General features: G+C 54.0%; 3 protein-coding genes and 3 non-coding genes across 11 annotated transcripts in view; 2 read left to right on the forward strand and 4 right to left on the reverse strand.

Annotated features, from left to right (window-relative positions):
* The first annotated feature begins 23,122 nt into the window (after positions 1 to 23,122).
* Positions 23,123 to 23,196, forward strand: TRNAI-AAU (transfer RNA isoleucine (anticodon AAU)). The gene has a single exon. It is a non-coding gene; the product is annotated as a tRNA-Ile (tRNA).
* Positions 23,197 to 25,913: 2,717 nt separating this feature from the next.
* LOC142821471 (general transcription factor II-I repeat domain-containing protein 2A-like) lies at positions 25,914 to 27,179 on the reverse strand. The gene has a single exon (XM_075912469.1). It carries the CDS (start codon positions 27,177 to 27,179, stop codon positions 25,914 to 25,916), a length of 1,266 nt encoding a protein of 421 aa, XP_075768584.1.
* A 2,544-nt stretch (positions 27,180 to 29,723) lies between these two features.
* TRNAI-UAU (transfer RNA isoleucine (anticodon UAU)) lies at positions 29,724 to 29,817 on the reverse strand. Its single transcript has 2 exons — positions 29,780 to 29,817; positions 29,724 to 29,759 (listed from the first exon to the last, which is right to left on the reverse strand). It is a non-coding gene; the product is annotated as a tRNA-Ile (tRNA).
* A 3,614-nt stretch (positions 29,818 to 33,431) lies between these two features.
* Positions 33,432 to 33,504, reverse strand: TRNAK-UUU (transfer RNA lysine (anticodon UUU)). The gene has a single exon. It is a non-coding gene; the product is annotated as a tRNA-Lys (tRNA).
* A 5,881-nt stretch (positions 33,505 to 39,385) lies between these two features.
* Positions 39,386 to 51,171, forward strand: LOC142821633 (zinc finger protein RFP-like). The gene is made up of 5 exons (XM_075913207.1): positions 39,386 to 39,886; positions 41,180 to 41,275; positions 44,887 to 44,909; positions 45,002 to 45,105; positions 50,260 to 51,171. The coding sequence occupies exons 1-5, from the start codon at positions 39,470 to 39,472 to the stop codon at positions 50,814 to 50,816; spliced, it is 1,197 nt and encodes a 398-aa protein (XP_075769322.1). The 5' UTR covers positions 39,386 to 39,469; the 3' UTR covers positions 50,817 to 51,171.
* Positions 51,172 to 61,113: 9,942 nt separating this feature from the next.
* LOC102460972 (zinc finger protein RFP-like) overlaps positions 61,114 to 68,960 on the reverse strand; it is a 14,016-nt gene continuing 6,169 nt past the window's right edge. For 3 of the 6 annotated variants that reach the window (XM_075913043.1, XM_075913041.1, XM_075913042.1), the window contains exons 8-10: positions 67,598 to 67,798; positions 63,068 to 63,223; positions 61,114 to 62,826 (exon numbers count right to left, since the gene is read on the reverse strand). In XM_075913043.1, the coding sequence (XP_075769158.1) occupies positions 61,667 to 62,826; positions 63,068 to 63,223; positions 67,598 to 67,798 (1,517 nt within the window). In that variant the 3' untranslated portion in view covers positions 61,114 to 61,666. Of the gene's footprint in view, positions 62,827 to 63,067; positions 63,224 to 67,575; positions 67,799 to 68,960 lie in introns of those variants that run through there. The other 3 variants (XM_075913044.1, XM_075913046.1, XM_075913045.1) reach the window with 3 other exon arrangements.

The following is a 68,960-nucleotide window of genomic DNA, read 5'->3' on the forward strand; positions in this document are numbered from 1 at the left end:
CCAGGCGCTAGCCCAGCTCTGCCCTCCCTCCTACCCCAGCAATGGCCACGCTGCAGAGCAAAGAGAGGAGATGTGGGATGGGGTACCCCCAGGGCTCTGTGGTGCAATGGAAAGTCAGTTGCATGTCTAAGCTTTGGTGCTCTCTGTGAGCCAGCCCAGTTGTCCAAAGCTTGTAGGTTCAAGTCTTTGAGCTGCTCTCTGATTTCCAGGGCAGTCTTTACAGAACAGGCCACCCCTTGAAAGTGGCCAAAGGGGCCCAGGATAAGGGAAAAGACACAGGGCTGCTCCCAGGAGCTGCAAGTCTCTGAGTATCAGAGGTGTAGCTGTGTTAGTCTGAATCTGCAAAAGCAGCGAGGAGTCCTGTGGCACCTTATAGACTAACTGAAGTGTTGGAGCATAAGCTTTCGTGGGCAAAGACCTGCTTCATCAGATGCATGTGATGAAGTGGGTCTTTGCCCATGAAAGCTTACGCTCCTACATTTCAGTTAGTCTGTAAGGTGCCATAGGATTCCAAGTCTCTGAGCAGCACCAAGGTGGTCTGCGCCAGACACAAGGCAGGGTTCTCTGGTTCTAGGACCATTTGTTGGTTTTTAATCTGTCACAGCTACAGACTAACAGGGCCCCCCTCTGAAGGGAGCGACTATGTGGCCTCCAGACCTTTTGCAAACAAACCCAAACACCCCCAGGCTACATCTACCCTGCAGGAGTCTTGCACAAGAACTGCTTTGTGCAACAGTTCTTGTGCACAGGTCTTGCACAACATGTGCTTTTGCACAAGAAAAGTGCTTTTCTGCAAGAGTGCCCATGGCAGTGTAGACACTCTCCTGCCAAGAAAGCTCTGATGGCCATTTTAGCCATAGGGATTTCTTGGGCAAGAAACCCCTGTTGCCTGTCCACACTGCCTCCTTGTGGACAAGTTCCTGCGCAAGAGGGCTAATTTTGTAATTTGGTGCTGCCTACACAGCACTTTTTTCAAAAAATAAATCACAATTCCAAAACGCCCCTCACTCCTCCTGCCATGAGGTTTTCAGGGATGTCGGAATAGCAAGCACATTACGGCTTGAAACAAGGGACTGGCTCTTAAGACGCGTCTGTGTGATATGAGCACCACGTTCTGAACCTCTGAGATAGCCGGCCCATGGGCGTCAGTCTCACAAGTGGCTTTTTTAGAACAGAGCCTCGGGCAGCCACAGGGACGTTGTGGGCTCTGGAACAAGGTAGGTGAGGCATTTGTAAGCAAGGGGATTAGCTCAAGTGGTAGAGCACTTGCTTAGGATGCAAGAGGCAGTGGGATCACTGCTCACATTCTCCAACTGCAGCTCAGTTCTCATCCCTTACCTTTACTGTCAGGGGTTCAGTGGTCCCCTCCCTCTTTCTACCTGGTGTCCCAAAAGAGACAGACCTGGCTCCCCTTTCTTTTCCTCCAGCAATTGCCATGCTGCAAAGCAGAGAGTGGAGATACCAAGCTCAGCAGCCCATCAGGCACAATTGAAAGCCAGTTGGGTTTCTAAGCTGCCGGGATTAGTGTGAGCCCAGCTTGACATTCAGAGGTTGTGGGTTTAAGTTTCACCAAAGTCACTTTAGCGGCTTTCTCATTTCCAGGCTGCAGCTCTTACAGACCAGGCGATCCTTAGGCTGACACTGGGGTGGGCTTGAGTCCAGACACTTCCCAGCAGCTGCCAGTGACGGTGTCCGGAGGGGCTGTGTGTTGTTCTGAAAGGCTGCAGGTGCCGTTAGACCCTTTTGTCCCTCCCTGTCTCCTACTAGTGCTGAGCAACACTCAGGCTATGTCTACACTGCACTGCTCTTCGGGAAAAAGTTACGCAAATTTTGAAACTCAATAGGTGTGTCTAGACTGGCCACGTTTTCCGGAAAAGCATTTGCTTTTCCGGAAAAACTTGCCAGCTGTCTACATTGGCTGCTTGAATTTCTGCAAAAGCACTGACGATCTCATGTAAGATTGTCAGTGTTTTTGTGGAAATACTATGTTGCTCCCGTTCGGGCAAAAGTCTTTTTCCAAAAAACTTTTGCGCAAAAGGGCCAGTGTAGACAGCAGAGATTTGTTTTCCACAAAAAAGCCCTGATCGCGAAAACGGCGATCGGGGGTTTTTTGCAGAAAAGCGCGTCCAGATTGGCCATGGACGCTTTTCTGCAAAACGTGCTTTTGAGGAGAAGCGTCCTGCCAATCTAGACGCGCTTTTCTGAAAATGCTTTTAACGGAAAACTTTTCCGTTAAAAGCATTTCTGGAAAATCATGCCAGTCTAGACTTAGCCAGCTTGTGTAGCATTTTCAGAAGAGGCTTTTCCGACATTTGTGTTGTGTACACTGGGCAACTCACACAAGGGAGGCAGCAGACAGAGCAAGCCCAATGCACCAGCCTCCCAGCACAGGGGAGACCAAGCCCCAAGACACCAGCAGGTGCCTGGCCTGATTCATTTCCCTTCCCCAGGCTGGCACCCAGGAGCAGTCTCAGGTGATGCCACCCTTCTCTCTTACATGGGAATTGGACTCATCCCAGGCACACACACATCCGCAGCAGCTGTGCTTAACAGGGCACCCAGTAGAGCAGCAGTAAAAGCAGATAATGAGTTTCTGCCTGGCTTTGAACCAGGGATCTTTTGCATGTTAGGCAAATGTACACCACAGAAACACACTTTGGTGTTGGTGGAACTTGTTGGACTGTTCTGTTCCTAGCTCTTTCTAACACCCTGCTCTGTGGGGGAGGGGGATGCACCTTGTGAACACTCCACCTCTTGTGCTCATGGAAGCCACTAACCCGAGCTGCCAGCTCCTCATTTCCTCACCAGCCCCTTGAGATTTGTAGCTCAAAGCTGGAGCTGCTGTGGAAGGAGGTGAAGCTACAGAAGCTGATGGGGGACAATCAGCGGGGGGAGGGTTATTTTTTCTCCTCCCTGGGCTGATGTGGACAGAACTGAGGAGAAGAAAATCCTCTTCCCTTCTCCTCAGAAGATGGAAATTGCAGTTGGTTCTCTCTTTGGCTCTACTAAAGCTGGACCCCAGGATTAGACTTTTTCTTTCTAAAACCCTTGTGAAAGCTGAGAGGGAATTGCTTGTAGGTTGAGAATGTGAGTTAAAGGGCATCACCCACTAGAGAGCTTGAATTCATGACCTTGAGATTAAGAGTTTCATCATAGGGTAACAGGAGCCAAGTGTTCACTGCCCTCCTTAAGGCTCTTTCTTGCCCCTAATGTGGGGTTCTGGTCTGTGGAGAGGTTTGAACTTGAACCCCACTCCCAACACACCCACTTCTTTCCCCACAAGGAACGGCCCCATTTCCATCTCTCCAGGGACAGGAGAAGGGCTCTGGCCTGTTCTCTGCAAAATGCTCAGCCTGTTTCATTTTCTCCAGGAACAAGTGGGATCCAGGCGCCCTGTTCCCCAGTGACAAGTGTGTGTCCTCTCCCCCCTTTCCACAGACACAGCAGACCAGGGGGCTATGAGCCTCCAGAGGCCCCTTCCTACTTGGCCTCCCACAAAGCTGGGGTGAAAAGCTGCTAGACCCCAGCCCTCCTGGGCCAGGCCATGGCAGAGGTAGCAGGATTCACTCCCATCTTCTCCTGCCTGTGCCCCGGTGCTGGCCCCTTTCCTGCTGCCCCAACTCTTATTCCCACAATGCACTTTGTGCAGGGGCCCTTAGACTTTGTGCCAAGGTGCGTGACCCTTCCCCCAATCTCCCCTCTGACCCGCTCTCAGTTTCTGGCTGCCTCCAGCACAGGCTGAGCTCAGAGGCCAGGTGGGTGACCTGCCCTGCAGCTGTGAAGGCATCAGGCCCTTCCCACCCGCCTGCTCAGTCTGGAGATGGAGCTCCAGGGGGGCCTCAAACACCCAACAAGAGGAACAAAAATCTCTCTATTAAACCTCAGGGCATGGAAGCTGAAGCACCTGAACCTTGTAACAACCAGCTGAGCCCCAGCAGGTCCCACTGAGATTTGAACACAGATTGCAGGATTCAGGGGCCTGAGTGCTGCCCCTTACACCATGGAGTGTGAGGATAAGAGCCACTACTAGAAGTGGGCCTCATCCTCCTTGATTGGATCCACCTCGTCATCTCCAGCCTGATCCTGGCCTGCATATTTATTCCTGCCTCTGGAAATTTCCACTACATGCATCTGACGAAGTGTGTCTTTGCCCACGAAAGCTTATGCTCCAACACTTCAGTTAGTCTACAAGGTGCCACAGGACTCCTTGCCGCTTTTGTAGGTAAGGAAAAATACCTGTTGCTCTATCCCTGATGGTCTAGTGGCTAGGGTTTAGCATTTTCACTACTGCCGCCTGGGTTCAATTCCTAGTCAGGGAAGCCAGTGTCAGTTTTAACATGACCACTGCCTACTCATTCAGCTTACGTCATTGTTACAGCAGCTGTGACCCAAGAGGTTCAGTCAGGGCCTCTTTCCCACCTCTCCCTCACTGCCAAGACAGCACCTGCCATTTTCACAAACCCCTCAGAAGGGGCAGAGCTGGATGACTCAAACTGCCTCTCCCCTCTCCCATGTGGGCAGTGCTACAGGAAGCTCTGTGGCGCACACAGCACTAGCCGAGTGCAGTGTCAGGTCGGCACATGATCCATTGGTTCAGTTTGGTTGTTGAAGGAGACAACCCAGAAGGGGTTAAAGCCCCCCCCCCCAAGTAACCTGGGCAAAGCACTGGTCTCCTAATCCTGGGGTTGTGGGTTCAACTCCCATGTGGGGTGACAATTTGCTCTAACTGACATAAAACTTTGTACTCTGAGAGGATGCTCCACAGTGGCTGTGTCTCTCTCTCTCTACAGAAACTGTTCAGACCCCTCCCTAGTAAACACTGATGTTAGGGGTAGATCTGATTGCTAAAAGCCCAGGTATCCAAAGTCAGACTGAAGGGGCACATTTTGCTCTAGAAGGGCCAGGAGTGAGAGCCAGAGGGAGGTGGCTGTAGCAGAGCAGAGTCTGTCTGGAGACAAAGCGGAGCCTGAGGATGAGAAGGCCCATGAGAGGCAGAGACTCCAGAGCAGTGGGGGGGGGGGCTAGTTATTTGGTCTGGAAAATTGACAGAAAATCTCCAGGCCCTGAGCATGGTGTGGGCAAGGCCAATGGGGCAGTTTGCCTGGTGGGGTTTGGGGCGTGGAGAAGCTGTGAAGCTCTGTGAGTGGATAAGGTCCCTGGCTGAGCTGTGCCCCCTGCCGTGTGTGTGTGACTCATACTGTCCCTCATGCCCCATATGTGTGTCTGTTGAACTTCCAGTGTCTTTCCTCAGGCACATTCATCCAGCAAAGACCCCCCCAGGGATCTTGTATCTTCCTTTGTGCCACTCAGCCGCAGACACAGCAGAAGGATTTTCCTGCAGCCGCCGGCCCCAGCCCCTCTCTCCAGGGAACTGCAGCCCCTCGGACCAGGCAGCTGCTCCCGGCATTTAGGAGGCACCAGGCCGAGAAGAAACCATCTGACACGGTGCTGCCAGGGAGGGGCCTCACTGCTGTCACTTTTCCCGTTCCAGGAGCAGAGTGAGTTTTATCCTGGGCACCAATATTGAGGGCGTGTGCCCCTGTTTGTGTGTGAGTCCCCATGGCACCCATTGGCTTCTGCTGGGGGGTCGAGGGTCCCCATGCCCCATAGCTCCTCCTGGGGAGGGGTGGAGGGACCCCTGGTCCAGTATTTCCTGTTGGGGAGAAGTAGAGGTACCCCATTCCCTATAGCTCCTGCTGGGGGGGACTCTGACCCCTTATGCTCCAGACATGAGGGATGCCAGCGCACTGGCCCAGCCCAGGCTGGCAGTGATGGTTTTTACGCATGCAGGGAAATGCCCCGGCTTCTCCCCCTCACAGAGCTACTGCCTCTCTGGGAGGTGGATGAACTTCAGGTGCGGGACAGCTCCCTGCCAGCAGGGACAGCAGCCAAGGCACCAAATATTGCTGGGTCTGCAGCCAGTGTTGGGAACTGGGCAGGGAACAGGAGGCTTTTGTGTCACACACGTCTCAGGTAGGACGGACCCCCACTGAGCCCAGACTGTGACTGGTCCTAACCAGGAATGTGCCCGGGGCTGGTTTGTGACACTCTAAGGCCGTGTCTACACTGGGCATAAGAGCGACGCTGCCGCGGTCGATGTTCCGGGCTCTAGGGAAGACCGGCTGATTGGAACTGAGCTGTGCAGAGTCTTGTAAAGGGAACTGCGGAAACCGCAACTTCTCTGGATATTTGCTGAGTTTTATATGAGGGTTTATCAGAAGGGGCGTTGTGGGCTCTGGAACATGGTGGGTGGGGCAAGAAGACTACTTACAAGCCGGGGAATGAGCTCAAGTGGGAGAGCACTTGCTTTGCATGCGAGAGACAGTGGGATTGATACCTATGTTCTCCCCTGATAGATGTTTGTTGCTTCCTCTTTTCCACAGGCAGAGCCAGCCAGGGGCTAAGTGCTTCTAGGGGCTCCTTCTCTCTTCTCTAAGGCAACGGGCTGGTTTCCACAGTGCAGGGTATGTCCCATTTGCCTCACAGGGAGCAGTTCCCTGACTAAAAGTCAGGCAGGCAAAGTCCGGCCTGTAACACCCAGCGGAGGGGATTTGCCAGCCTGGGGAGGGCAGGAACAGACCAGCACTTGGGAGCTTGGCTGCCAGCTGCTTAGCACATCTGGACACAGAAGAATCCCAAGACTTGGTTCTGCCAGGCTCCAGTTTCCCCTCTTCTGTTTCTTTTCAGCTCCCTGCAAACTGCCTCCCAGCTGTGGGTGAGGCTGCGTGTGTGTGAAACCAGCTGCGTTTTGGATGATTTTGTTAATTGTTTAAAAAGCCTCATGCACCTCTTCTGCCTGGGGAGGTGTCTGTAACCATCCTTCCCCTGTGTCTATACCAGAGTCTAAGACACAGATTAGAGTTTACTTCTCCATGGTGCCGCGTCCCTCCTTTATCTCTGCTGTTACAGCCCCTGCTCTCTCCCATTTCTGGCCCATCTCCCTGGTGTCCATGTTGTTCACTTACCTGTGGGCTTTGGGCACCTGCCCCCATCAAACCTAGTTTAAAGCCTCCTCACTAGGTTAGCCAGTCTGCCCCCAAATACGCTTCCCTTCCTCAACAGGTGAACCCCATCCCTGCTGAGCAGCCCTTCCTGCAACAGCATCCCATGGGCAAGGAAGCCAAAGCCCCCTGCCCACTGAGCTGTAGCTTTCTGTGCCCGGGGGGCCAGACACCGCCAGGGCTGGAAGGCAGGAGAGAAGTGGGGAATGTTGTCTGGATACATAAAGAACCGTGGTAAAGAGGCTTTGGAGGAGGGCTAAAGCGCCTGCCTTGTAAAAAAGACATTCTGGCTGTGTCTAGACTGGCCACTTATTCCAGAAAATCAGCCGCTTTTCCGGAATAACTTGCCAGCTGTCTACACTGGCCCCTTGAATTTCCGGAAAAGCACTGACGATCTACTGTAAGAAATCAGCCGCTTTTCCGGAAATACTATGCTGCTCCCGTTCGGGCAAAAGTCCTTTTTCCGGAAAACTGTTCTGGAAAAGGGCCAGTGTAAACAGCACAGTAGCATTTTCCACAAAAATGCCCTGATCGCGAAAATGACGATCGGGGCTTTTTTGCGGAAAAGTGGGTCTACATTGGCATGGACACTTTTCCAGAAAAAGTGCTTTTCCGGAAAAGCATCCTGCCAATGTAGACACGCTTTTTCCGGAAATACTTATAACGGAAAACTGTTCCATTTTAAGCATTTCCGGAAAATCATGCCAGTGTAGACGTAGCCTCTGGGTTCAATTCCCAGTGGTGCTTTTGTGCAGCTTGTGCTTGCATTTTCCTGTGTCCTCCTGGGACACAGAAGAGGCCTCCCCTGGCCACCCATAGAACTGCTGGTTCAGGAAAAGGCTGATTGGGGAAGAGTGTTGGGAAGAAGGAAACAACAAGCCTTGAGTAGGTACAGAGGTTGCTGTGACTGGCACTAGCAAGGCAGGGCTCTCACTGCAATTGCTGGGATAGGGGAGCCAGCACCACACTCCCTTGTGATTCCCTGGGGCTGTCAGCACCTAGCGAGCCTGAGGGTGCAATCTCTGCACCTCCTGCAGCCATGGAGAGGCAGGGTATGTGGGCATCAGGTGCTTCTTACCTGTGGTTTCCTTGCTCCCAACAGGGCTTTTACATTTTTATTCAGGATCTGTGCACACTCTTATCAGTCCCACTCCCTACTGGATGATTCTCTCCCCAGACCCCCAGGCCAGGCCATGCCACCGCCTCTCTCCTGGCACCACCAGCCCTGCTTTCACAAGCCAGTAACCCCTCTGCCCTGCAATATCTCCCCTAGTTTAGACCTACTGAATAGCTATTGGCCTTCCAATGGGGTTATAGAAAAACCACATTGTCACATAGGACCTTTCCAGGGCAGCAACATCAGGATCCACAAGCACAGACAAAGGAAGGTAAATGCAACTGTGAAGGGACTCAACCCCTCAATTTTCTGATCCAAAGTTAGACTCCTTATCCATTAGACCACACAGTCTTGACTTACAGAGAATTGGAGTTCTTGCAATGTGTGGGAAGTGAAAAGTCTCCCTAGTCCAGTGGTCCCCAACGTTTTGGGGCTGCCGGGAGCCTGGGGGCCGGACCGCTCATGTACCACGTGTCCAGGGTCAGGGCCACTCATGGGCCATGTGCCTGGGGGCGGGGCCAAGCATGCGCCATGCGCTCAGGGCCAGCACTGGATTGTGGGCCTGGGGCTGGCACTGGATTGTGCTGCGACCCCGGGGCAGGGGCCACCCATGGTCCTGGGGCTGGCACCTGCTGCACACCCAGGGGCGGGGCCAGCCCCGATTGCTCCATGGGTGCACATAAATGGCCCAGCGGGCGCCATGGCACCCATGGGCACCGCATTGGGGACCACTGCCCTAGTCCATCAGGTTTTATTATTTTCCTTGTTTGGGGGTTTAGAAATCACGTCTGAGCTGGTGAATTATTCTTATTGTGTGTAACTAAGCATTGCAGCCCAGGGATTTTTCCTGAGTCTATGTTACTTCATGGCTCTCTACCACCTAGGCTATCTCCATACTGCATCTCTCCTCCGCAAAATCTCATGCAAATGTAGCACAGATTAGCATATTGCCATGCTCATTTGCATAATTAATTGGGGTCCATTTTTGCACAAGAGGCTTTTGCACAAAAAGGAGCTGTGTAGACTGGGGATCTCCCTGCCTCCTGCTTCCCCTGGCTCTAGGCCTCTTTCCTGCCAGCCCCATGGGGCCAGGGGAAATGCAGGGGGCCAGTTCAGAGTCTGGTTGGGGGCGGCGACCTGTCCATGCCATGATGGGGGAGGGGAGAGTGTCACACGGCTTCTTCTAGAGCTGGTACTTAAGTAAAAACAAAAAATAAACAAGCAGCTGGGATGGGGCAGCTGGAGGGAGCCGGGAGAGCAGAGGCAGCCTGAGAGCTGAGAGCCCCAAGTGCCCACCAAAAACATCAGCTGTTTGTCCCATGGTGCTTGCACTCAGGGCTCTGAACTTTGCAACCTGAGTTCACGTGTGTGACGGCGCGTTGGGGTCCCCCGCCTCCTGCACCCCCGTAATGGCACGAACAGACTCCACCAGCCGGTAGAATAGAGGTGGTTTATTGCTTCTTCAGGATACAGCAAAGCACAGATGTCATCAGGCTACAGGGCAGGCCTAGGATGCCTCAGCCCCCCTTGATATAGGGACGGGGGTCTTGGCTTCTAAACCCCCCAGCCTGTAGCTGAGGCTGCTTCCTCCATGCTCCCAGACAGAAACTAACTCACTCTCCTCCAGCCCTGTCCCCCAGCCAGGGCAGCATTCACCTTCCTTTATTCCTTTCTATGGGGGTTAGCTGGTCAAACCGGTTGAGAGATCCCTTTGCATAATGACTCATCCTGTTTTGCTGGGCCGTGGTACCAACGGCAGCCAGTGGGGGTTACCCCAGAGCCAGCAGCGTAGAAACCAGCCAGGTACCCCCACTATGTCACAACGTGTCCGTGGGATTTTCCTAGGCTGGTTGTTGCAAAACCCTCCTGCTTTAGATTTCTTGTTCTCAGGTGGTGAGAAGAGATTTTTGTGCCTTCTGCTGGGTGTCTAATGCCCACTGGCACTCGGTCTCTCATCTGGCTGGCTCAGACAAGCTGGAGCCATGAAACCCACAAGCCTGGCTAGAGATGCAGGGGGCTGAGTTTGTGTTTCTCGCTGCTTCCCCTGATGCCCTCAGGTCCGGTCCCAGCAGCTGCCAGGCTCTGCCTATTGCCCCCAGGCCTCTGCTAACCCATCCATTGGGTGTGGAGCTATTGCCTTGGACATAGGAACAGTCTGGGAGAGTGAGCAGCACAAGTGAGAGGCTGGACCAAGATGCACTCAACCGGTTTGGTTCTTTTGGGTCTGCCCCTTCTGTACCCCTAGAGACCTTGAAACAAAAAAAGACCCATGAGAAGAACCCAGCTATTTTACTTTTGCTGTGATGTGAATGGATCTAGCTCAGGGGTCCTTCTGCATAGGAAGCACCCCTGCGCTCCTGGGTTCTTCTGCCCCTCGCCTGCAATGCCATCCACCTGGGGGAGCACTTGCCCTGACATTTGTAGATGGGCCAGTACAAATGAGTGTTACTCAGGCAGCCTTTGGCAGCTCAGCTGGTAGAGTTGCAGACTGTAGTGCCTGCTTCACAAGTGATCCTTAGATTGCCCTGAAACTGACAAAAAGATTGTGGGTACCAGCTGCCAATCCCATTTTTTGAGCTGCACAGGCCTTGAGACCCCTCCAAGGCCATTTTAGCCATCAGGTTTTCTTGAGCAAGAAATTCCTGCCAAGCATTCATACTGCTCTCTTGTGCAAGAGCTCCTGCACAAGAGGGCTTACACCTGTTAAAAATGAGCGTAGCTCTTACGCAAGAAGTCCTCCCTTACCACGCCGTACTGTAAATCTTCTTGAGCAAGAGCAGGCGGGCAGTGTGGATACTTTCCGGAAGAACGGCGGTTCTTGCGCAATAATCCGCCAGCGTAGATGTAGCCCAGGTGTCCCTGCAGATGGGTCAGGAGGGTCTTTTCTGTGCCAGGGGTTGGGTAGCTTGTTGCCCTAACAACAGGTGTTGGCAAAAGCCAGGTATCACTGTGAGCAGGATTCAAACCTATGCAGGGAAACCCTTTTGTATTTCTAATCCAACACCTTAACCACTCAGCCATCACAGCTGCAAGCTCAGTAATGCCCCACAGCTAGGGAAACTGGTAAATAATCCCAGTGCCCAGGCCTGATGGCACCTGCCCCACAGAATTCACAGAGCAAACCTGCCTCCCAGAGCACAGGGGGAGTTTGGAGGCTCGTTGCTGGGCTGTGGGATGAAGCATCAAACCAGCCCCCTCCTGCGGGGTCAGGCCCAGCAATCTGGGCCTTCTGCATCTGGGCAACAGCAAACAAAAGGACTGGGGACCACATAGTCTCTCCCTTCGGGGGGGGGGGGGGGGCTGTTAGTCTGTAGCTGTGACAGGTGAAAAACCAATGAATGGCCCTAGAATGAGAGAATCCTGCCTTGTGTCTGTGTTTGCTGTCCCAGAGGGCAGCCCCATGGCTAAGCTGCCCAGACACTTGCCAGGTATGGGGGAGGTGAGGGAGGCAGCCCCCAGTGGTGCCTGGCCAATGTGTCTGCTCTTCCCACCATCCCCCCTTAGGTAGCTGGAGTCGGCTTCCTGCAGTTGAGCCTGGCCATGTCCTCACAGCAGGACTAAAGGCAGCAAGAGCAGACTTCTGGCCACTAGTCAGGTGCTCTCTGGTCTTACTTGGACTCGCTAAATCAAACTCCAGAAGGTTGACCGCAGCCCTTCCTCCCCAGCTGAGTGTGGTTCTTGTTCTTCTGCACAGCCCAGCCCACGGAGAGCAATGACCTGCCAATGGGTATTCAGATCACACCCTTGTTGAATGGATGGAAACAAAAACCAGACACATAGCTGATTTGAGGATCTTCTAGCTGAGGGATCAGTTTGCCTGGTTTATGTGTATTGGTGCCAGAAAACTTTAACCGTTTGTATTCATTTAAAGAGTCCACATACAATGGAAATCCAGGATGCAATAGAACTGGAGAGGTAAATGTTTCTATTAAGGGAAGACTTTTCAAGGGGGCACTTGGGTTTGAATCAAGGACCACTCGACCTGCAATCAGACACTCTACCACTGAGCTACACCCCCATGCAAAGCAAATTCCTATAGCCAGTGTCGGGCACTGGACAGGGAACAAGAGGCTTTTGTGTGACACATCTCAGGTGGGATGGACCCTCACTGACCCCAGATTGTGATGGACCCTAACAAGGAATTTGTCCTGAATGCAGCAGAGCTGGGGCAGGACACAGGTTCTGTATACACAGAAAAGTTATTTTGGAATAATGGCTGTTTAGAATAACAATGCCAAAGACTGTGCAGCAATTCCGTTAATGTGAAATAATCTGAAGTAACAGACGGCTTATTCCAACTTCTGTAAACCTCACTCTACAAAGAATACCGCCTTTTCCCAATTAGCTATTTCAGAATAATGCGCATGGAGATGCGCCACTTCCGCTATTTCAAAATGGCCCCTCCGTAGGCCCATTCTGTTATTTCTCCCAGGGTTCTAAATCGAGGTAGATCATCTACATTAGGGGAGCCTGCCTCGGACTATTCTGAGGTTTCCCTGCAGTGTAGACGTGCTATTTCGAAATAAGCTATTTTGGAATCACTATTCAAGAAAAGCTTATTCCATAATCAATGTGCCGTGTAGATGTAGCCAGAGAGTCCTGAGAGATGAAGCTGTTGGTGGGAAGCTAGGAGAGCAGAAGCCAGCGTGAGACCTGAGTGTCCCAGGTCCCCACCAGAAACTCTATATGTAGGTCTCATGGTGTAAGGGGCAGCACTCAGAGCTCTTAATCCTGCAATCTGAGTTCAAGTCTCAGTGGGACCTGCTGGGGCTGGCTGGTTGCTTTGAGCCCCCTGTGCTCTGTGGGTTTTACATTCTTTGTGCTGAGGTTCCCCAGGGCAGTTTTACTCCTGTTCTGGATGTGTGAGGCCCAATGGAGCTTGGTCCCCAGACTGATCAGACTTGTGGTCAGGTGCCTGATGCTCTCCCAGCTGTAGGGCAGGTCACCTGCTCAGCCCACACAGGAGGCAGCCAGACGGTGTGAGCTGAACAGAGGGTTTGGGTGGGGAGGGGGGTTGTATATTTGGGGAAGGGTCCTGAGTCCTGGCTCCCAGCCACGCACCTTGGCACAAAGACCAACGCCTCCTGCACAAGTGCATTGAGGGAATAAGAGTTGGGGCAGCAGCAAAGGGGCGGGCCCCTCAGCACCAGCGAGCAGGCAGGAGAAGATGGGAGTGAATCCTCCTACCTCTCATGCACAAAGGGAGCACTAGCCCCTCTCCCAACACTCCACCAGGCCCTGCAGCTCCTTGCCCCACTCGGTGGGTTATTTCAGAGACCAGGGAGGAAGAGGGAGGGGTCTCTGGACGCACGGAGCCCCCTGGCTCTGCCTGTGAGAAGAAGGAACGAGAACACCACAGACACTGAGGAATGTGGCTATTGATCCCACTGCCTCTCACATGCTAAGTGAGGGCTCTGCCACTGGAGCTAATTCCCCCAGCTGCGAGCAGTTTTCCTGCTCCACCCACCACGGGTGGGCTACACGAGCCCAAATACTGGAAGAATCTCTTCCTCAAAAAGGATCAGCAGATCTGCATTTCTTCTGTGGGAGGAGATGCTGGGGTAAGCACAGTCTAGATGCAGTCTAGACTAAGGGGTGATGGGACAGAGTTTTATGTAATGATGACAGGGGTACAGAAAGCAATAAGAATTTTTTTTCTGCAATTCAAGATCCTGGGTGACAGAATGAAACTGGTAAGTAACCAAATTAAAAATAAACCAAAAGGAAGCATTTTTGCACCCAGTGGAACTCCTTGCCAGAGGATGTTGTGAAGATGAAATCTACAAGAAGGTCCAAAACAGAACTGGATAATGTAGTGCAGGAAAGGCCAATCAATGGCATTTAACCAGGATGGACACCGAAGCCTGGGGAAAGGGGAAATCTCCAGAGAGACACTCCCAGATGGGACTCCCAATCCCTTCTGCCCTCAAGGGGAAACCTCACAAAGGAGATTCCAGGCAGCCAAGCCATAGGGGGTCTCTGAGATGCCCTGCAGCCTGTCCCACCTGGCTGTTACCATGGTCTCTCTGTGAGGTCACTGCCTCCCAACCAATGAGCTGAGGTTCTGTAAAAGGTCCTTGTGATGTCACTGCTGCCTTGCAGGCTCATGTCCTGCCCCTGGCCAGCCCCTTGGCATGTGTAAGCTGCTCCCCTTCTTCCCCCATCACTCAGGGCTGGTTCTGGGGCTCACACAGGGAACATCAGAGGCTACTCAGGGGGACACATTGCTAGGCCAGGGGCCCTCCTGTGGGGCTGCTGTACAGACACGGCCATAGAGTCTCAGGAGGCTGCAGCAGTGGGAGACACTTCGCCAGCTATAGATACCCATGGAAAGCTGATTTTCAGAAGGGTGTGATCAGCCCTTCCTGTGTATTTGGCTTTTTCAAAAGGGCTTAATCAGGAGCTAAAAGTTTAAGAAGGGACATTCAGAAGGGTGACTTTCTGTCTCTGGGAGTCTTTTCTGTGTATCCCAGTGGCCTAATAGACAAAGCCCTGGCCTCCTAAGGGATTGTGGGTTCAAGTCCCAGTTGGGGTGACAGTATACTCTTAGTGACAAAGAATTTACTTTGCTCTACTCTGAGACAATTGGCAAAGATTCTCTATAAAAACTGACAAGCCAATGCTGGTGATAGGTGCAGATCTGAGTGCTAAAAGCCCACGAATCAGAATGAAACAGCAAACTTTGCCCTAGAAGACCCAGTAGTGACAGCCAGAGGGAGGTGACTGTAGCAGAGCAGGGTCTGTCTGGAGACAAAGCAGAGCCTGAGGATGAGAAGGCCCATGAGAGACAGAGACTCCAGAGCAGTGGGGGGTTAGTTACTTGGTTTGGGGGGTGGAGAAGCTGTGAAGCTTTGTGAGTGGATAAGGTCCCTGGCTGAGCTGTGCCACCTGCTGTGTGTGAGACTCAAACTGTCCCTTCTGCCCCTTTTGTGTGTCTGTTGCACTTCCAGCGTCTTTCCTCAGGCACGTTCATCCGGCAAAGACCCCCCCAGGGATCTTGTATCTTCCTTTGTGCCGCTCAGCCACAGATAAGGCAGAAGGGTTTTCCTGCAGCCACCGGCACCAGCCCCTCTCGCTAGGGAACTGCAGCCCCTCGGGCCAGGCAGCTGCTCCCAGCATTCAGGAGGCACCAGGCCGAAAAGAAACTGTCTGCCAGGGTGCTGCCAGGGAGGGGCCTCACTGCTAGTCACTGTTCCCGTTCCAGGAGTGGAGCGAGTTTTGTCCTGGGTGCTGATATTGAGGGCGTGTGCACCTATGTGTGTGTGAGCCCCCATGGCGCCTGCCAACTCCAGTTGGGGGGAGAAGAGTCTCCTGGCCCCATAGCTCCAGGTGGGGAGAAGTGGAGGGACCCCTGATCCAATATTTCCTGTTGAGGAGGAGTGGAGGGACCCGAGGCCCTATAGCTCCTGCCAGGAGGGACCGTGACCCCTTATCTCCTGATACAGTTTCAGTTTTTCCCAGGCGGATGCTCCAGACATGAGGGATGCCAGTGCACTGGCCCAGCCCAGGCCGGCAGTGATGGTTTTTACACATGCAGGGAAATTCCCCGGCTTCTCCCCCTCACAGAGCTGCCACCTCTCTGGGAGGCGGATGAACTGCAGGTGTGGGACAGCTCCCTGCCAGCAGGGACAGCAGCCAAGGCACCAAATATCACTGGGTCTGCAGCCAATGTTGGGAACTGGGCAGGGAACAGGAGGCTTTTGTGTCACACACATCTCAGGTAGGACGGACACTCACTGAGCCCAGACTGTGACTGGTCTTAGCCAGGAATGTGCCCGGGGCTGGTTTGTGACACTCTAAGGCCATGTCTACACTGGGCGTAAGAGCGACGCTGCCGCAGTTGATGTTCCGGGCTCTAGGGAAGACCGGCTGATTGGAACTGAGCTGTGCAGAGTCTTGTAAAGGGAACCGCAACTTCTCTGGATATTTGCCGAGTTTTATATGAGGTTTTATCAGAAGGGACATTGTGGGCTCTGGAATAAGGTAGGTAGGGAGGAAAATTGTTCACAGGTGGGGGAATTAGCTTAAGTGGTGGAGCACTCGCTTAACATGCAAGAGGCAGTGGGATCAATACCCATGTTCTCCACTGGTAGAGATTTGCTTGTTCCTTTATTTTGCAGGCAGAGACAACAAGGGAGCTAAGCACTTCTAGGGGCCTCTCAGCAAAAGGCAGGGGGCTAGTTTCTGCAGTGCAGTGGGTGTCATGTTTGCTGGGTATAGAAAAGGTCCCTGGCTAAAAGCCAGACAGGAAAAATCCAGCCTGTAACACCCAGAGGAAGGGATTCACTTGCCTGGGCAGAGCAGGAACAGACCATCACTTGGCTGCCAGCTGTTTGCACATCTGGACACGGAAGCATTCTGAGCCTTGGTTCTACCAGGCAGTTTCTTTTCAGCTCCCTGCAAACTGCTTCCCAGCTGTGGGTGAGGCTGAGTGTGAGTGAAACCAGCTGCACTTTGGATGATTTTAATTGTTTAAAAAGCCTCGTTCACCTCTTCTGCCTAGAGAGGTGTCTATAATAGTTGCCTAGAGTGACATCACACTGGGGTTTTACCCCTTTAACCTCACCCAGAGACTCCTGACTAGTCTCCTGTGTCCATCTCCCCCTCAGGCCAAGTGTTCGCATGTTTCATATCTAAGGAAACTCCTCCTCCCTTTTTCCTGCCAATCCTTCCTGAACAAGCTGTACCCTTCTGTGCCAATATACCAATAAAGTGTATTATCCCTGTGATACCAACTTCTTCCTGCTTATTACCCATAGTCCTGTGTGTCTATACCAGCATCTAAGGGTGTGTCTAGACTACTGAGTTTTGTTGACAAAAGTGGACTTTTGTCAACAAAACTATACCTGCGTCTACACTACCGCTGTGTTCTGTCGACATAACGTTGACAGAACTCAGCAGTTTTGTCGACGCTGGTAAACCTCATTTTACGAGGCATAACACCTTCTGTCGACAGAGTCCTGTCGACAGAAGGTGTTATTGCCTGTAGGGTTGCATCTAGACTACACTGCCATGTCGACAAAGCAGCTTGCTTTGTCGACAGAACTGAATGTATCTAGATGGTCTTTGTTGACAGAACCCTGTAGTCTAGACATACCCTAAGACACAGATTAGATTTTGCTTCCCAGTGCTCCCGTGTCACTCCTTTATCTCTGCTGTTACAGCCCCTGCTCTCTCCCACTTCTGGCCCATCTCCCCAGTGTCCATGTTGTTCACTTACCTGTAGGCTTTGGGCACCTGCTCCCATCAAACCTAGTTTAAAGCCTCCTCACTAGGTTAGCCAGTCTGCATCCAAATACTCTTCCCTTCCTCAACAGGTGAACCCCGTCCCTGCTTAGCAGCCCTTCCTGCAACAGCATCCCCTGGGCAAGGAAGCCAAAGCCCTCTGCCCACTGAGCTGTAGCTTTCTGTGCCCGGGGGGCCAGACACCGCCTGCGCTCAATGGCTGGAGGGAAGTGGGGAATGGCTGCACTTTGGGAGTCAAAAGTGTTGCCTGGAAACATAAAGAGCCATTTTAAAGAGACTTTGGAGGGGGGCAGCATGGCTTATTTTGCTAAAGCCCCTGCCTCATAAACAGGAGATGGTGGGTTCAAATCCTAGTGGTGCCTTGTTGTAACCTTTGCTCACATTTACTTATGCCCTTCTGGGACACAGAAGAGGCCTCCCCTGGCCACCCATGGAACTGGTGGTTCAGGAAAAGGCTGATTTGAGAGGGGTATTGGGAAGAAGGAAACCACAAGCCTGGAGCTGGTCCCAGCAATTGCAGTCAGAGCCCTTCCTTGCCACTGCCAGTCACAGCAGCCTCTGCACCCGCTCCAGGCTTCTGGTTTCCTTCTTCCCAAAGCTCCTCCCCAATCAGCCTTTTCCTGAACCAGCAGTTCCATCGGTGGCCAGGGGAGGCCTCTTCTGTGTCCCAGAAAGACCTGGGAAAATGTGAGCAAAGGCTGCAACAAGGCACCACTGGGAGTTGAAGCCAGGATCCCCTGTTTATTAGGCAGGGGCTTTAGCCAGCTAAGCCATGGCACTCTCCTCACCTTATGTTGGGACTGTGGAGTTGCCTTTGAGGTTCTGCAGGGTTGTGGGAGGGAGAAATAGAGCAAACTTTGATTATCTGGCTTGTAAACCCCTTGGTCTCAGTGTTTAGGTTGGAGTCCCCAGGTAGGGGCCTGGACTCCTTCAGTTTGGTCCCTTCCCGAGGGCACAAAATTGACAACAGAGAATTCCTTTGCCACGCAGCAATCTCTGTTGGCCAAAGGGTTAGCAACCAAATATTTGCCCAAGTTTAAGTGCAGAATCAGAAGACCCTGTGAAGTGTTTTTCTGTTGTGTAGGGGTTAGTACATTTGCCTAGCAGGTAAAAGGTCCCTGGTTCAAAGCCAGGCAAAAACACTGTGTCATCTCTTATTTCAGTTCCCCTTGGTGCCCACAAGGCAGTGCCAGTACCTGTCCCCTGGTGCAGGGATGGGTGGCATGTGGTGCTGGCTTTCAAGAGCCTGCGGAAGACAGCTAAACAGGTTATGCTGAGATGGGAGGAGGCAGTGTTGGGGCTGAGACTTCTCAGCAGTCCCTTACTTGGGACTAGGTTGTTGCAGCCACTAAGTCCAGGGCCTGCCCTGGAAGTGCAGCTGTGCACATGAGGTCCTGCCTCATGCCCAGACCCCAGCCATCCAATTCCCCTCACTTTCTTCCCACCCAGCACCCTCAAATTGCTTTGACACCCTCCCTTGTTCCTGCTCCCTCTATCCTGGCCAGACACCCCACCCTGCTCCTGCATCCACGTTTCTTCTGCACCTTCTCTCCTGGCCACACACGGCTCCTTGGCACTTCTCAAGGCAGGCCCTGCAAGGAGCCACCAGGCAGGAACCAGCCCTTCGAGCTCAGCTTGCACCGGATCTGGTAGTTTCCCACCACATCTCACCTGAGAAGAGGTGACTTGTTCTCCTTCCTTCTTACCTTACGTCTCTGTTCCCTTCAAAGGTCTCCGCTGCCTTGGGACCCGCCTCCTCAGGGCGCTGCCCCTCTGCCACTGGGTTGGGAGTGGGAGACTCCACAGTCTCTGCACCTGGGCTGAGAAGTCTCACGAGGACTCGTCTGTTGATGGGTTAGTCAGCCCGATGGCTAGCCGGATCCATTCCGTAGCGCTGCCCGAGAGGGAGCTTTACAAGTGCCCAGTGTCCATTGGTATTTTCTGGGTCTGTGTAGGGGACTGGGCTTGGCCATCTTTTCCACGGGAAATGCCTGTTTTTTGGAAAGCAGCTCCCAGGAGTTCATGGAACTTCTTCTCAACTTGGGAAAGGGACGACTCAGGGGCGATGGGACAGAGTTTTGTGTAATGATGACAGGGGGGCAGAAAGCAATAAGAATTTTTCCATGTGTGAAACTCAACACCTTGACATCTCGTCTCCCTCCCAAAGCCAGGGGCTTGTTCCCACAGCCGCAGCCTCAGCAGGGAGCCACACTGGCACTCACTGCTCGTGGGGAAGGGAGCGGGTCCCACAGGGGCTGGGGCTGGGGCTGGGGCTGGGGCTGGGGCTGGCGGGGAATGGGCAGTTGTCACTGAAGGGCAAGGATAAAACGCAGCCACATTGCTGAGGGCAGGGAGAGTGGCTGGTGCTGGGCTGGTGGCACCGTGGGACGTCCCTGGGAGAGCTCTGCAATGTGACCCTGGCTCCCAAGGCAGGAAGTGCAGAATCCCCCTTGGTGAGCGTGAGAGGCTCCAACCAGCCTAATCTGAAACTGAAGGGCTGGATGACCCTGATGCTGGAGTGTCAGAGCCCCTGTCAACCTGCCCTTTGTTTGTCCCCTTTCACACCAGGCAGGGCAGGGCCCACGCTCCCAGCAGGGAGTTACAGGCACGTCTCTCACAGCCAGAGCACTGGGACGACCATGGAGCAGGACTCACTGGCCAGTGTGTAGTACCATGGGATTTACAGTGGGAGTCAGAACCCTACCTTGCCAGTGCCAGTCACCTCTGCACCTGCTCCAGGGTGAAAAAACTGTGAGTAAAGATCACAACAAGTCACCACTAGAAGTTGAACCCAGGATCTCCTGTTTATTAGGCAGGTGCTTTAGCCAGCTAAGCCATGGTGCTCTCTGGAGAAAAGCTGGTAAAACTCTTCTATTGTATGGTTCCAGACAAAATGTTTGACTCCCAAAGTGCAACCATTCCAACATCCCACCCCTTCTAGCCACTGGGTCTGTGCAGGCTGGAGCCTCCTCCTACCATCTCTGGCCTGCTTCCTGCAAAGCTCTCAGCCTTTGACCTGTTTCTGCTTCACTGTCCATCCCTGGTGGTAGTCACCACAGAAAACATCTCTGTGGCCAGCATGGGGCTTGAACCCACAATCTTGGAGCTATTAGCACCATCCTCGAACCAACTGAGCTAGCTGGCCTGGCACAGATAGGCTCACCAATGGCCTCTGGCAGTTCCCAAGATGACTGCAGCTGCCAATGGCTCTTCTCTGATGGGGCCACTAGTGACTCACTGTGATGTGGGCTGGCTAGTCCACCTGGTTTGAGGGTTGGCCAGAGTGGCTGGTGGCCGACAGACGCAGGGCAAAGAGGCAGCCAGAATCTCTTGCTGCCAGCACCTTGCCTCCCAGCTTCTTCCCTGTGGGCAGCTGCTGCAGCCTCTTTAAACCTCTGGGTCAGCTGCACTTTTCCAGTTAAGCTAATTCTGCTCCACCTGCAACCTGTCTCCAGTCAGTGCTTCTGCCACGGCTTGGCCCAGGAGGGCCTGGGCCCTGTCGCTTTTCACCACGACTTCGTAGGAGGCCACATAGGAAGGGGCCATTGCAGGTGCACAACCCCCTGGCCTGCTGTGTCTGTGGAAAGGGGGGCAAAGGACACACACTTGTCACTAGGGAACAGGGCGCATGGATCCCACTCATTCCTGCAGAAAATGAACCAGCTGAGCATTTTGCTGAGAACAGGCCAGAATCCTGCTGGGAGAGGCTCCATCATGCACAGACTCTGCGCAAGGCCAGACTGCTGGGAGGAGACTCTGGCCATGGACTTTCCTCCCCTCTCTGTTACCTCCTGCACCTGGGGCTGAAAGGGACGTGGGCTGCAGGCTGGTCTTGCCCAGCTGCCTTCCCCAGTGGGAGCAGAAAATGCTCATGGAAGGGCTCACAGGTTGTCCCCAATGCACTGGCCTGAGGGCCTGAATTCTTGCTGCCACTGGGTGCACCCAAATGACCATCTGGGGGGCAGGCTTCCCAGCTCACACCCCTCCTGTCACACTTGGTTCCATGAGAACAAAGCTTCCAAAGGAGTTTGAATTTCCTTCATCTCCCCTTGCTGCTGTGCTAAAAGAAATCCTGAAACTGGCTCCTTCTCCTGTCTCTGGAGAGATGGAAATGGGGCTGTTCCTAGTGGGGAAAGAAGTGGGTGTGTCAGGAGGGGGATTTGTGCTCAAACCTCCCCACAGAGCAGAACCCCCCTATTAGAGGCAAGAAAGAACCTTGAGTCAGGCAGGGGAGAACACTTGGCTCCTGTTACTCTGAGATGGGATATTAGGAAACCTTTTGCACCCATCCAGCCTAGCTCAGTTGGTAGAACATGAGACTCTTAATCGCAGGGTCATGGGTTCAAGCCCCATGCTGGGTGGTGCTGTTCTTTAACTCACCTACCAGCAATTCTCTCTCAGCTTTCACCAGGGTTTTAGAAAGAAAAAGTCTAGACCTGGGGTCCAGCTTTAGTAGAACCAAAGAGAGAACCAACTGCAATTTCTGTCTTCTGAGGAGAAGGGAAGAGGATTTTCTTCTTCTCAGTTCTAGCCACATCAGCCCAGGGAGGAGAAAAAATAACCCTCTGCCCGCTGATTGTCCCCTGTCAGCCTCTGTAGCTTCACCTCCTTCCACAGCAGCTCCAGCTTTGAGCTACAAATCTCAAGGGGCTGGTGAGGAAATGAGGAGCTGGCAGCTCGGGTTAGTCACGTCCATGAGCATAAGAGGTGGAGTGTTCACAAGGTGCATTCCCCTCCCCTGCAAAGCAGGGTGTTGGAAAGAGCTAGAAACAGAACAGTCAGCCAAGTTTCCTTTCCAGAGTGTGTTTCTGTGGTGTAGTGGTTATCACTGCTGCCTCACAGGTAAAAGGTCCTTGTTTCCAAGCTGGGCAGAAACACATGGATACCTCTTATTGCATCTCCCTTTGGTGCCTAGGTAAGTGTAGCTCCTGCTGCCTGTGCCTGAGATGAGCCCAACAACCAGGTAACAGAAGGGGCAACGTCAGCTGAGAACACCGCTTGGTGCCAGCCTGGGGAAGCGAGATGGGTCAGGCTGGGAGCTTGTGGCTTGGCCTCCCCTGCTCTTGGAGGCTGGTGTATGGGGTTGGCTCTTCTTGCTGCCTCCGTTGCGTGACTTGCCCAAGGTGGGCATGAGTCAGGTGTGGGGCAGAGGAGGGAAGCCAAGCTGAGGGGCGTAGGGCAGAAGCTCCATGCCTCCATAGGATTCAGTGGGGTGAGCAGAGCCTCTTCCTTCCTCCCCCCACTGTTCTGCCAAAGCCTGTGGGGTGGGGCTGGCTGTGGGGAGGCAGAGTCCTGTGTATGTCTCAGGGAATCCCAGGGATGCTCCTCGCAGCCCAGGAGAAGAAGGGGGCTCTAGGTGGAAGGAAACCAAGTAAAGCAGGTCCCAGTGGGCATGAACTGGGGCACCAGTTTGGCCCAGTTGAGTGAGGAGAGGTTGGTTCAGGTCCCATAGTGTCAAGGGCAGCGCTCAGCACTCGGAATCTGAGGCCCCATTCCTGTGTCCCTTTCTGGGCTGACCCACTGGCCGAAAGGGGCTGTGGCTGCTGCTGGCAGGGAAGAAGCTGGGAGACAAGGTGCTGGCAGCAAGAGATTCCGGCTGCCTCTTTGCCCTGGGTCTGCCGGCTGTCAGCCACCTTGGCCAACCCTCAAACCAGCTAGTGGCCCTGTCAGAGAAGAGCCATTGGCAGCATCAGAGACATCCCTGCAGCAGTCTGAGGTGCCTTTCTTGAAAGGGCCACTGGTGAGTTGCATTTTTGCAGGCTGGCTAGCTCAGCTGATTAGAGTGTGGTGCTAATAATGCCAAGGTCATGGGTTCAAGCCCCATGCTGGCCACAGGGGTGTTTGGTTTGGTGACTTCCCTTCCTTTAGCTGCCTGCTATGGACAGGGAAGCAGAAACAAGCAAAAATGTGAGCTTTGCAGGAAGCAGGGCAGAGATCTGGTAGAGGAAGGCTCCAGCCTGCACAACCCCAGTGGCTAAAGGGCCTTGGCCTGGCTTCCTGTCCCCAAAAGCAGGGGAACTGATGACCAAATTCCTGCTGCCGCAGTAGCTACCTCAAGGCACCAGCGGGGGGGGCAGGCTCTGGAGCCCAAGCCACACAGGGAGACTCAATATGACTGGAAGGCCTGGAGCGTGAGAGCCCTGCACAGAGGCTACTGCTGGGGGCCTGCTTCAGTGGCCCAGCAGCTCAAGTTCCCCTGAACCAGCTTCTCCCCCTGGAGCCACCTCCCAGTGCTGCTGAGGCCCCTGACATGAGGCAGTGGGACCACCAGAGGAAGGTGCCAGCCTTAGCCCTTCCTCCCAGCCTCCTCCCCCTCCCAGGTCCTTTCCCCAGCCCCTCTCCAGTTCTACATTTCCCAACCAGAGAGTTTGTTCTTTCAGCAGGGAAAAGTCCTGTTTGTGTTACCAGCAGGGGGAGAGGGAGAGGGAAGGGGGTGTGTTTGGGGGGAGGAGGCACAGAGGGCAAAAAAAGAGGAGTAACCTTAGTTCAAACCAAGGGGCTTGGTTTGAACTAATGCAGCAGCCCCAGAGCTCCCTTTCACTTTCAATACACTGCATGGGTGAGAGTATGCAAATGAAGTATGTACTATTTAAATCCCTGCTTCACGTGCAACTCTGGTGTATCTACTTTGCTAGAAATAAGACCCCAGTGTAGACACACCCACACAAGGGCTCAGCCACAGGAGCAAAGATTTCCACCAAGGACTGGGATTGAACCAGGGGCCCTTAACACTGCACACTAATGCACCCCCCACTAAGCTACTTCAGTGGCTATGGGGGCTGTTCTGACATCACCACTTCTCCCTCAGGGATGCTTTACTCCCCAGCAGGGCACAAGAGATGCTGTTGCTGGTGGCCCTGCAGGGCAAGATGAGCTTTGCCTGCCCCTCACATCCTAACTCGCTACTTGGCCATTTCCTGCCCCCTTCCTGGGCAGACCCAATGGCTGACAGGGACTGTGGCTGCTGATGATGGGAAGAAGATGGGTGGTGAGACCCTGGTGCCAAGAGTGCCCACCTGCCTCTTTCCTGCTTGGGCCTGGCTCTCAGCACGGGGCAGGCGGGGGTGCCCTGAGAGGCCATGCTGGCCAAAGGGGTGTCTGCTTTGATGACCTGCCTTTGTATAGCTGCCTGCTATGGACAGGGAAGGAGAAAGAAGCCCTGGGAGGTGAAGCAGTGGGAGGGAAGCAAGGAGCAGAGTGTCAGCTGCCAGCTGAGAGTAACAGGTGCCCCTCTGCCTCCTGGGACCGCCCCCTCCCTGAGCCGCCAGCCCCCTGTCTCTCACCATGCGCCCCTTGGGGAGTCCACTCGCTCTGGGCTCTGGGGGCCTCCCGCTCCCACAGGGAATGACACAGCCCTGTGCCCTAGCCCAGAGCCACTCCCAGCCCGTGTGAAACAGGAGGGTTCACTGAGCGTCTGACACAGCACAGGGTCCCAGGCAGGTAGCAGGGGCTGCGGGTGAGGAGTGAGGGCACCAGAGGGGGCAGGGAAACAAGTAGCACCAAGACTCTTGCCACCAGGGTCTGGCCACCTGACTCCCTGCCCAGGCTGCTGGGCCCCCGACCACTTCAGCTGCCAGGTCAGCCAAGGAGCTAAGGCAGGAATGGGGGGAAGGAGCAAGTCAAACTGTAGGTGGCAGGAAACACCCGTCTCGCCTTCCTGGGCCGTGCACAACGGCATCATGTTTGTGACACGGCTGCCAGACATCCCGGACAGTTAATAACCGACTAGAGGGGTTTATGGGTAGCTCAGTGTGAGGAGCCTAAGATGAAATATTTAAAGGTCCCTGGCTCAATCCCAGGCTTTGCCATGTCTCTCAGTGCAGCAGGGCCCTCTCTGCTCCCCTGGCCCTGCTAGTGCCCTGTGACATCCCCCCATCCATCTTGGCCACAGCCCAGCACTGGAAACTCCTGAGCATCTGATTAACCTCCTTCTCTTCCTTGGCTAAAGTCCTCTCCCCCTGTGCGTGTGGCTAGCAGTGGTTGCTAGATGGATCCATTCACATGCAGCTTCACTAAAACTCCCCTCGTTGGCCTGCGCCCAGGTCAGTCCGTGTCACTGGCTCAGGGGTTTCTCTCCCCAGTGCGCTGCAGAGAAAGCCCTTGGCTACGTCTACACTGGCCCTTTTTCCGGAAGGGGCATGGTAATTTTTGAGATCGTAATAGGGAAATCCGCGGGGGATTTAAATATCCCCCGCGGCATTTAAATAAAAATGTCCGCCGCTTTTTTCCGGCTTTTAGAAAAGGCGGAAAAGAGCGTCTACGCTGGCCAGATCCTCCGGAAAAAAGCCCTTTTCCGGAGGATCTCTTATTCCTACTTTGAAGTAGGAATATTCTCTGTATTGTCACTTGTATCTGGCTTTCAATAAACAAACAAATATGAAAAAAAGTTAAACACAAATTAATCATATGCGCTCATCAGCACCTAATGGAAAATAGTGAAAAAAACCACAGTAATTTATGTGGTTTTTCTAATAAAGTCAGTATGATTTTTGGCACTGCATTTCTTCAGCCAATTTTTCGTAGTTGGGTAAGTAGGATGATATTCCTGTTCATAAGCAGTCATCAAGATGAACATCTGTAAGCCTAGATCTGTACTTTGATTTTATGAAGTTCATTGTTGAAAACAGAACTTCGCATAGATAAGTGGAACCAAAATAAGATTTTATTTTGTATGCTACATTTTTTAAGGCAGGAAACTTTTTTTGGTCAATCAGATTCCAAAAGTTTTCATCTGTTGCACAGGATTTTAGAACAATATCATTTTGAAGGTCCAAAATCTCCAGTTCCACTTCTTCTGTTCTTACCTGAACGAGACTCGCAATTGAGGTAGCCATTTCTGTTACCTCTATTTGGGAAGTAAAAGGATTCACAAGAAAGGCAACTACAGGCTCAATGATGGTGAACTGTTGAAATCTCTTTTCAAATTGTTGCAGAAGTGTTTGAAAATGGATAACAAATGGTGATGGGTTAAAATCACTGTCACATACCATTTTCTTCATGCTTGGGAAATGTACAAGAGACTTTGTCTTCATATGTGACATCCACAAGATCAGTTTTGCTTTGAATGATTTTACAGAACCTATCATTTGAGCCACATGTTTGTCTTTTCCCTGGAGCTCAAGATTTAAAATGTTCAATTTGTCAGTTATGTCAGCAAGAAAAGCCAAGTCCATTAACCAGCTGGAGTCTTCTAGTTGCTCGAAGTTCTGATTTGTGGACTTCAGAAATTCTTTGATCTCTTCAACTAGGCTTAAAAAACGTGCAAGAACTTTACCTTTGCTCAGCCATCGTACTTCTGCGTGCAAGATAAGATCAGATTGTTTATCATCAATATCTTCCAACAGGGCCTTAAAAAGTCGGTGTTGCAAAGGTTTCACTTGAATAGAGTTAATTATTTTAATAACGACATTCATGACATGTTGAAAAGAAAGAACTTTGACGCGCAAAGCTTCTTGGTGGATAATACAATGATAAGACATACATTTTGGAAAGGATTCATCCTTCTTGCAGAGTGCAATGAATCCATTGGTGCAGCCCATCATTGCTGGTGCCCCATCAGTGGTGATCGCAGACAGCTTGTGTAGTGGCATACTAATTGATGTTGCGTATGATTTGAATAAATTATAGATGTCCTCACCCTTTGTTCGCCCTTTCATAGGTAATACTTTTAGTAACTCTTCTTTTATGGTGAAGTCACTAAATACCATCCTCACCATAACTGCCAACTGTGCTGTATCTGATATATCTGTCGACACATCGAACTGCAGTGAAAACCAGTCACATATTTCCAAGTCATCCTTTAGCTGAGTTTGCATGTTGTTTGAAATTGCATGTATCCTCCTTGTAACTGTGTTGTCTGATAACTGCAAGTCTTGTATTGCTGACAAAATCTCATGCTTGTTAGAAAATCCTTGAAACAGGCAATCAGCACCAGTCAAAAATGCTTCCTTCAACAATTCTCCATCTTGAAAGGGTTTTTTCTTCTTTGCGAGAAGATGAGCAATTTTAAAGGAAGCAATAGTAGCACTTTTAGACTTTACTACTTATCTAGTGAAAACAGATTGCTGTGCAGATAGGTTTGATTTGAGTTGATTAATTTTCTTCTTTCTCAATTCAGATTTAGGTGGATGGCTAATGTCAAAAGAGCTGTGATTAGTTTGGAAATGGCATTCAACATTATGTTTTTTTGGCACTGCAACAGTACCACCGCACAATAAGCAAACACATTTCCCTTTATTGTCAATAAAACGATAGGTTTCTTCCCACTCTGCATTGAAATAATACGTACGCTGTCTTTTATTTGAACCACTCATTTTGGGCAAAATGTTATAAAAATAATAAATCGCAAAGCACGATAAAACAGCAGTATCAGTAAGGGGCAGATGAAAGTTTTGCGGGCCAGGGCATCACAGTTTCGCGGGCTCCCCTTTGGAGAAAAATTAGAAAAAAGGTGTCAAATGTGAAATTGAAGGCTATTTTCATATTAAATGTGAATTGGGTAAATTTGATAGAAGTTGGATAATTTTTATTTTAATTATATTGTAATTCATTTTTAAACAAAATTCTGCATTATTAAAAAAGGGGGGGATGTCCAAATGTTGAGCAAAAAAAGCACCCTCTCCCCCCCCCCCCAAAAAAAAATCATGGCACCTTTAAATCTCACACTCCCTTCCACATGGCAGGGGAAGAATGTCCCAAGTGGCTTTCCAGATGAGAAACTGAAAATACCAGGTATTTTACTGGTGGGGAGGGAGTCAGGCCAGGGATTCGGATTGCACTTCAGGGCAGGGGATTGGGGTGCAGGGTCTGGGAGGAGAGTTCTGTGGGTAAGTTGTCAGAGTGGGAGTAGCTGGGGGGGGGGGGGGGATGGACACTTACCAGCCAGATACACAATGCTCTCCAGTTTCTTCCACAGGAGCTGCCTGGCCATGTGCTTGGGGATTGGTAGGTTCCCGCAGCTGCCATTGTCCAGGTCCAGCCAATGGGCTTGTGCGGGGGGGGGGGGGGGCGGAAGCAGCCATAAGGGACCCTCCCTTGCCGGCTCACAGCTCCTGCATCACAAAGGGCCCCGCCACAGCTGTTTTGCGAGTGAGGGGAGGGGGGCTGTTGCTGCCTCACGGCCGGACCAGACCAGCCTGGGATTTGCTCCAGCTGCTGAAGCACCTGCGCGGACTGCCTGCTGCGGTGGGGGCGGGGCTCGAGCCTCCGAAGCACCGCGTCAGACTCTCTTGCGAGCCCCAGGCTGCCGACCCTGCTTTAAATGGGTGAATGTGCGTAGTATTAAAATGCTAGCACGGGCACCATGTTGGGGACCACGGAAATAGACACTCTCACAGAAGGCACTTGAATTTAAACCAAGAACCGTGTGATCTGCAGTCAAACACTCTGCCACTGAGCTACACCCCCATGCAAAACAAGTGTCTGCAGCCAGTATTGAGAAGTGGGTAAGGAACAAGTGGCTTTTGTAGAACACACATCTCTGGTGGGACAGACCCTCAGTGACCCCAGATTGTGACTGGTCCTAACAAGGAGTTTGTTATGAAAGCAGCAGAGCTGGGGCAGGACAGAGGTTCTGTCCACACAGAAAAGTTCTTTTGGAACAATGGCCGTTATTCCAAAATAACAATGTGAGCATCTACACAGCAATTCTGTTATTTTGAAATAACTCTGAAATAACGGACGGCTAATTCCGACTTCTGTAAACCTCACTGTACAAAGAATAATGCCTATTCTAAAATAGCTATTTCAAAATGAGGCCTGTGTAGATGCTCTACTTCTGCTATTTCAAAATAGCCCCTTCCCAGGGCCATTGTAAGTTATTCAACTTGGGGCTCTAAATCAAGGTAGCACGTCTACATTAGGGAAGCCTCCTTGGACTCATTTTGAGGTTTCCCTGCAGTGTAGATGTCCTATTTTGGAATAACTATTCCAGAAGAGCTTATTCCAAAATAAATATGCTGTGTAGACATAGCCAGAGAGTCCTGAGAAATGAAGCAGCTGTAGGGAAGCCAGGAGTGCAGAGGCCAGTCTGAGACCTAAGTGTCCCAGGTGTCTACGCCATCCCCAATGTCTAGGTTCCATGGTGTAAGGAGCAGCACTAATGACTCTGAGTCTTGTCATCTGAGTTCAAGTTTCAGTAGAACCTGCAGGTCCTGGGGTGGTTGCTGGGAGGTCCTCATGCTCCATGCTTTTTGGCTTCCTTGTTCTGAGGTTCACTAAGTGCCTCGAATTCTGGCCACCCCGCATTCACTCTGAAGAGGCCATAATATGTGAGGGGGAATTTTCACTGATCCCTTCTCCTCTGAGCTGGAATCCCAGCATTCACTGGAAGGGCCAGCCCAGCAGGGACTAAAAACCACTGCTCCAGGTGAGGTTTGAACTCACAGCCTCAGCATGTTTCCTACAAGTACTGTCATATAAGTACTGTACACTGACCCATTGTGCCACTGGAGCAACTCTGTTAGATGCTTCTTCAAAGTCCTTAGATTGAAAAAGTCAAGAAGCACAAAGTGGAATTGAACAAGTGGGGCAAGATCAATTCTGATGGATTTGCACAAACCAAGATCTCACCATAAGGTCTCACTGAGATTTGAACTCAGCTTGCCAGAGTCAATGTTCTGTTCTGTGCCTGAGGCTCTCAGCTAGTTGACACGCTAGTCTCCTTGCTTGCTCCAATTGACTGCTTCACCTCTCCGGACCCTGCCCCTTCTGCAAGTGGCCTCATGGGAATGATCTGGCTCCCTTTCCAGCAGAAGAAGGAGAAATGTTGCCGTGTATTACACACATTGGCACCTCACAGACACCAGCCCTGTATCCCCCTGCCCTGAGCTCCATGGGGCAGGAAGAAGCTCCAGGAGATGGTTCCCCTGGATCAGGAGTGGCCTGAGGCCGACTGCAGCAGCTGGTACCCTAGGCAGGGAGCTGATTGCGGTGCCCCTGCCTGCATGGCCAGTAATGGCCATGACATCATCACGTGTGCCTGGGCCAGCGGCGCCCTAGGCAGCTGCCTAGGCTCACGGGCCGCCCCTGCCTGGGATCATGTCTCACATTGATCCTAAGGTTGTGGGAACCCAGACCCACCCTGCAGCCTGGAATGCCGGTTCCTAGAAGCTCCTCCTGAGAAAGGACTCGACTGAGGGGTCAAGAAGAAGCTGGGGAGAGATGAGGCCAGAGGTTTTTGGGTGGAAGAGTGCAGCTTCTCGACTCTTGGGCTAAGTTCGAGAGCTGCAAACAGGGAAGTGGCTTCTGGACACTCTGCGTGGCCAAAAGTTGATTATCCTAAGTGAAACATTTGCACCTCCGGGTGTGTCAATCATGGATTTCTATTGTATAGGGATTCTTAAAATGTCAGCAAACCCCTCGTGTGTTCTTGTGCCAATGCACATAAACCAGGCAGACGGGTCCCTCAACTGAAACCAGTTCAAACCTGCTGGGTGTCTGGTTTCTATTCCCATCAGTTGACCAAGGCTGAGATCTGTACAGAAGAACAAGAACCACGTCCAGCTGGAGAGGAATCGGTGTGATCAATCTTCTGGAACTTAATTCAGCCAGTCAAACTAAGACTTACTAAATCAAACCCAGAGGGCACCCCACCAGCATCCTGCACTTCTGCTCTTTGCTCCCTTTGGCTTCCTGCTGTGGGGCCAAAGCCAAGTTCAACTGAAAGAAGCCGATTGCAGGTACATATTGAGGGATGGTAGGAAAAGCAGACACATTGGTCAGGCACCGCTGGTTTCATGCACACTCAGCCTCACCTACAGCCGGGAGGCAGTTTGCAGTGAGCTGAAAAGAAACTGGCTAACAGAAACAAGGCTCAGGATATTTCTGGGTCCAGATGTGCAAACAGCTGGTAGCCAAGCTTGTAGCCATTGTTAGGAGTGTGACCAAAACACAGGCTTCACTGTGAGCAGGATTTGAGCCTGTGCAGGGAAACACTTTTAGATTTCTAAGCCAACTGTTTAACCACTTGGCCATCATTACTATGGGAAAACTGTCTCCTGTATTTATATGTGAACAAAAAATGTGTTACTTGCTCTCTGGCCAACTCAGATTGCTACAGGGCAAAGGAATTCTCTCTTAATTCTGTGCCCTCAGGAAGGAACCAACCTAAAGGAGGCCGGGCCCCCACGCCAAACTGTGAGACCCAGGGGCTTACCATCCAGACGATCAGTGTTTGCTGCACTTCCCCTCCCCCCCCACGGGTGTCAGTCTCACAAGCGGCCCTTTCAGAAAGGAGATTTGGGCAGCCACAGGGATGTTGTGGGCTCTGGAACAAGGTGGGTGAGGCAGCAGAGGCTTTCGCAGGCAGGGGAATTAACTCAAGTGGTAGATGCTTGTTAAGCACATGAAAGGCAGTGGGATCAATGCCCACATTCTCCAACTACTGCTTAGTTCTTATCCTTTAATTTTAGTGGCCCCCTCCCTTTTCTTACCTCCTTTCCCAAAAGAGACAGACCCCCAGCAATTGCCATGCTGCAAAGCAGAGAGTGGAGATATCAAGCAGCCCCTCACGCTCTGTGGTGCAATGGAAAGCATGTTGGACTTAAGCTGCAATGGTAAATGTGAGCCCAGCTAGACATTTGAAGGTTGTGGGTTCAAATCCCACCAGAGTCACTTTAGCTGCTTCCTCATTTCCAGGATGCAGCTTTTACAGATCAGTCAATCCTCAGGCTGACACTGGGGTGGGCTGGCATCCAGGCAATTCCCAGCAGACCCCAGTGAGGGTGGAGGGAAGGGCTGGTCCTTGGGGTTGGAGCTGGGGGTTGTTCTGAAAGGCTGCAGGTGTCTTTAGACTGCTTTGTCCCCCCCTGTCTCCTACCAGTGCTCAGCAACTCAGGCTGGCTACGTCTACACTGGCCCCTTATTCAAAGTAAGAATAAGAGCCTCCGGAAAAGGGCACTTTTTCCAGAGGATCGGGGCCAGTCTAGACGCTCTTTTCCGGCTTTTTTAAAAGCCGGAAAAAAGCGGCGGACATTTTTATTTAAATGCCGCGGGGGATATTTAAATCCCCCGCGGATTTCCCTATGACGACTGCTGAAATTTACATGCCCCTTCCGGAAAAGGGGCCAGTGTAGACGTAGCCGCTATGTCTACACTGCACTGTTCTCCTGGAAAAACCTATGCAATTTCAAAACCCAATTTGTGTAGCTTTTTCTGGAAGAGGCTTTTCCGACATTTGGCCTGTTACACTGGGCTAGTCACACAAGGGAGGCAGCAGGCAGAGACGGCCCAATGCACCAGCCTCCCAGGGCAGGGGAGGCCAAGCCACAAGCCTCTAGAAGCTGCCTGGCCTGATTCATCTCCCTTCCCCAGGCTGGCACCTAGGGGCATTATCAGCTGATGTTACTTCCCTCTGTCATGTGGGAGTTGGGCTCATCCCAGGCACAGGCTGGTCAGCAGCAGCTGCACTTACATGGGCACCCAGGGGAGCGGCAATAAGAGAAGATCCTCTGCTTCTGAACCAGGGCCCTTTTGGAGGTTAATCAACCATGATAACCACTACAGCACAGAATCACACTTCAGGGGATGGAACTTGGCTGACTGTTCTGTTCCTAGCTCTTTCTAACACCCTGCTCTGCAGGGGAGGGGAATGCACCTTGTGAACACTCCACCTCTTGCTCTCATGGAAGCGACTAACCCGAGCTGCCAGCTCCTCATTTCCTCACCAGCCCCTTGAGATTTGTAGCTCAAAGCTGGAGCTGCTGTGGAAGGAGGTGAAGCTACAGAAGCTGACGGGACAATCAGCAGGCGGAGGGTTATCTTTTCCCCTCGCTGGGGCTCATGTGGCTAGAACTGAGGAGAAGAAAATCCTCTTCCCTTCTCCTCAGAAGATGGAAATTGCAGTTCCTTCTCTCTTTGGTTCTGCTAAAGCTGGACCCAGGAGCAGCCCGAGGTGGGATCTGCACAGCCATCAATGGGGTGACATCATTATTGGGCACCGCAGCAGCTGACTCTGTCTATAACCATGGGCCACCCCTGGCTGGACCCCAGGGCTAGACTTTTTCTTTCTAAAACCCTGGTGAAAGTGAATTGCTTGTAGGCTGAGAATGTGAGTTATACAAGGACATTACCCAGCATGGGGCTTGAACCCATGACCCTAAGATTAAAAGTCTCATACTCTACCAACTGAGCTAGCCAGGCTCTATATTGCAGCACACCCCATCACAGGGCCATCTCTCACTGTGATGGGGTGAGATGCAATATAGAGGCGAAGGGGCCCATTTCAGGATTTCTTTTAGCACAGCAGCAAGGGGAGATGGAGGAAAATCAAAGCCCTTTGCAAGCTTTGTTCTCACGGCACCAAGTGTGCTGCAGAGAAAGCCCTTGTGTGTTAAAGGGCATCGGGGAGCTCAGAGCAGAGGGATCCCCACAACACACACACACAGTCCCAGACCCAAGCCTCCCCCCATCCCTAATTCTGTGCCCTGACTTCTCTCCCCTTCCATATCCTCACCCCTGCCCTGGGCCCCCCCCCCCCACTCTCACACACTCCCCAAATCCCTGCCCTGAGTCTCCCACACTCCAGATTTTAATTTCTTACAGGTACTGTCCTATCACAACCCCTCCCCCAACTTCCTGCCTTGAGCCTCCCCCCGCCTAAGGGATGGTGCTCGATAGAACAGTCTCTGCAAGAAATGTGTCACTTTCACCCCTGGGAGCAGCTCAGCCATGCAAAGGGGCTGCCAGGGGCAGGACATTAGCCCTGGAGGGCAGGGGTGGGTGTAGCAGTGACATCACAAGGGTCTTTTGCAGACCCTCAGCTTATTGGCTAACGGAGGTTGGGAGGTGATGACCTCACAGAGAGTCCATGACAATGGCCAGGTGGGACAGGCTGCAGGGCAGGGGCCTTCTCAGAGACCCCCCATGGCTTTGCTGCAGGGAGTCTCCTTGAGAGTTGCCCTTGAGGCCTTTTTGGAGCCTTCTCCTTTCCCACGACTAACTAACCTAGAAGGCAGATGTCCCTGTGGAGCAGGGAAGAGTCACCAAGAAAGCTACTGCTATCGTAACAGGAGGGTTAGCTCAAATAGTTGAGTGGTTGCTTTGCCTGTGAGAGACAGTGGCATTGATGCCCACATTCTCCAGTTAGAGGGGCAAGCCCCATTCTACTCTTTACTGGCAGAGCTGGCCAGGGGGCTAAGTGAGTCCAGTACTTACTTTTCCCAAAAGCCAGCCACACTGGGGCAGAGAGCTGGCAGGAGCACTGGAGGCAGGTTGCTGGTGGGGCAGAATTAGCTCCACTGGAAAAGTGCTTCCCCTGAACATGAGAGGTAGCAGGATTCACTCGCAGGGCCAGCCCCTTTCCTGCTGCCCCAACTCTTATTCCCACCATGCACTTTGTACAGGGGCCAAGGCTCCTGGCTGGGAGCCAGGACTCAGGACCCTTTTCCAAAATATATGAATCCCTCCTGTCCCCAATCCTCTGTTCTGCTCACACAGAAGGCACAATGATACACATAGTACATGCCAAGGGCCGCAACTTAAGTGTAGTTGTGTTATGCTTAAGAAAAGCACCCGGGATTTTTTTCAGAGGGATAAGGCAACATGCCACATTTATTGAACGTACATAGATTAATCAATATTTATCATATGCATATGACACATTACTCTCTCTCACACACACAAGCAGACTCCATCTTGTTGTTACCTAACATTGCTCCCCCTCACTGCACTGGTCAGGTGAGTTAGATGTGGGAGGGGTGGAGCTGGGCTTCTGCGGATCGGGATCCACGCTCTCATGTTGACAAGATGAAAACCTAGGTCCCTCTGCAAGACACCTCCTATTTATCCCTCTCATGCAGCCAATTAGTCATCGCCTCGCCCTTCCTAATGCTGCTTCAAAGAGAGTTCTTCCAAGAGCAGGCACTTGCTGCTTGACTCTGTCTGTATGTCCAGTCTTCTTAATGAGCTCACTTTGCAGGTATTGTCTTGGGTCTGGCTCCCAGACCTTCTTCACCCTTGCAACTGCTGCTGGAGGTGCTCCCCTTTCATTTTCCATTCACACCTCATTCATTTCAACAGGGCAATCAAGGAAAGGGGAGAGCTCAAAGGATGCACTTAAGGCTGTTTCTGTGGTGTCCCTGGCTTTCACCTTTGCTTCATGGGCAGAAAGTCACTGACTCAAAGCCAGACAGAAACAAAAAATCTTCTTTTATTGTGGCTCCCTTTGGAACCCACAAGGCAGTTCCAGGGCCTGCCCCCTAGTGCAGGGTGGCATGTGTATGCTGATTGTCAGGAGCACGAGAGAGACAGCTGGGCAGGTTAGGCTGAGATGGGAGGCCGCAGCACTGGGGTTGAGGCTCCTCAGTGGTGCCTTGGCAGGGACCAGGGCATAGCAGCCACATAGTCCAAGGCCAATGGCAGCACCTCCAGCTTCTGGGACATCTGTAGCCTTTGCTGCAAGGGGACACAAAACCAGGTAAGGTTCCCCCCTGATGCTCAAATCCCCCAAGACCCGGCAGCCCCAGCTTGCTCCAACACCTACCGTTCTCCCGCAGCCTCTCTCCTGGCCACACACAGCACTTCTTGGCGCTTCTCAAGCCAGGCCCTGCATGGAGCCACAAGGCAGGAACCAGCCCTTGGAGCTCGGCTTGCACCGGAACCGGCAGTTTCCCACCACGTCTCACTTGAGAAGAGGCGACTTGTTCCCCTTCCTCTCACCTCACGTCTCCCTTGTCTCTGTTCCCTTCAAAGGTCTCCTCCGCCTCAGGACCTGCCTCCTCAGGGCGCTGCCCCTCTGCCGGGAGTGGGAGACTCCACAGTCTCTGCACTTGGGCTGAGAAGTCTAATTGGGACTCGTCTGTTGATGGCGTTAGTCACCCCAATGGCCAGCCAGATCCATTCCGTAGCGCTGCCCGAGAGGGAGCTTTCCCAATCTCCACTGGTATTTCCTGGGGCTTTGTGTAGGGGGATTGGGCTTGGCCATCTTCTCTGCTGGAAATGCCTCTTCTTTGGAAAGCAGCTCCCAGGAGTTCATGGAACTTCTTCTTCTCAGCTTGGGAAAGGGACAAGCAAGGGGCGATGGGACAGAGGTTTATGTAATGATGACAGGGGTGCAGAAAGCAAATAAGAAAATATTTTTTCGTCTACTTAAGAACCAGGGTGACAGAATGAAACTGGTAAGTAACCAAGTTAAAAAGGAAACATTTTTGCACCCAGTGGAACTCCTTGCCAGACGATGTTGGGAAGGTAAAATCTACAAGAAGGTCCAAAAAAAGAATTGGATAATTTAATGCAGGGAAGGTCAATCAATGGAATTTAACCAGGATGGACAAGGCAGGTGTCCCTAGCTGGTGTATTCCAGAAGCTGGGAATGGGTGACAGGAGGGATCATTTAATAACTGTGTGAGGATTCCTTGGGAGGATGAAATAGTCTGCTGTTGTGAGACAGGATCCTGGGCTAGCTGGACAACTGGCATGGCCCAATCTGGCTGTTCTGATGTTCTGTTTGGTTTCTGTTCTTGTCCCCTCTGGGCAAGAGAGAATGGACTCCCTCCCCCAGCATCCTGAAGTGGACAGAAAATGGCCTGCAAAAGGTTTGTGTTGGTGAGCAAAAAAAGCTCATTTTACATGTCCCTGATGGTCTAGTGGTTAGGCACCAGGGCTCTCATTGCTGTGGCTTGGGTTCAATACCCAGTCAGGGAAACCAGCCTCAACTTCCAGGTAACAGCTTCCCTAGTCATTTTTCTCACCTCATTGCTACATATTACAGCAGCTGTGACCCAAGAGGTTAACTCAGGGACCCTTTCCCCCCCTCTCCCTCACTGCTAAGACAACACCTGCCATTTTCAGAAGGGGCCAAGCTGGGTGACTCTAACTGCCCCTCCCCTCTCCTGCATGGGCAGCGCTACAGGAATCTCCATGGTGCACACAAAACTAGCCCAGCACAGTGTTCAGTTTTGCTGTTGAAGGAGACAACACAGAACTGGCTCCAGCCCCCACTCAGTAACCTGGAGAAATGACCCACCAGGCCTGGGCCCCCCTGAGAGGCAACGATTCCCCACTGGCAAGGGCAGGGCCTCCCTCTGACACAGTCATGGAGCCTTCTGCCCCTGGTCCTGCCTCCCCCTTCACCCAGCTCTCACTGCTCGGTGCTGCCACGGAGGGGCCTCACTGCGACAGCCGCCTGGGCAGGTTCCTGCCACAGAGACACGTCCCAGAGCAGGACGGATGCTCAGACCAACACTGAGTGTTGCTCAGCGCTGGGGTGAGACAGGGAAGGGCAAAAGGGTCTAACGGTGCCTGCAGCCTTTCAGAACAGCCCCCAGCCCCACCCCCACGTCCCAGCCCTTCCCTCTGCCCCTGCTGGGCTCCGCTGGGCACTGCCTGGACTCAGGCCTCCCCAGTGCCAGCCTAAGGGCTCTGGAGAGGACAAGGCAGTTCCAGGGGCAGAGTCCGCTTGGCACATCTGGGTGGGGGGGGGGGGGATGAAAGGACCGGGGGGGGGGGCAGCAGAGGGAACAACTCACCAGTTGCCCCGCCCCCCCAACCTTGTCAGTTTTATCCAGCGTCAGTGTCACATGATCTCTACCCCCGCCCAAGCCTCACCACGCTGCCCCGCAGTGATGTATCTGCCCACCCCCATGTGAAATGTCACCTGCTCCGCCTGCATCCTCCTGCCCACTTCACCTCAGCTGCTCCGAGTCCTCCTGCCCCGCCCGGCGAGTAACGGCCCCAACAGCTCCTTCAGAATTCGCGCCACAGAGTCAGACGCTCAGGTGGGCGGGGCAGGGAGCGGCTGGCGGGGCGCACTGAGTTCGGCCCGATGGGGCCTTTCCCCGGGGTGAGAGCGGAGCGGGGCCCGTGGCCTGATGGGGGGCCCAAAGCGGGTCACAGCCCGTGTCAGAAGGGGGCAGCTGGGGGGGCACAGAGCGAGTCTGGTACCTGGGGGACAGGAAGGGGGAGGGGGTCGGATTGAAATGGAGTGACCCAGGCAGCAGGGCGCCCCGGGGGGACATAGTCACAGGGGCAGGGTGGGGGGGATGGAGCCAGAAGTCTCCAGGGCAAGGGGGGGGAACAGCAGCAGGGGAGGGGCAGCAGCTGGGAGGGGCAGAGTGGGGCTGAGTCTCAGTGGGGGGGTGTGGCTCTGCCCTCGACCCCAGTGACCCAGTTCTGCCCTGTCGCTGGCACAGAACAGCCACGTACCCGCCCAGGCCCTGGCTGTGTCTGAGAACTGGGGGCAGCCACCCCCTGGGGTCACAGGGCCTGAGCTTGTGAGGCCAGAAGGGAAGGGAATGCAAGGGGCTGGAGCAGGCATCTGTGGCCTCTCGAGTCCTGCCCTGGGAAACGGGGCAGCAAAGCAGAGAGCAGGCCCTTGGGGTGGGGTGGCCCTTATCACCCCTATTCTCCACCCCACCTGGGGCAGTAAAACAACCTGTCGGGGGTGGCTACCCCTGCCTTAGCTGCTGGGAGATACTGGTACCCAAATGGGTCCTGGCTCTGATGATCATTAATGATGGGGTGAGTCACGTGCCTCAGCAGCACCCCAGTATTATTGGGGGCAAAGGGGAACAGAATTTGATTGTGAAACATGAAGGGTAAATAGGGGGGAATTAATCCCGCTGCCCCTTCAGGGTCCCTCCCCAGTCCCAGCTCGCTGTAAGGGACACAGTCCTTCAGCTCCTGCTTACGCCTGTAAACGGGAGCGGTGCCGGCTTCTGGGTGCCTTAAGAAACCCCTGGCCCTGTAGCATCTGAGAGACTAGCAAAAAATCTGGAGAATGTCATGAGCTTTTGTGGCACAACCCACTGCCTCAGATGGCAAACCCAGAGCAGTGGGCAGTGCCCATGAAAACTTGTTGGTTTTTAAGCTTCTTTTAGTTACAGACTAACACGGCTCCCCCCTGAGACTTTTAAACAAGCAAGGTTCTGTGTGTCTGTAACTGCCTGGGAGTTTTCTTAGGTAGCTTGGTGCATTTCTGGGGTCTGACTTCTGTGGTGTTTTTTTCTTTCTTCATTTCCATCCAGCAAGTGTGATTGGCTCCCAGTTGTGCATCTTGCTTAGAGGGAAAAAACAAAACAAAAAAACAAACAGCTGGAACAGGCTACGCTGCTTCCTCCATTTGATCAGGAAACAAAACCAACCCTCAGAGACGGGTTGCAGAGAGGCCATGGCTGCCGGGGACCTGGCCAGGAGCTTCCAGGATGAGGTAACGTGTCCCATCTGCCTGGAATTTTTCACAGACCCGGTGTCTATTGAGTGTGGGCACAACCACTGCCGGGCCTGCCTCAGCCAGTGCTGGGGGGAGTCGGAGCCCAAGTTCTCCTGCCCCCAGTGCAGAGTCACCATCCTGCAGAGACACTTGCGGCCCAACTACCAGCTGGGGAACCTGGTGGAGCTGGTGAAACGCCTGCAGCTCCCGGCGGGGCCAGAGCCCAAGGGGCAGCCAGGGTGCAAAAGACACCAGGAGGCCCTGAAGCTCTTCTGCCAGGAAGATCAAACCCCCATCTGTGTGGTGTGCGACAGGTCCCGGGAGCACCGCGCACACCCGGTGGTGCCCATCGAGGAGGCTGCTCAGGAGTACAAGGTAGGGACCAGGCTCTGCAGGGTGGGTCCTGGGGCTTGGTTCACACTGTGGTGTTAGGGCGACATGGGCAGCTCACATCAACCTAATTATGGCAGTGCTGATGCTACAGCCAGGGCTGTCCCCAAGAAGGTATGGGATCTAGGGCAAGACCCCCCCTCCCCTCCTGGATGGGATCTAGGGCAACCTCCTTTACCCCCCAGCTGCACCCTACCTCTGCTACCCTACCTCTGCAACCTACCTACCTCCCCCCAATCCCAATTCCTGCTCCACCCCATTGTCCCCTGACATGAACCAGGTGTCACTGGGTGGCTTGATGTGGAGCAACAGTAGGGGTTGGCCCCCATTCCTGCACTTGATGTGGTGGTGGGATCTGAAGTGGCCCAGCAGCCTGCTCTGCTCCGCTCCGTCGCCCTTCTCCATGGTACGGGAAAGTGAAGTAACCTGGACCTGGGTCGCTCTGCTACCACAGCGAAGCTGGGCACCACCATCTGGAAGACGATGGTGCAGTAGAGTTGGAGCAGGGACTTCCTCGGCATCCTGTCTGGAGCAGCCTCTGTTCCCGGTGGGCCCAGGAGCTGGAGCCAGCAGTGAAGTCCCATGTAGTCTGGTTAACTGGTGAAGCGTTAGGTTAACTGGACGTTTGATGGGTTAGCACGGATTTTACAGCCCTCGCTTGGCATGGTGCTGCGCTGGGTGAATGAATCACAGGCTGCCCAAGGGGGCGAGAACGCCGGGTTACCACAGCCCAGGAGCAGTTACAATTATAGGTCAGCTCCCCCAGACCCAGGGCTCCCTTGTCCCTCGCCGGTCTCCAGCCACATCACAGCCTCCTGCACGGGTAATGAGGCTGCTCTGGTGTGAGGCTTTTGCTGTGAGGGAGGCCCCCTGGGAGCCTGGGTGCACATGGGAGAGCAGAGTGGGGATCTGGTTCCGGGGATGGGTCTGGGTCCAGGGCACGGTGCAGTGAGGTTCCTGCCCCAGCTCCTCTCACCCTCTAGCTGGAGGGATCATTCAGAGGCTCCCCAGCCATTTCCCCTCTAGCCCATGTGTAGGGACGTGGCACCTGCGCTAACATACCAGGGCGGAGTTGCCCTGAGTGGCTGCAGTAGGCAGAGCCCCTGCTCAGAACTGGGCATCTCTGCTCCCAGGGTCCCTTTGGGGCTGGCAGAGCCAAGCGGCTGCCTCCTTCCAGGCCGGGTCCCTGCGTGTGCATACGGAAGGCCGGTGTGTATGGCACTCGCCGCCTGCCAGACAGGCAGATAACAGCTGTTTGTCGCCCTGGATGCCCTGCAGGAGAAACTCCAGGGAGCCCTGGGCCCGCTCAGGGAGCAGCTGGAGGAGGCCCTGGTGCTGAGAAGTGAAGAGGAGGAGAAAACCGCAGAGTGGCAGGTGGGCGTCTGGGTTAATCTCCCTGGCTACATCTACCCTTCAGGCTTCTTTTAGAAGAGCCTTTTTTTGGAAGAGATCTTCCAAGAAATCATCTTCTGAAAGAGAGCGTCTGCAAACAAAAGCACATCGAAAAAGCGATCTGCTTTTTCAAAAGAGAATGTCCAGACTGAATGGATGTTCTCTCATGTGTCAGCTGTGATTGCTATGGGCGGAGAGGCTACCAGGGCTTTTTCCTCTTCTTCTGAAAGAACTTCCTCTTCCCCGTCCACACATGCCTTTTTGTGAAAGCTCTTTTGCAAAAAGGCTTCTTCCACATAGAATAAGGATTACAAGTGCTGGGAAAAAACCCCTCTGTTCGTTCGATTTAATTTAGAAAGAATGCGATCACAGCGTGGATGTAACTGGAGGTTTTTTTGAAAAATGGCCGTTTTTCAAAAAAAAATCTCTCTGCAGCGTAGACGTAGTCTCTGAGCCCTTTCCCCAGCAGCGCTCCCAGGCATGAAGTAGCTGAAAGCTCCAGGATGAGGCTATGAACCTGTTCTGGTAAATCAAAACTAGCTGGGGTATGTCTGCACATGGTGCACTCGGCACCCCACAGCAGCGGGGACACCCCCTGAGTGAGCCGAGCTGGGGGCAGGTCAGAGTAAACCCAGGCAGAGCTTGGCCACTTCATAGCCTCTGCTGCCACATGGCCATCTCATCCCGGTCACCTTCTGCTGCTCCTGTTACTGTCCCAACGAGACATACAGAGGCAATAAGACAGAGAATACCTTATGGCCTTTGTATAAAACCATGGGATGCCCACAGCTTGAATCCTGCATACAGATATGGTTGCCTCATCTCAAAAAAGATCTCTTGGCACTGGAAGAGGTTCAGAAAAGGGGCAACAAAAACGATGAGGGGTTTGAAACAGGTCCCGTATCGAGAGATGAAAAAGACTGGGAATTTTGAGCTTAGAAAAGAGGAGACTAAGGGTGTGTCTAGACTACAGGGTTTTGTCAACAAAAGTGGACTTTTGTCGACAAAACTAAACCTGTGTCTACACTACCGCTGAGTTCTGTCAACATAACGTTGATAGAACTCAGCAGTTTTGTCGATGCTGGTAAACCTCATTTTACGAGGAATAACGCCTTCTGTCGACAGAGTTCTGTTGACAGAAGTCATTATTGCATCTAAACTGTCCTTTGCGTCCACGCTGTTATGTTGACAAAGCAGCTTGCTTTGTCGACAGAACTGAATGTAGTCTAGACACTCTTTGTCGACAGAAGCTTTGTCGACAGTATCTGTCAACAAAACTTCTGTCGACAAAAGCCTGTAGTCTAGACGTAACCTATGGTGGGATATGATAGAGGTCTATAAAATCATGAGTGATGTGGAGAAAGTGAGTAAGGAATAGTTATTTACTTGTTCCCATAATGTAGGAACATGGTGTCACCAAATAAATGAATAGGTAGCAGATTTAAAACAAACAAAAGGAAGTTTTTCTTCATGCAGCACACAGTTAACCTGTGGAACTCCTTGCCAGAGGATGCTGTGAAGAGCAGGACTTTAATAGGGTATAAAAAAGAACTAGATTGATTCATGGAGGTTAGGTCCATCAATCACTGTTAGCCAGGATGGGTAGGAATGGTGTGTCTAGCCTCTGTCAGAGCTGGGAATGGGTGACGAGAGGGATCACTGGATGGTTCTCTGTTCTGTTGACTCCCTCTGGGGCACTTGGCATTGGCCCCTGTCGGCAGAGAGGCCATTGGGCTAGATGGAGTTTAGGTCTGGCCCAGCCTGGTTGTTCTTATGTCCCCGGGCTTGTCTGTTGCTGGGAGATGAACCCAGGGGACAACACGTCCGTTCTGGTTCCCCTGCCTGTTACAGCGAGCTCCCCGCTGAGGGTGTAGGGTGTGACAGGGACACTGGCTGGTCGCTGGGCATATGGGCCTGGGGAGCATGGTAAGGCTGGGTGAGGCCAAAGCCAGCCCTGGCAATGCTGCGAGGGCCCAACACCCATGTGAGCCCCAGGACGGCACCCACGGGGCTGTTGGACCAGCCCTCGATGCTGAACATACAGCCCTGGGAGCAGGTTGTCAAGAATGAGCATCGCCCACACCCTGCTGTGACAGGTCCCTTGGGGGGCAGAGGAGAGAGTGTTCAGCCCTGTGCACCCTGTGGGCCCCCCCACCCTCCGGTACATCTCTCCTTTCCCTCGATTTCTTCCCTCCCCCCTGTGCCCATCCCATGTCGCCTGCTATAACAGTCTGCAGCTTTACCTAGCACCCTGGACAACCTCCCCACGGGACTGTCCCTGTTCGCTCTGAGCTAAAACCAGCCCTTTATGGTACATTTCCCAGACTTCACACTGTCCTCACAGTCCCTGCTTCACGGGCAGAGGCCCCGTTTGTAACTCGGCACTGGCCTGTGGGTTCCTCTCTCCTTTCCTTTCTCCAGAGGAAAGTGCAGGCGAAGCGGGAGACAATTGCCGGTGAATTTAACAAGCTGCACACGCTGCTGAAGGAGGAGGAGCGTGTGAAGCCTCTTCTCGCCCTGGCATGGGTGCCCAGTGGGAAGGGGAGGCAAAGGGTCTCCCCTACCCACAGACCAATAATGGTCTGTGGGTGGGAAGCCCAGAAGCATCATGGCCTGGCTCTGCCCTTCCAGTTTAGGCCCTGCCCCTTCCAGAGAAGCCCAGGGACACTTCCAAAATTTAAGTGGGCCCCAGCCAAACATTATTGCCCACCCCTGAGTTAGAGTAAACTTGTTCTGTGGCCTCCTGACCGACAATATCAGGCCAAGGGTTCCCTCAGTTCCAGACGGTGCTGTTTGGGTGGGAGGGGAATCGTGGAGATCCAGGGGTGCCCTGCGAGATTGAATGTTTGGTGCAAAAATGATGCAGAGCTAAACCCATCCGTGCTGTGACTCCAGAGCATTGGCCTCAACCAGTCGCTAAACACAGATATAGGGGCGGGGTTGCTAGAAGGAAGAACCATTTAACTAAATTCCCATCTGACCTACAAACAATGAATTGAGTGCAAATGCAAACCAGTGCAGGAGGTTTTGCCACAGAATAGTGAAACCCGGGAGGGTGAATCTATTCTCTAGGGCTACGTCTACACTGGCCCCTTTTCCGGAAGGGGCATGTAAATTTCAGCAGTCGTCGTAGGGAAATCTGCGGGGGATTTAAATATCCCCCGCGGCATTTAAATAAAAATGTCCGCCGCTTTTTTCCGGCTTTTAAAAAAGCCGGAAAAGAGCGTCTAGACTGGCCCCGATCCTCCGGAAAAAGCACCCTTTTCCGGAGGCTCTTATTCCTACTTCAAAATAGGAATAAGAGCCTCCGGAAAAGGGCACTTTTTCCGGAGGATCAGGGCCAGTCTAGACGCTCTTTTCCGGCTTTTTTAAAAGCCGGAAAAAAGCGGCGGACATTTTTATTTAAATGCCGCGGGGGATATTTAAATCCCCCGCGGATTTCCCTACGACGACTGCTGAAATTTACATGCCCCTTCCGGAAAAGGGGCCAGTGTAGACGTAGCCTCTATGAACGGCTGATACCCAGATGGGGAATCGCTCCGGCTTCTGCCCCCGGTGTTCACACAGAGCATCAATTCTCTTTCTCCTTTCAGGATGTGAAAAGCACATTGAGCAGGTGCGTGTCCCGTTTTCGCTGCCCTCATATTCCTGGTGGGAGCCCTGCAGTGATGCAGAGCAGTTGCTGATGCTGGGACGTTTGCTTCCTAGGAGTGAAAACATGAAACTCCAGGAACCCGAAGCTGTTTGCACCGACCTGCAGCGCAAGTATAAAATTTGTCTTGATTTGAGGGAAACTCTGAACAGATTTGCAGGTGAGTGGAGCCCCTGGGACATCGAGCTGTTTGGTGCCGGGGGCTCTGGGCAGAGCCTGGGGCCCCAGGACACACGTGGACCTGGCTGGGAGCTGTGTGGTAGCTGGAGTCTGATGGGCTCAGTGCTGGGGAGTTTGCCTGCTGCTCACACCCACCTGTCACTGGGCCTGGGCACCTCAGCTGCTCAGGCAGGTTTGCAGAGGGGCTGGGGAATCGGGTGCTAATGGTTTATTGGCAGAACAATTCGATTTGAGGCTCAGTGAAACCGTTCCTGGCCCCAGGCTGAGTTTGCTGGCGAGTGTCCATGGTCAGAACCAGGTGCTGCCGTTTCCCTTCCAGCCTGTAGCCCAGAGGCTGGGACCCGGCTGGCACCCTCACATGTGACTTGCCCCACCTCCCACCTTCCTCATGCCCCCCTCCTTTCACCCCCACTGCTCCCTCCCCTCCCCTTTCCTTTTGTTTGCCCCTCCCTTCCCCCCTCTTGTGCCCTCTAGTCCCTGGAATGCACCTCTTTTCTTGCCCCCCCACCTCCTGATGCCCACCCCTCCCTCAGCCCCGTTTGTCCCTTGTACCTATCCCATTCCCACCCCTCCACTGACTGTCCTGCTGACATTATCTCTCCTCCACTCTGTCCCCACCCCGCCTACTCCTTCCTTCTCTTGCCCTGGGCCCCACCTAGGCCTCAGCATGAGCCCTTCCCTCGCCCCCCCGCCTGTGCCTGCCCCTGCCCCTTCCCTCAGATCCACCTTTCTCTTAGTTCTGCCCCTCCCCTCCTCTGCCTTCTGACTCCTGCACCGTCCCCTGCACCAATCCAGTACAGCCAACCCCTTTGTTCTCCCCTCCTCTGGCCCCCTAGCCCCATCTCTCCCAGCTGCCTGCCCCGTGCAAATCCCCTCCCTTGCCTTCCTTTGGGCCCCCTGATGTTTGCCCCTTCCCCTCCCTCCTCCTCTAGCTCATTGGTGCTCTCCCCTCCACTTTGGGTCCTGCCCCTCCACTCACCTTTCCTCTGCCCCCCCTTGTGCTCTCCCTTCTCCACACCCAACTCTGCCCCTCCTGTGTTCCCCTGTTCCCTTGTCCCCCTGGTGCCTGCCCTGCTCCTCTCTGCCCCTCTGCTCAGCCCCCTTCCTCCCGAGGGACTGCTCTCTCCCTTGCCCATCTCTGTTCTCCTGGCACCTGCCATACATGCCCCTCCCCCCCTTGATAACCACCCTCCCCTTGCTGCCCTTTTGCCTCCTGGGGTCCCCCCTATGCCTTTGTGATACCTGTTCTGCCCCTCCTTGCACCTGGTGCCACGTAAGGCCTGGAGAATGTGGGCAGGTGAGGAGAACGTGAGTCAGGAAGTGTCATTTCCCCTTCACTGCACACAGGAGCCTGGGGCACCCAATGACGTGACCAGGCAGAGAGACTGACCCACACACAAGGCAGCGTTTCCTCATGCAGCGCAGTCGGCCGGCGGGGCTCTGCTGGGGGTGGGGTGAAGGCCAAAGTCACAACATGGCTCAGAAAGGGCAAGATCCATTCATGGAGGGTCGCTCCGCCAGTGTCTCTGAGCCAGGATGGGCAGGGATGTGCCAGCCTGATCTGAGTGTCCCTGACCTCTGTGCGCCGGATGCTGGGAGTGGGAGAGGTCTGGATTGGAGATGAGGAAAAATGATTTCCCTGGGTGAGTGGAGAAGCCCTGGGATGGGTTCCCTAGGAAGGGGGTGGAATCTCCATCCCTAGAGGTGTCTTTGTCCCAGCCAGGACTTGGTCAAGCCTGGTTGATTGTGTTGGGGTTGGTCCTGCCTTGGGCAGGGGGCTGGACATGATGACTCCTGAGGTCTCTTCCAGCTCTAGGATTCTATGACAGGGCAGGGATCACTAGACGATTCCCTCCTCTGCTCATTCCTTCTGGCTGCTCCAGGTGCTGCAGTGGCAGGAGGCAGGACACTGGGCAGAGGGACCAGGGGTCTGGCCCAATATGGATGATTTTGCATAAAAATTAATTATAATAACACAGTTAATACAGAAACTCCCCCAGACACTGGCCTGTCACACTGGTGATGTTGTGACACAACGACGTTGGCAATTAATGGATTTTAAAAGTCTTGGTGTCCTAGGAAATGTGGTGTGGGTTTTTTTCCACCCCCCCCTTTCCCCGCCCATGCGGTTCCCAGGCACAAAGCAGGGTGCTGGAGCAAAGTCTCTGAAACCCAGTCCCACACACCCATGTTCTGGCTGCTGCTGTTTCTGCGGCACTGTTCCCTCTACTGCTCTGTCCCCAATGGCCCGGCACCGACACCTTCTGCTGCCCCCTTCCCCAGTGACCTTAGCCCATCCCTCGAGGTCCCACCAGCTTGGGCAACAGCAGCTCTGAGTGGGGAACCTTGTGGCTAGTGCAGGCCGAGCACCCCAACCCCGCCCCTCCCGGCACACTGTCCCCAGAAGGGCTCAGCCCTGAGAGCTCCGTGACTGAAACCAGCCAGTCACTGAAACAAGCCAAAGGCTTCCTCTGGCCCAGGCAGCTCTGTCTGCATGGGAGAGAGGGGCCGGCAAACCCCTGGGCCACCCGCCCTCTCCTCACCAGCCCCCGGCAGCCCCACCCCTGCTCTCCAGCACAGGGCGGCTGGGGACGGCCAGGGCTTAAACTGTCACCGTAGAGGGGCTGGTCTCCAGCACGTTTGTTATTTTCCCAGCTGATGGGCTGAGCCCCGAGGTTCCAATTGAGTATGTATCTTAAAAAGAAAAAAAAACCAAAACCTTAAAAACCAATGAGTGGTCCTGTAGCACCTGAGAAACCAACAAGAAATCCAGTCATCTCTCTTTTAGGCTGTAGGGTGCTGCAGAACTTTTTATGCCCAGGGCTGGGAACTGACAAGCGCCGTGGGTCCAGAGCTGAGCCCTGAGCAAGCCCCAGCACAGATTCCCCCAGGCAGGCCCAGCCCAGCTCTGCTGCTGCCCGTCACTCAGACACTAAAAGGGTCCCAACATTTCCTGACCCCACATGGCACCTCAGTGGTTTGTGCCCAGCCCCAGGCAGAACGGATCCCCAGCAGCCCAGCTCTGTGGGCCAGGCCCCAGGCAGGGCAGGCGTGTCCCTGGCAATACAGGCTGGGCCTGGCACCTCCCCGACCCGGCTTCTCATGGGGGGCTCCTTCAGATCCTGTTTACAAACTAGAACCAACCCCACTGCCACAGACAGCAGCCGGGAGAGCTCATCCAGGCCCTGCTGTCGCACCTGCCCTGCGCGCTCAGGAGATTCAGCAGCTGCCCAGTGGATCAGCAGAGCATTCACATGGCCACAGCCAGTGTCTCTCCTGGTTGTGCCTCAGTGCACGTCATAAAATGTATTTCACACACGGCTAGGAACAGTTGGAGGGAGCACTGGTGTACACCCCCCGGAGTCCTAGGGAAACCCTGGCTGGAACCTGCCCCTCCCTTCACCATCCTCTGTCCTCATGGTGCCTGCTCCTCTTGCCCCCTTCTGCTCCGTCATCTGCCCCTCCCCTCACTCAGCATCAGCCTGTCCCCTCCCCCACCACTGACACCTTCCCCCCCCCCCCCCCGCCCTTTCTCCTCACTGTCTCCCCTTGGCCCCTGTTAGGCCTGATGCCTGCCCCTGCTACTGCCCCATTGCTGCCAGCCCACCTGCTCCTCCTCTGCCCCCTGCCTTTAACCCCTCCCCTGGTACATCTCTAGCCTCCTGGCACCCACCCTGCTCTCGCCTTCCCACCCACTGAGGATCAAACCTTCCACCTCACCCTCATCTGCCCTGGTGACTTCTCCATCCCTGTCCCCAGCATTTGTCTCTGCCCCTTGGTGCTTCCCCTTTCTCCTCCTGCCCTGCCTCCCTCCCCTCAGCACAAGCCCCTTTCCTCTCCCCTACCCCCACCCTGGTACCTATCACCTCCCCTCACATTCCCTCCTCCTTCCCCTTAATTCTTCCCTGCCCCTCTGCCTCCCTCATCATGCACCCCTGGAGCCAGCCCCTCTGGTCACCTCGTCTCTGCCTCCCTGAGGCCCCTCTCTGCCTTCACTTCCATAGGAATCACAGAACTGGCAAGGACCTTGAGAGTCATCGAGTCCAGTCCCCTGTCCTCATGGCAGGACCAAGCACCATCCAGACCATCCCTGACAGGTGTGTGTCCAACCCGCTCTTCAATATCTCCAGGGATGGAGACTCCACAACCTCCCCAGGCAATTTATTCCAGTGTTTCACCACCCTGATGGGAAGGAAGTTTTTCCTTATGTCCAACCTAAACCTCCCTTGCTGCAGTGTAAGCCCATTGCTTCTTGTCCTGTTCTCAGAGGCCAAAGAGAACAACCCCCCCCCCTCGTGACACCCTTTTAGATACTTGAAAACTGCTACCATGTCCCCCCTCAATCTTCTCTTTTCCAAACTAATCAAGCCCAATTCCTTCAGCCTTGCCTCCTAGCTCATGTTCTCTCAACCTTTCATCATTCTTGTTGCTCTTCTCTGGACCTTCTCCAATTTCTCCACCTCTCTCCTGAAATGTGAAGCCCAGAACTGGACACAAGACTCCAGCTGAGGCCTGAGCAGAGCGGAAGGACAACTCGTGTCTCACTCACAGGATGACTGCCTGGTGTCTCTTCCCTGCCCCCCCCCCCTTTGGGTCCTGTGGTGTAGGCCTCACCCCATCTCTGTCACACTGGTGCCCACATCTCCTCACCCCTCTTCCTCCCTAGGACTTGGCCTTCCCCATATCCCTTTGTCTGTGTACCTGTGCTCCTCTGCTCCCTTCCTCCCCCTGGTGTCCCCTCCCTCTCTGCCCTCCTTGCATCTGCCCCTCCCCCTCCACCCAGCCCTCCAGGGGACTGCCCCTTCCCTCACCTCTGTTCCCTTGTGCCTGCTCATCTTTCCCCACATTGGCCCTATGGTTGCTCCCTCTGCTCTGCCCCTCCCCCTCTGCCCCATCATCTGCCCCTCCCCTTTCCTAGCATTATCCTTGCCCCTCCCCCCACCAACAGCTTGCCATCCCTCCCCAGCTCCGACCTGCCCTTTTCCCGCTCTCTCTCCTCCCAGGCAGAGGGTCCCTGACTCCCCTCAGAATCCCCCCCGTACAGGGCTTAATGGGGGGGGGGGCAGGTCAATTTCCCTCTGACCTTAGAGACATGCCCCTGCTCCCGGCCCTGACTCTGTGACTCTCTCCCCAGTGGAGGTGACGCTGGATCCAGACACGGCAAACCCCTGGCTCGTCCTGTCTGAGGATCGGAAATGTGTGAGACTCAGAGACACGCACCAGGATCTGCTCGATATCCCCAAGAGATTTGATTATTGTGTGTTTGTGCTGGGTGCCAAGGGGTTTGCAGGCGGGAGGTGTTACTGGGAGGTGGAGGTGGGAGACAAGACAGGATGGACTCTGGGGGTTTGCAGGGAATCTGTGAGCAGGAAGGGGAAGGTCACACTCACACCTAAGAATGGATACTGGGTCATGTGGTTGAGGGACGGGGGATACAAGGCCTGCACCTCCTCCCCGACCCCCCTCCCCGTGAGCACCAAGCGTAGCCGGGTGGGGATTTTCCTGGACTACGAGGCGGGCGAGGTCTTGTTTTATAATGTGACTGACAGGTCCCATCTCTTCACCTTCACCGACACCTTCTCTGGGATGCTGTGCCCTTTCTTCAGTCCCTATCTCAACATTAGGGGCACCAACACTGCTCCCCTGACCATCTGCCCAGTGCCAGCAGAGGCGGGAGGGAATCCTTGGTAGTGACCCTGCAGCACTGACTGGCCCCTCCCAGCGCTGTGCCTCTTCCCTCAGGAGGCACAGCACTGCAGGTACCTGGATATTTTGTGCCAACTGGTCACTGCCCCTTTCCCTTTGCAACTGGAGCCTCCAATCAAAAACCAGGCACTTGGCAGCCCAACCCAGGCTGGGTGAATGGGACCTCCTGGCTGCAAGGAGCCCAGGCTGCCTTTCCTCCTACCCCGGGTTTGCTCCACCCCAGCACACGGTGAGGCTGGTAAGAAATGTGGCCTGACAGAGGGTGAGGTTTACTGCCCTCACCTCGCTCCATCTCCTGCCCCGGGAGAGCAAATGGTGGGAGACGGGGGAGGGGACTTTCATTCTTGTCAGTTTTCTAGTCCTGTGACATCTCAATGTCAAATATGAAAGAAAAAACATGTTCTAATTTAGAAACTAATTTAGGGGCCCTGGGTGCATGTGAGTGTGAGGGCAAAGGGCATCATGGGGGGGTGGGAAGCCCCCAAGGGAGCACGCACTCACCCTGCCTTATGTGATGCGTTCCCCTGTGTTTCTGTGCACCCTTCTGCAGGTTGTCCATGCCATCTATGACATCCTGCTCCAGCGAGTCATCCGCTTACAGGACGTGGAGGCTACGGTGGCTGGCTTCGCTGCCCTGGAGTTCCCTAACTGTGGGGGAGCTCTGGATGCAACCCACATCCCCGTCCATGCCCCAGAGCATCGAGCAGCCCATTTTATAAACCAAAAGGGGTATTTCTCCATTGTACTCCAGGCCCTCGTGAACCACTGTGGCCACTTCCTGGACATTTATGCGGGCTGGTCCAGCAGGGCACACAATGCCTGCATTCTACACAAGTCCGGCCTGTTTGGTAGGCTGGAGGTGGGCACTTTCTTCCCCCAGTGGGAATTTACTATTGGGGATGTGCCCATGCCCACATGTGTTGTGGGGGACATGGCCTATCCCCTGCTGCTCTGGTTAATGCAGGCCTCCACAGGGCAGACAGACCACAACCGGGCACGATTCAATGACCACCTCAACCGGGCCTGCAACTTGGTCGAGTGTGCCTTCGGCCGTCTGAAAGCCTGGTTTTGCTGTTTGCTCACCTGTCTGGAGGTGAGTGAAGGGAATGTCCCCGAGGTAGTGGCCAAGTGCTGTGTGCTCCACAACATCGTGGAGTGGAAGGGGGAGGCCTTCCTGGCATGGATGGCAGGCGAGGGCCAAGCCTTTCAACAGTACCACACAGCTGCCATCCACCAGGCGCACCGTGATGGGGTGTATATCCGGGAGGCCCTGACAGAGATGTTTTCCCAGGCCCCATGGTAGGGTTACCTCTGGCTCCCTTGACATCTCCTTCCCATCACCAACCCTTCCCTCCTCTCCTCCCCATATCTCCCAATAAACAATGAACACAGGTTTTTTTGCAACACGTTTGCAACTTTTTATTTACAATGGATGGGGAGATGTAGGGTGGGAGGCAGGAGGAGGCTCTGAACTGGGAGGGGGGAGCTACTGCTGGGAGGGGTAGCCCCTGCAACTGCCTCTGCAGAGGCGGACCTGGACATGGGGGTCAGGCCGTGTCAGGGCAGGCAGCATGGGGAGGTGGGTAGGAGGGGCAGCAGCAGGAGGGGGAATTGTGGGCGCAAGAGGGGCAGCAGCAGGAGGGGGAATTGCAGGAGCAGGGGGCACAGGCATTGCTATGGGAGGGATGGCAGGTGCATGGGGCAATGCCATGCCGTAATGTATGGCATAATCGATGTGCATGGTGAGGACAGAGATGGCATCTGCCATGTGGACACATTGGGCCTGTAAGGGGCCCCAGGCCTGCTGGCACGACTCCAGGTCCACCGCCACACGTTTGACGACCTGCACGTGCTGCCAAAGAAGTTAGTCCCCCTGCTGGCTTGGTACTTGGGTGTGCTGCTGCTGTCACAGGCCTGGAGGGTCCCCCACTCCTCCTTGGTCCTGCTGCAGGGAACAGAGAAACGGATGGGTCAGCCAGGCAGCCCAGCCACCATCCCTGCCACCATCTCCACACCCCATGCCTTCCACCCCTGAGCCCACGTGACACCACAGTAGTGTGGCTTGGGCCCACTCAGTCGTGTCCCCCCCATGTTGTATGATTGCATACAGGACCGCCCCTGGAATAGGGTCCTCCTCCATGTATTGTAACCACCATCCTGGCCCCTTGGAGGGATGGGGGAGAGAGAGAGAGTGTGTGTGTGTGTGAGAGAGAGAGAACCTGTGGAACTCCCTGATGGTAGAGGCTGTGAGGCTTTGAGCTAATCAATGGTGTTTGACAGGGAGAAAGATGAATCCCCACACAGTGCCTGGGAGCATATATGGTAGACATGGTCTGGGCTCTCAGATCCCCATCACATGGGATGTCTCCTAGACAGAACCAAGAGAGTGACTGGGAAGTGTAAAATCCTTGCAACAAAACTCAGGTGGGCCCTAGGGCTGGCCCGAGTGTTTTCCCCCTCCCCCTCCCATTTGCCCTCACACATGTAGCCCAGGGACATGTGTGGCTGCAGTGGGGACTTCCTTCATGGGGTCAGCCAAGGCACCGGGAGCAGGCGAGGGGCTCAGTGGGGGCCACGGTCACAGGGCTGTGATGCTGCAGTTTTACCAGGAGCAGCTGGCTGTGCCTCACAGCCAGGCATGGAACAGTGTGCTGTTCTGTGTGCTGCACCCTTGCGGAGGTGTGGGCTCTGGCCTGAGCCCCTGGGACCCTGGCTGATTCCAGCCAGCATCCACCCTTCCCCCCTGGTCCGGATGTGAGTGAGCAGCACGGTCCCAGGTGTGCCCTGGAGGTGTCTGCCGTGGCCATGTGCCATCCGGTCACCAGGCTGCACGTGGTTGCATGTGCTGCATACTGCTAATGCTACACCGCGTGTAGCTCACACTGCCTAAGTAACGCTCCCTTCCCCTCCTGCCTGGATGCCTGGCTTCCCCCAGCCCTTGTGAGTGCAAAGTGCAACACTCACCAGTGGATCCTTCCGCGTCCTCTGAGGACACACAGGAGACATCAGGGCTGCTGGAGAGGGCCTCCACCTGAACAGCTTCGCTGCTCTACTGGTCCTCCTCGTCCTCTGACCCACTGGGCAGCTGCTCCCCCACCATGCTGGGCCTGGTGATGAGGGGATCACCTGCAGGTGTCCACAGGAACCGAGGGTTTGTGGGGTGGTACCTGGCCCAGGATGCCATGGAGCCACTGGTAGTGGGGGCAGGTGTCCGTTCCTGCACCCTGGCCCTCGCTGGCCCAGACATAGCCCAGGCACAGCTCTTTGACCTTAGTCTGGACCTGCTCAAGGGTCCAGGCTCGATGACCCTGGTCAGAGAGCGCCTGGGCCATGCGGCGGAAAATGTCTGCATTGCACCAACGAGAGCGGGTGTCGTGTAGGGTCTCCTTGTCAGCCCACAGGTCCAGGAGGACCTTGACTTCCTCTGAGGACCAGGATGGGGTGTGTTGCTTCGTGTGCCTTGGGGCCTCCTGTGCTGGGGGTACAGGTGACTGTTCTCCCCCACCCGAGCGACCATCCTGGTCTGGTGGTCTGGTGGCTGTTTGGAGATGGAGAAGAAGCGCACAGCAGAGCTGGATGGCAGAGTTTGCAGAAGGGCTTCTGCCTCGTGGCCTCTGCAGGCTGCGTCTGCCTTTAAGGGGGCTCGGGTTACCATGAAGTCCGGGAGCTGCCTGCACCTACAAAACATTCAAGCGGCCACTGGAGCTTTTTTCTGTTTGGACAGCTCTTGCGCAAAATGCCTTGGCTGCCTGTCTATACTGGCCTCTTGCACAAGAATAGTTGAGCAAGACGGCTTAGTCCTGAGCGGGAGCATCAGAGTTCTTGCAAAAGCAGCACTGATTTCATACATTAGAACGTCAGTGTTCTTGCTCAAGAACTCGCGGCCAGTGTAGACAGGCAGCAAGTTTTTGCACAAAAGCAGCCACTTTTGTGCAAAATCATACCAATGTAGACATAGCCCCAAAGTGCAGCCATTCCCCGTTTCCTTCCAGCCCTGGCAGTGTCTGGCTCCCTGGGCACAGAAAGCTACAGCTCAGTGGGCAGAGGCTCTAACATGCAGATCTCCCCCAGCCGCTGGGGCTGTAGAGCTGGCCTTGAGGTTTGGCACAGTTGCAGGGAAAGAGAAATGCAGCAAACATTGATCATCTGGCTTGTAAACCCTTGGATCTCAGGATTTGGGTTGGAGTCCCCAGCCTCCTTTGCTTTAGTCTCTTACTGAGAGCATAGAATTAGAAGAGAGAATTCCTTTCCCCGCAGCAATCTGAGTTGGCCAAAGGGTTAGTAACAGAATATTTGCCCAAGTTTAAGTGTACAGGTCATTGTGTTTGCTTAAGATGCACCAGGTCATTGGTTCAAAGCCCAGCAGAAACACAAGCTCTTCAGGTGTTCCTATTGATAGGACAGGCATGTTCTACTCTGAGCCAGGGATTTCAGGGCTTGGATAAGCTTGCTTCCCTACTGAGGGTTATATGGAGGTATCTTACAAGCTCTGGTCCTAGGTGCTTTTGGAGGAGAGTTCTTCTTTTCAGTTCAGAAAAAGGAGACTGAGGGGGATATGATATAGGGGTATAAAATCATGAGTGGTGTGGACAGAGTTGTGACGGGAGTGGTGTGGACAGAGTTGTGACGGAGGGCCCACCCCCACACTTTCGGCCCCCGGAGCCGAGGCCCCGTACCCCGTGTGGCCGATCAGCTGGCGCCGGGAGGCCGGAGCGGCGTGGCAATGCAGGCTGCACAGCTGGGGGAAGCCGGCGCACATGCGCAGGGCGGCCCGGGCGATAGCCGGCGGGCGCTAGGACCCAGGGGCGGGAAGGCAGCCCAGGGAGGGGCCGACAGGACGCCGAGCGGGGAATTCAAAAGGGCGGTGGGAGGAACAGGCAGGGGGAGGACTGGGGAGAGCAGGGGAGTTTCTGCTCTCAGCCTCCTCCGCAGGGCGCACAAGGGACGCAGCAGGAGACTGTGCGGCGCCCAGAGCCCAGAACCCAGCACCTCAGGTGGACGGCTGGACCGGTGAGGAACGGGGCAGCGCAGAACGGGCCCGGACTGGTGGCGACTGCTGGGTGGCCCATTGGGGGACAGCGGCCCCGAGACCCGGGAGACGACCAGGGTGAACAGGGGAGTGGCGGGCTCAGCGGGAGCCGACAGCAGCAAGAGGACTGTGGAAACGGAGAGGTAGAGGCCGGGAGCAGGGGCGGCTCAGGACCTATCACGGCCAAGGCCCACGAACTGGGGGTGCCCCAGGACCCCTGAATCACAGACTTGGCTACACTGGTGGAGAATGTGGGCATTCCCCCGGGGGCGTTAGGGGGAGCGTAAGAGTAGCCTAGCGAGCACCCAAAAAAAAAAAAAAGAGAGAGAGAGGGGCACTGTATATATGTATAGACCCAAAGGGAGGGGTAGATTAAGGACAGCTCTGGGTACGGAGATGGATGCAGGGAAGCTGCTGGAATGGCTGGCCGACAACCAGCATCAACAACAGCAACAGCAAAAGCAGCTCCTCCAGCAAGTGGCGTAGCAACAGAAAGAACAGCAAAGGCTGGTAAGGGAGTTAATGGAGCAGCAGCAGGGCCAGATGGACCGGTGGCTCCAGCGAGGGGCAGTAGGAACCGGGGGCCCAACCGGGGCTACGGGCGAAGTAGCAGGTGTAGGTTTGGCCCTAGCTCTACCCCTGAGGTTGATGAAGATGACCCCGAGTGACGACCCATAAGCATTCCTCATAACTTTTGAGAGGGTGGCTACAGCGGCTAGGTGGCCGGAGGAAAACTGGGCGACCCTGTTAGCCCCGTACCTCACAGGTGCCGCGCAAGGGGCCTACCGGGGACTGTCGGCCCAGGACGCGCTGCACTACCATAAGGTAAAAGAGGCTATTTTAGATCAGGCAGGGATTACCCCGGAGACACACCGGCAGAGATTTAAGGCAGAGAGATACCAGCCGGGGGAGCGCCCCAGGGCCGTGGTACAGAGGCTCAAGGAGGCAGCTGTGCAGTGGCTAGAACCGGAGAGAAAATCTGCAACGCAAGTTGTAAAAATGATAGTGTTGGACCAGTTCTTGCAGATCCTGCCGCCGGACAGTCGCCTGTGGGTCCGCTGCCAACAACCTACCACCCTGGGGGAGGTAACCTCCATCCTGGAGAATTATATGGCGGCGGCAGGGGGAGAGGAGAAAACAGAGAGGGGCCCAGAGGGCTCTGGCGGCCGAGGAGAGCACGGAAGAGCCCGTACCACAAGGGCACGTGGATCCTGGGGCGTGCCGACTATACCGTGACAAAGATGGGGGGAGAACTCTACCACAGCACCACCTGGGCCCCGGAGAAAGAGCACCTGTCCCGGGAAAAGGAAACGGTCACCCTGAAACCCCCAGAAGCGCCAACCCGCGGCGCCTGCTTCGAGTGTGGACAGGAGGGGCACTTCCGCAGAGACTGCCCATTCATGGACTGTTCATACGGAAGGGCCTTGATGGCTGCCCAGCGGGCAAAGGGTCGTGACGACGGCAAGATTACTGTCCAGGTAGGCGTTGCGGACAAAGCGGTATGGGCCCTGGTGGACACAGGGTGCAACCAGACGATGGTACGGGAGGAGTTGCTGCCCCGGGAAGGGGCTGCGGGCCCTACAGTGGCGATGCAGTGCATTCATGGGGACGTGAAGCACTACCCTACACGGTGGGTCCCACTTACAGTCGGAAGCTGACCACAAAAGTGCCGGGTTGCCGTGGCCCCGAGCCTGGCTTACCCCGTAGTGCTCGGGCGGGACTGGCTGGGGCTACCGCAGCTTATCCAAGAATGCGGGAAGACACACCACACCCAGCAGGCGGGCGAGGAGACGGGGCGCGATGGAGAGCAGCCCACGCGGGAGGCCTGAGCCGGAGACGCGTCAAGCGACGGAGCTGGGAGAGAACACCCGGCGGACAACCCAGACTTCGTACGGAAGCAGTGCGAGGATGAATCCCTAAAGCACGCCTGGGAGCAAGCGGGGGCCGCACCAGGTCTGGCCAGGACAGGTGAGCAGGGACCTCGTTTTGAGGTAAGAGGTGAACGACTATATCAGGTACTCCCCCAGCCAGGCCGACAAGAGGAGGTGCGGCAGCTGCTGGTACCAACCCAGCGGCAGTGGCAGGTGCTGGAAGCAGCTCATGCCAATCCCTGGGCAGGGCACCTAGGGACCGAAAAGACACTGCAGTACATACTGCAGTGCTTCTACTGGCCAGGGGTTCACAAGGAGGCCAAAGACTTTTGTAATTCGTGCCCTGAGTGCCGAGTGGCCGGGAAGAACGTGGCACGGCCCCCCCTCGTACCCTTGCCAGTGGTGGACGTGCCATTTAGAAGGGTAGCATTAGACCTAGTGGGGCCCTTAGAGCGGTCGCGGAGGGGCAATCGCCATATTTTAGTATTGATAGACTATGCCACCCGCTACCCGGAGGCAGTCCCGCTCTGCAACACAAAGGCCTCGGTCCTAGCCGAGGAGCTGGTTAAGGTGTTCTCACGGGTAGGGTTACCCCAAGAGATACTAACAGACCAGGGAACGAACCTCACGGGGCGGGTCATGACAGAACTTTGCCATCTGCTAAAGGTGAAATGGCTCCGCACCTCCGTATACCACCCCCAAACGGATGGGTTGGTGGAGCATTTTAACAGGACACTTAAGGCCATGCTCAGGAAATTTGTAGACATAGACTCCCGGGACTGGAACCAGTTCCTCCCGGCCCTCCTGTTTGCAGTACGGGAGGTCCCCCCGGCCTCTACCGGGTTTTCCCCATTTGAGTTGCTCTACGGGAGACAGCCCCGGGGGATATTAGACCTAATCAAGGAGGAGTGGGAAGAGCAGGCCTCCAGAGTACAAGGGACGGTCCCATATATTTTGGAGCTGCGGGAGAAGCTGAAGGTGGTCAGAGAGCTTGCCCAGGAAAACCTCCGCAAGGCCCAAGCGAGACAAGCGCGCTACTACAACCGAGAGGCGCGAGTGCGGGTCTTCGCCCCGGGAGACAGGGTCCTGCTGCTGCTACCATCGGCAGAATCGAAGCTGCTAGCGAAGTGGCAAGGCTCCTATGAGATCATTCAGCAAGTGGGCCCGGTTGACTATGAGATCAAGCTCCCCGACTGGCGAAAGGGGGCCCAAATCTATCATGTCAACTTGTTAAAAGAATGGAAAGATCGAGAAGGCCTCATGGTCAGCCTGCAAAGGGCGGAGCCGGAATTGGGACCCTGGGGCGGCGATATTGAAGAAGTAGGGGCGGAGGCAGCCCTGGGAGCAGAGCTGACAGAGCCCCAGAAGGAGGGGATGAGGAACCTGCTGCGGGAGTTTGCAGCAGTACTGTCAACCCTGCCGGGGAAAACGACGATGGTCTACCACCATATCCAGACGCCGCCGGGACAAAAGGTTCGAGAGCCGCTCCGCCCATTACCGTGAAAGATGTGGGACTCAGCGCAAGATGAGGTAAACAAGATGTTACGGATGGGGGTCATACAAGAATCCAGCAGTGGCTGGCGAAGCCCCGTTGTGCTTGTCCCCAAGGAGGACGGGACCCTGCGATTCTGCATCGATTTTAGAAAGGTTAACGCCATCTCCCGACTGGATGCCTACCCAATGCCCCGGGTAGAGGGGTTACTGGAGAGGCTGGGGCAGGCGCAGTTTCTGTCAACGTTAGATCTGACCAAAGGATATTGGCAGATCCTCCTTACGCCTGCATCACAGGCAAAGACCGCCTTCGCCACACCGTCAGGACTATATCACTTCCTCATGATGCCCTTTGGGTTGAATGGAGCGGCGGCCACCTTCCAGAGGGTAATGGACAAGGTGCTGCAAGACCACCAGGCATACGCTGCCGCTTACGTTGATGACATTATCTTTAGCGCATCATGGGAAGAACATCTAAACCACAAACCGCATTAGAGGAGGCGCGGCTGACAGCTAACCCTAGCAAATGCACATTCGGCCAAGCAGAGGTGACGTACCTGGGGTATGTAGTAGGAAGGGGCTGCCTGAGACCGCAAGTAAACAAGGTGGAAGCGGTACAGAAGTACCGGGCACCGTCCACAAAGAAGCAAGTGCGGCAGTTCCTGGGCTTGGCTGGATACTACCGCAGGTTCATTCCGCAGTTCGCCACGAAGGCAGCCCCCCTAACAGACCTAACGAGAAAGGGCTACCCGGAAAGGGTGAAGTGGACGGCGCAATGCGAAGAGGCGTTCCAGCAGCTAAACAGAGCCTTGTCACGGCACCGGTATTGACGCAGCCGGACTTCACCAAACCCTTCATTGTACAGACAGACGCATCAAATATAGGGGTGGGGGCAGTCTTAGCCCAAGAACAAGGAGGGGGCGATAGGCCCATCGTATACCTGAGCCGCAAACTATTGCCAAGAGAGCAACGCTATTCCACCATAGAAAAGGAAGCCCTGGCCGTTAGGTGGGCTGTAGAAGCATTGAGATACTACCTCCTGGGCAATATGTTCCTCTTAGTGACAGACCATGCACCATTAACATGGATGCATAACATGAAAGAAGCTAATCCCCACATAATGAGATGGTACCTGTTTTTGCAGCAGTATTCATTCAAAATAGCGCACCAGGTGGGACGGGAACATACTAACATAGACTTTCTGTCCAGGTGCGCGGAGCAGGAGGAGACGAAAGAAACCAAGGGGGAGGGGTGTGATGGGGGGCCCACCCCTGCACTCTTGGCCCCGGAGCCGAGGCCCTGCACCCCGTGTGGCCGATCAGCTGGCGCCGGGAGGCCGGAGCGGCGCGGCAACGCAGACTGCAGAGCTGGGGGAAGCCGGCATGCGCAGGGTGGCCCGGGCGATAGCCGGCGGGCGCTAGGACCCAGGGGCGGGAAGGCGGCCCAGAGAGGGGCCAATAGGATGCCGAGCAGGGAATTCAAAAGGGCGGTGGGAGGGACAGGCAGGGGGAGGACTGGGGAGAGCAGGGGAGTTTCTGCTCTCAGCCTCCTCCGCAGGGCGCACAAGGGACGCAGCAGGAGACTGTGTGGCGCCCAGAGCCCAGAACCTCAGGTGGACGGCTGGACCGGTGAGGAACGGGGCGGCGCAGAACAGGCCCGGACTGGTGGCGACCACTGGGTAGCCCCGTTGGGGGACAGTGGCCCCGAGACCCGGGAGACGACCAGGGTGAACAGGGGAGCAGCGGGCTCAGCGGGAGCCGACAGCAGCAAGAGGACTGTGGAAACGGAGAGGTAGAGACCGGGAGCAGGGGCGGCTCAGGACCTATCACGGCCAGGGCTCACGAACTGGGGATGCCCCAGGACCCCTGAATCACAGACTCGGCTACAAGAGTGAATAAAGAAAAACTATTTACTTGTTCCCATAACATAAGAACTAGAGGACACCAAATGAAATTAATGGGAGGCAGGTTTAAAACTACTAATAGAAAGTTCTTCACAGTGCACAGTCAACCTGTGGAACTCCTTGCCCGAGGAGGCTGTGAAGGTTAGGACTGTAAGAGTTTAAAAAAGAGCTAGATAAATTCATGAAGATTAGGTCCATAAAAGGATATTAGCCAGGAGATAAGGAATGGTGCCCCTGGCCTCTGCTTGTCAAAGGCTGGAGAAGGATGGCAGTAGACAAATTGCTTGATCATGATCTTTGGTCCACCCCCTCTGGGGCACCTGGTACTGGCCACTGTCGGCAGACAGGATACTAAGCGAGATGGACCTTTGGTCTGACCCAGTATGGCCATTCTTATGTTAAAGTTTGACATGTGTTTGAAGCCTTTTCTGCAATCAGAGCTGTTATGAGGCAACTCTCTTGTATGTTTTATCTGATGGTTAGTAAGGCAGGAGCACCCACTAAAGCGTTCCCTGCAGTCAGAGCAGGTGAAGGGTCTCTCTCACGTATGGGTTCTCCTATGTCTAACAAGGTGTGAGCTTCTACTGAAGCTTTTCCCACAGTCAGTGCAGGTAAAGGGTTTCTCCCCTGTATGGGCTTTCGTATGTCTAACAAGGTGTGAGCTTCTACTGAAGCTTTTCCCACAGTCAGTGCAGGTAAAGGGTTTCTCCCCTGTATGGGCTTTCCTATGTGTAACAAGGTGTGAGCTTCTACTGAAGCTTTTCCCACAGTCAGTGCAGGTAAAGGGTTTCTCTCCTGTGTGGGTCCTTCTATGTCTAACAAGCTGTGTCTTCTGACTGAAGCACCTCCCGCAGTCAATGCAATTGAAAGGTTTCTCTCGTGTGTGAGTTCTCCTATGGAGAATAAGGTCTGATCTCCCGATAAAGCTTTTCCCACAGTCAGAGCAATTAAAAGGTTTCTCTCCTGTGTGTCTCCTCCTATGTGTAACAAGGTTTGACCTCTTCCTGAAGCTTTTCCCACAGTCAGAGCAATTGAAAGGTTCCTCCCCTGTGTGGGTCCTCTTATGGATAACAAGCTCTGAACTTGTACTAAAACTTTTCTCGCAGTCAGAGCAGTTGAAAGGTTTCTCTCCTGTGTGGGTTCTCCTATGTCTAACAAGGTGACACTTCTCATTGAAGCTTTTCCCACAGTCAAAGCAACTGAAAGGTTTCTCTCCTGCGTGGGTTCTCCTATGTCTTACAAGGTGATCACTTCTACTGAAGCTTTTCCCACAGTCAAAGCAGTTATGGGGTGTCTCTCTTGTATGTATTTTCTGATGGTTCATAAAGTGTGAATGCTCACTGAGGCTTTTCCCAGAGTGAGAGCACTTAAAGAGCTTCTCTCTCATATGGGCTGTTCGATGTTCAATAAGAGTTTCACAGTCACTACAAATACAGGGTGAGTGTTGATGGGGGATTTTTTGTTGAACAGTTTCTGTATTTCTTTTCTCCCCTCTACTCCTGTGACTGGATTTACCCTGTCCCTCTCCTGGATGGTTTCCATGCTGCCTTTCTGGGCTATGCTGACTTTCGCAAGTCTCGCCTTGCTCATGTATCTGGGAAACATGCCCTTCAGGTCTTCCCAGTAACATCCCACATGGAGACACTTGCACCGATCTATTCTGCTGCACAAGATCAGGATTCTCAGTCAGCGTCCCATCACCTGTTGGGATAGAGAAATAATCCAGACAGGAGTTATTGTCTATGATGAGCTGAAAGAAAACTCTGAAAAAGGAACAGAAAAGGGGACACACGCTCAAATGATTGAATTATCATGAGCTTAGCCCCCCTTCACAACTCTTCCACAGAGGAGAGACCCCAGCCTTTCCCCACCCACCATGCTCTGGCTCAAGTTGAAGACAGGCTGAAGAGTCAGACAGACGTCATGAAAACACACAAGTTACCCCTGCTATAAGCTGGTTTCTGAGGCAATTTAACTGATTGCTCCCGTGTGTGGGTGCCACTGATGATCTCCCCTTCCTCACAGCACTGGTGATCTGGGACCTGCAACTCCTCTCGCTCCACCCAGGAGATCACATGAGTTTCAGAGACTGGAAATCCTGTTTGGAGAGCAGTTAATCAAGTGCTGATCTTGTTCATTAAGGTCTCTGCCATTGCTGCTTCCAGAGTCAGAATCTGAGTCACCCATCCAGAGAGGCTCCTTTCCCCACCTTGCAGAGACTGGGATCTGGCTAGTACAAGAGCCCAGGACACACACACCTGCAGTAAAGGTGCACCCCCCCACACGTTGAGAATGGCCCAGCTCTTTCCCCAAGGGAGCTGAGCGCTCTGCTGCACTCTCTAGGGTACAACTCAGCCCCCTCAAAGCCCATTCCATCCCCCCCATCCCTAGTATCTCAGAGCAGGACAGGAACACACTGCTCAGAAGGGGAGCTCTAGGGAGGGCTGGCAGGTCTGACACCAAGGCCCCCAGACAGGGCTCAGACTGTAGCGGCCACATGCCAGGTCACTAGGACTTGGGAGAGGAAGGACTAGCTCTAGCTCCCCAAGGCTCTGTCCACAAAGCTCCTGGCTGGGTGGCTGGGCTCCCCCTGCTCTTTGGCTCAGATTTTCTACTTGGGCCAGAAGGAGGCAGAGGAAGTTTTTTGAGCAGCTAAGTTCCCGTGGCTGCCCAGGGTGGCGCTAGGCTTCTCCAGCGACAAGCCAGGGTGGAGCTGGGCCGTGCTGCTTCTCTGATGCTTGTGGCTGTTACTCAGCTCCCCATCTGTAGCCTTGGTTCTACTCTGGGAAACCACACAAAGGCTGCTGCCGGCAGTCTGCCTCTTCTGGCGGGCCTGGCCTTTGATTTGGGGCTGCTCCAGGAAGGCACAGAATCTACCACATTTGCACCTTGTGACCACCTTCCCCTCAGCTTTGCCTCCACCCCTTCTTGGACCTGAATTTAGTGTTTGGAAGAGCCACCTGTGATGTGACCATGGAGATCATTGTGCTACCACTGTTACACAATCGCAAGAAACCTTGTGCGAAGCATGCTGTGTGCCGAGTCAATGGGAAAATTCTGATCTGATGACTATGATTATCTTGTTTATGTCCATTATTTTTTAACTAAAACAAGCCAGGCTTTGGCAGAATGGTGGAGCACTGGTACCAACTAACCAAGAAATCACATTCCTGAGCAGGAGGAGGGCAATCAACTCAACGCTCTCTGCAGTAACTGCAAACACACAGTCCTACCAAATAGCTCACTGACCCTTGTGCACATGAACAGGATGACGGGATAATGGATATGGATGTTTTGTTCAAACAAACAGGCAGAAGGCCAAAGGGGGTAGCAACAAATGGAATGCAACATGCATTTTGTTTGTGTCAATGTGAGAAGAGGGGAAAAGTCACAGGAGGGGCATGTTGATACTGGCTGAGGGGCAGTGTTCTAGCTGCTGACTGAGCTGGTACCATTATTGGGTTGAGACAAGTCTCACTATACCTGTGCCTGAGGAGCTGGGACACTAACACCCTGCTCCTTTCACAATAAACCTGGCCAAGTGCCTTAGCCTCTGAATGAAGCCTGGGTCTTTCTTAGCGGCAACCCTGTGGTATGCTGCATGGATAAGTTGCACGCCCTGCCAGTGCTGCTGGAATCAAAGCTCCAGAAAGAGCCACCCCGAATAAGCCATATCAACGCTCTGTGACGCTAGCAGCAATTCTAATGGCACTACAGTCGCTGAAGGAAGCAAAATTATCAATCACAGCACCACCTGGGAACTCTGGTGTAAATCAGGACCCCATTGTGCTATTGCAGTGCTCATATGGAGCTAAGCATCACCCCTCTTTAGTGCAGGTATCCTTCCCAGCCCTGAGAAACAGGGACACTTTATAAAAGCTAGTAAAAGAAATGACCACACATAGAGAGTCTAAGGGTATGTCTACACTACAGCGCTAATTTGAACTAACTTAGTTAGAATTAGTTAATTCGAACTAAGCTAATTCGAACTAACACGTCTAGAACTAAAAACTAGTTCGAATTAGCGTTTTGCTAATTCGAACTAGCATGTCCACATTAAGTGGACCCTGAACAGGGCTTAAGGATGGCCGGAAGCAGTGCCGACAGGGCATCAGAGGAGGACTTAGAGCGTGGAGATGCTGTCTCAGGCTAGCCGAGGGCTGTGCTTAAAGGGACCCGACCCCCACCCCGGACACACAGTTCTCAGGGGTGCCCCGCTTGAAAACCAGTCTTGGCTTGGAGTGCCCGGAGTGCCCACACTGGGCACATCACACCACTCGGCCATCAGCCCGGCTGCACTTGCCGCAGGCTGCCATCTGGGGAGAGGGGGCAATTGGGGGGCTGCAGGAGAGCTTCCACCCCCAGAAGCCCACAGAGCCAGCCCAGTCCTCCCCATCGGGGGCTCGTGCCCCATTCCTCCCTCACCTCCTGCCACTTACCCTTCCCTAGCCCCTCTTCTTGATGTACAAAATAAAGGACAATTGTGTTCAAAAATGGAATCTGTCTTTATTGAACAAAACTGGGGGAGACTGGGAAAAAGAGGTGGGAGAGGGGAAGAGAGGCTGGGAGAGGGGAGGGGAACTAAAATGATCAGGGGTTGGGAACAGGTCCCATATGAAGAGAGGCTAAAGAGACTGGGACTTCTCAGCTTAGAAAAGAGGTCTCTAAAAGCAGGAGTTGGGTGGAGAGGGTGCATACAGAAAAGTTCTTCATTAGTTCCCATAAAGAAGGACTAGAGGACACCAAAGGAAAGGAATGGGTAGCAGGCTTCAAACTAGTAACAGAAAGTTGTTCTTCACAAAGCAAAGAGTCAACCTGTGGAACTCCTTGCTGCAGGAGGCTGTGAAGGCTAGAACTAGAACAGAGTTTAAAGGGAAGTGAGATCAAGTCATGGAAGTGAGATCAAGTCATGGAGATCAAGTCCATGGAGTGGTATTAGCCAGGGGGTAGGAGTGGTGTCCCTGCCCAAAGTTTGTGGAAGGCCGGAGAGGGATGGCATGAGACAAACGGCTTGGTCACTGTCTTCGGTCCATCCCCTCCAGGGTCCCTAGGGTTGGCTGCTGTCAGCAGACAGGCTACTGGGCTAGATGGACCTTTGGTCTGACCCAGGACGGCCATTGTAAGCTCAGGGCTCAGGGTCGGGGGTCTCAGTGGACCCCCTTGATTTTCATGCACACCTGCTCCTGGGTGGCCAGGCTGGCAGCTCTCCTGCCCAAGCCGGCCACTTTCCTGTGCCTAGTGCGGAGATCGTGGACAAGGTCCACGATGTCCGCACTAGCCCAGGCGGGTGCCCGCCTCTTGCGGTCCCGGGCAAGCTCCCGGGAGCCGCCAGCCTGGTCCCGGGAAGAGGGGGAGGGCTGGGGGGCATCGGGTGGGTGGCTCAATCCGTGCCAGGTGCAGGGTCTGCTGGCTGGGTGCTGGCAGGCTTGCACCTGGCACGGGGACCGTAGCCAGCCCGTGCCCCTTTAAGGGGTCCGGGATCGGGAGGGGGGCATAGAGTTTCCCTGGTGTTGCCCAGAGTGGCCACCAGGGAAACCTGGGAAGCCTTAGCATCCCACTAGTTTGAATTAAGGGTCTACACAGCCCTTAATTCGAACTAGCTAGTTCGAATTAAATTCGAACTAGCGGAGTGCTAGTGTAGCGCCTATTAAAGTTAGTTCGAACTAACTTTGTAGTGTAGACATACCCTAAGAGACTTGATCAAGGTCACAGAGAAAGACTGTGACGGGCAGAGAACTGAATACAGGACTCCTGAGCATGAAGCCAGACATTCACACAGGAAGAAAAAGTCCCTACTCAAAGATATTTCACTCTAAAAACACAACACAGATGATGTGATTTATCTCCACTGCACACAGAGGCAAGTGAGCCCCAGAGAGAATGAAGCTGAACTTTTGAAAGGAAACCCAGCCTGTGCCTGAAATACAAGGGGAGCTCTGCTCATGTTTCTCTACTACAGAGCTACCTCCGACAAAATACTCGCAGAGCGTGAACTGCCTCAACCCCAGCATCCAGCCCCTCCCACTGGCAAGTACCAGTATGTCACAGAGATTAGTTACAGGCAGGGAAGGTCTCTGGGAACCGCACCCTCCTTCCAGTGGCTGAGCACACTGCCACGTGGGGACCCTGCAGCCACTAACAGCAGCCAGACCCAGACCCAGACCTCTGGTACCTGCTGTTCCTGCCTGAGCCCTTCTACTCACACCTCTGGTCAAGGCACAAGATGGGCAAGATGGGGGGAAGAGCAGTGAGACCTTAGATGTGGGAAGAGCCACATCATTGTTACACCCCTGAACCTGCTTTCCCTGGGAGGGGGTACGGAGGGAACAGTCTTTCACACAAAAGCCAGGATTATTATGGCAGATACTCCTGACATTGGGGGCAGAGGCAATAAATAACCCTGAACCAAACCCAACCCAGATGCTCCAGAGCCCACACAGCTGCTGTTACCCGAGGGGACAGGAATCCTTACTCAGCCAGTTCACAGCCTCATAATTCTCCTGCATCACATCCCTGTAGAGGGCTCTCTGGCCCGGGTCCAGCAGAGCCCATTCCTCCTCAGAGAAATACACAGCCACCTCTTTGAAGCTCACAGACTCCGCCACAGCCATTTCCTGTCCCTGGCTCTGCAGGCCAGGGGCTGAACTGGAGTCAGACATGGGTGTTCTGCAGCCTGGTAGGGGGAGAAGAGGAATTGGAGACATTTGAGAAGAGGCTTTAATCCTTTCCACGCCCCATTCTGCCCAGACTCTGTCCGTGGTGACACACATGCTACACTCTGCCATTGTGGGAAAAAGTTTTAGTCTAGATATTCCATAAACAGTGCACAGGAGTTAGATCCCAAATACACATTCATTTCTGTCTGTACCTGGCTTGAGTTACATTACTACGTCTGCAACGGTGGGATTTAGTTCTCAGCACCCAGTGTTTCTGATAACAAGCCACATATTCATCTGCGTGACCATGGACGTAGGTTAAATGTAGGCTGCTGTATTTAAAACCCTTAGTCTTAAAACTCGTGAAGTCATTCTGCCGCGCTACTCTGCACTAGTTAGGCCTCAGCTGGAGTACTGTGTCCAGTTCTGGGCGCCACATTTCAAGAAAGATGTGGAGAAATTGGAAAGGGTACAGAGAAGAGCGACAAGAATGATTAAAGGTCTAGAGAACATGACTTATGAAGCCAGGCTTCATGAACTGGGCTTGTTTAGTTTGGAAAAAAGAAGATTAAGAGGGGACATGATAGCGGATTTCAAATATCTAAAAGGGTTTCACAAGGAGGAAGGAGAAAATTTGTTCCTCTTGGTTTCTGAGGACAGGACAAGGAGTAATGGGCTAAAAGTGCAGGAAGGGAGGTTTAGATTGGACATTAGGAAAAAATTCCTGTCAGGGTGGTCAAATATTGGAATAAATTGCCAAGGGAGGTGGTGGAATCTCCCTCTCTGGAGATATTTAAGAACAGGTTAGATAGACATCTGTCAGGGATGGTGTAGACGGAGCTCGGTCCTGCCTTGAGGGCGGGAGGCTGGACTCGACCTCTCTAGGTCCCTTCCAGTCCTATGATTCAAGAACCCCATATTGAAACAGACTGAGCAGTGAAATCTGAGCCTGAAGGTTCTGTCCGTTGTGTGCTTTAACTTCACCCCTCTAGCATCACAAACCCATAGACCAGTGTTTCTCAAAGTGTCCGCAGGTCCCCATGCAGTGCCCCGTGGGTCGCCTCTCTGATCAGTGGGTGAGATTTAGGGCTGTGCTCGCCGTGGTCACTGGGTCTGGTTGGTAACTTCAATGACAATCCCATGAAGATGTTTTCACAGGAATTTTCTCATCATTTAAAG

Source organism: Pelodiscus sinensis, chromosome 31 (assembly GCF_049634645.1).
Source record: "Pelodiscus sinensis isolate JC-2024 chromosome 31, ASM4963464v1, whole genome shotgun sequence".
In the NCBI taxonomy this organism is placed as follows: Eukaryota; Metazoa; Chordata; order Testudines; family Trionychidae; genus Pelodiscus; species Pelodiscus sinensis.

Excerpts from the sequence above, each read along its gene's own strand:
- LOC142821633 (XM_075913207.1), top strand. The coding sequence starts at position 39,470 with ATGGCTGCCGGGGACCTGGCCAGGAGCTTCCAGGATGAGGTAACGTGT. Across the intron at positions 44,910-45,001 it reads GTGAAAAGCACATTGAGCAG|GAGTGAAAACATGAAACTCC; the intron begins GTGCGTGTCCCG and ends TTTGCTTCCTAG. Across the intron at positions 45,106-50,259 it reads AACTCTGAACAGATTTGCAG|TGGAGGTGACGCTGGATCCA; the intron begins GTGAGTGGAGCC and ends CTCTCTCCCCAG.
- LOC142821471 (XM_075912469.1), bottom strand. The coding sequence starts at position 27,179 with ATGCAAACTCAGCTAAAGGATGACTTGGAAATATGTGACTGGTTTTCA.